This window comes from Poecilia formosa, unplaced genomic scaffold, assembly GCF_000485575.1.
Source record: "Poecilia formosa unplaced genomic scaffold, Poecilia_formosa-5.1.2 Scaffold694, whole genome shotgun sequence".
NCBI lineage: Eukaryota > Metazoa > Chordata > Actinopteri > Cyprinodontiformes > Poeciliidae > Poecilia > Poecilia formosa.
This window is the reverse complement of record NW_006800633.1, coordinates 46,413-109,822: the sequence shown is the minus strand read 5'-3', so window position 1 is coordinate 109,822 and position 63,410 is coordinate 46,413. Positions and strand designations below refer to the sequence as shown.

Genomic DNA, 63,410 nt, shown 5'->3' with positions numbered 1-63,410 from the left:
CAACAAGTTTCTCTACATAAGGTTTGAAGGTGATCATCCAAGACATTCAAATATGTTTACATACATATTTTTGAACCACCTCTACTTTATTACACTAAAGAGAGCTCACTATTTTCCTTGGGTTTTTTTTTCCAAAATGCTACACAACCTCTAGTTTATTGCATGTGTAGTTTTGTTAGACATACTGTTAGGTACATATGTTCATCTACTTGTTAGCATAAATACAGAATCAGCTGAACTTCTTTCTTTTAGGAATCTGGATGTGGTAAAGATGACGAAGGGAAATTCAAAAAAGAGGAAGAAGTAGAAGTTCTGCAGAAACATGTCAAACCTTCTAATGCAGAACAAATACCTTGATAGATTAGCTAAACCTGCCCTGTGACTATTTATCCCTCATTGATTGCCCTTGATGTTGCAAAGAGCTTGGAGAATGTTGTACAATCAAACCCAAAGAGACAATATAACAACACTGGTTACTAAAAACTCTGACTTTTGAGGGTAGTTTTGTTTTTCTTGCTGTTTCACTCCTTTTCACGCTCATATCTCTGACTTTGACTTTATAGGTTACAGAAAGACGTTAATAATAAACCAGAGGGACAAAGATTACATTCCTTGTCAGTTTAATGCTTTTATAACTCTCCCATCTGTCCTTCCTGAACACTCACATGTTTTGAAGCTTGATTTATTTAATAATCTACATCAGAAAACAATCACAAATCATCACTAATATATTTTTCTCACAAGTCTTAAAATATTGTCGCTGAAGGACATTTTGACCCACTTACTTCCTGTATCATCACAGACGTTTAGTTTACCAGTAAAACAGGGTGGGACTATGTACCACCTGACCTTAGATCTTAAGACGGGTTATATTGTGAAAGGAGGCAATCACAGGCATAAACAGATAAAAATATACTTAAAAAAAATGTGTATGAAGTTAGAATGAACTCACTTAAACTATTGTTTACTGGGAATATGTGTGCACACAAAGTGGGAAATGAAGGTTTTAATGGAACCTGAAGAACGGCTGCATTGCTGCTCTTGAACAGAAATCGCTTTGCATTGACTTTGATTCTCTTTGCACTGATACCATCTTCAACTCACTGATACCATCTTCAACTCTTACACCATTTCTACGTCATCTTGGGTGATGGTGGAAAAAGAGATGACTTTTTTTCCTGCCCATTCAGATATTCATTTACGTCATCATCACAAAATTACTTTTATAGTTGAAGGTATTTCACGTATCATGCTGACCACACTGAAGGTTTATCCTTGACAAGGTTGCCTGTCTGTTCCACGCAGCTTTCAAAAGGTGATGAATTGTAAACATCACAAACTGACGGGATTAAAATATGAAAATTTGGAAAAATTAGGAGTATGAACTATTTAAAGGGAGTTTCTAGATTCTCATTAATTGCTAATTGTGTGAGGAACAAAAATTAGCAAACTAAACTCTACTTTGGTGTAAAGAACACCAATAAAGAACATTTGGTTTTACTGGTGATATGTTATTTGATTTGCCTGTTTGCATAAATCATATTCTGGGTGTAATACGTCAGAAATATTTTTTGTAAAGCTAAGTAGTGGAGCTTTTACATGTTAAAAACAATAAATAACGGTAAACCATGGTGTCCTGCAAGGCTCTAATTTAGGTCCAAAGCACTTTAAACTCCCCCAAGGTACTGAAGGATGGATATGATTAATTATCACAGCTGTGTTGGGGGTAGACTGCTCTACCTTTCTGAGTCTCCTAAATATGCAAAACTCTCTGATGAACATTTTAATCCATAGCTCCTATCATGCTGGTATCGACATATTTCTGTTGTTGCACGGTTTTATTGTGCATAGTTTTTTACTGTGCACATTTTGTACTTTTTTTTTTTAAACTAACCTTCTCTTTTGCATATTCCTTTGGACCGGTGTACGTTACTTTTAATAACTGCACAGTATTTATGTTGAAATTTTGCTCTTTATTTTAATCTTCATTCTGTTTTTTATATATATTCTTATCTTTGTATTAACTTACATGCTTTGGCTGCCTGTCACTTTGCTGCTGTTGCACTGGAATCTCCCCACTGAGGGACAATAAGGGATATTTATATTCTATTCTACTATGGCTTTTCTAAATATGTTAGAGAATCATTATGAGCTTAATCTGAACAAAACTGAAGTTTTATTTGTTATCATGGACTCAGCCACTGAATGAAGGAGTTAGATCCTTATCTTATCTTTTCATTTTATAACTTTAACAATTTTGTAAGTGTTTTATCTTTTGAAGGACACAGAGATTCACTGTTTCTCTGTCATGCCACTGTAGACACTTACACGGTACAAACCCGACCAAAAAGTGTTCTGATTTCTTTGAGATTAAGGAAATTCATTACTCTGATGTTCAAAAAGCCATTAACAGCTTAAGTAATTCTCTCGCAAAGGATATGTATAATTTAGATGCTATGTTTTTTTTTTTAAATACAGTAACATTTTAGTAGAACCTTTAACTCATATAGCTAACATTTCCATCAGAACAGGACAATTTCCTGATGCATGGAAAAAAGCTTTGGTGAAACCGATTTTTAAATCAGGAAGTCCACATGAAATCAGCAACTACAGGCCAATAAGTCTGGTTCCGGTTATGTCAAAAGTGCTGGAGAAAATTATTCTGGAACAACTATTACTGCATTTAGAAAGTAACAATCTTCTGCATCCGCTTCAGGTTGCTTTCAGATGTCAACATTCCACAGAGACCGCTGCTTGAAAAGGTTAAACAATCACTTGACAAGGGACAAATTACTGGTGCAGTTTTTCTTGATTTGAAAAAGGCCTTTGATACGGTGAATCACAATTTACTGATCTCAAGGCTTTCATAATTTATGACGTTCTGAGACAATGACCGTCTCAGAACGGTCATTGTCTTGGTTTAAATCATATTTGGAAGATCGTGAACAGTGTGTTGTCATTAATAACAGTAAATCTGTCTTCTGCAAAATTGTAACAGGGATTCCACAAGGAACCATCTTAGGTCTGGTCCTTTTTAGTTTGTATGTTAATAGTCTTCCTGAAATTTGTCCTGAAGTCAATCTGTAAATGTATGCTGATGACACCATTGTTTATACATCAGACAAAAGCGGTATTGTTGTTAATGAAATACTTCAGAACAGTCTGCAGAGATTATCAACATGGCTAAAGGATTCTTGCTTAACTCTCAATACAAAGAAAACAAAGTGCATTTGCTTTTCAATCAAGAAAACATCATTACAGTCCTTGAATATTCAGATCAATGGGGACCCTATTGAACAAGTATCACAAGAATAATTCTGGATGCTCAGTTAAATTTTAGGAGCCATGTTGATACAATCTGCAAAACTGTTAGATCGAATATAAATTGTTTTAAAATTATTAGACATTGTTTGACACTTCACTGTGCAGAGATGTTTTTGAACTCACTGATCCTCTCACATTTTACCTACGGAGCTACTGTCTGGTCTCAGACTAATCAAACTATACTCAAACCATTAGCAAGTCTCTATAATCGGGCCTTAAAGGTTATATATCAAAAGCCGATTAGATTCCATCACTGTCACATTTTGGTTAAATTTGGCATTTTGGATTTTACAAATTTTCTAAATTATAATGTATTAAAATTGATTTCTAAGTGTTTAAATGGACTTGCACCTACATTATTAAGCGCTTGTATACAGAGACTGCAGGGCAATAGTAGATCTACCAGAGCGGCTTTGGATGGAAATTGTAAGGTCTCCTTTCGAAGAACCACTGTTGCTCAAAGTGCTCTGCCTGTGAGAGGATCTGCAGCTTGCAACTCACTTCCTGTTCATTTAAAGTCTGTAACCAGTTTTAGTATTGTCGAAAATCAAACAAAACTTTGGTTATGTCAAAAGCAGAACTGTACCCATTTTTGATGTTTTACATTTTTCTATTTGTATACATTATGTTGTGCTATTTTAAATGATTATCACTTCAATTTTTAGAGTTATTTTTTAAAAAGCCCAACTAGGGACAAGGGCTGCGAATTAGCTGTTGCTATTGCTCCATGATGCAAACATGGGACTACTGTTTTATTCAGTTTGTCTATGTCGATGTGTGTCTGTCCCTATCAAATAAACTTTATAATAATAAACACACTTTAACCATTAGTCCCAATAAAGTGAGGATTGTCTCTGATAAGAAAAGACGTCCCAGTAGAGTTCTGACAGACGAGGAACTGAATTGTTAGCTTCTATTGTGCTTGAAAGGGTTAAAAATCCACTTCTAGGGCTTCATAACTCCAAAAAGCCAGGGGAACAGTGGTACAGTGGTAAGAAGTGACTGGCCTACCAAATGTTTTCTAATAGCACATCAACTTCTCATTCAGGAGGTTAAAGAAGGAACATGAACAACATTTAAAGCTCTGTAGACATCACTTTTTACCCAGACTCCTTCTTATTAGCAAATCATGAACTTTGATCTTAAGTGATTCAAATTAAGCTTTCAAAACTTTAGATGCTGACAGTCTGTTGTTTTGGGTTCAGTTCTTTAATGACTTCCAGGATGAGTTGTCAATGCTCTTTTGGAGTAACTTTGGTAGGTTGGCTAGTCCTAGGAATGTTCTTCACTGTTCCTTGTTTTCTGAATTTCTGGATAATGGTTTTCACTGGTGGATGTTGGAGATCAAAAATCTTAGAAATGACTTGTAACCCTTTCAGACTGATGGATGTCAATGCCTTTCCTTTGCATGTGTTCTTGGATGTCTTTAGATGGGGGCACGATGTATTGGTTTTTGAGATCTTTTAGCCTACTTCATGTTGTCAGGCTGGTTCTATTTAAATTATTTCTCAACTTTACAAGTTTGACAATACCCAATTTGGGAATGAATCTGACTAATTAAGATCCGTTTTCTCAGAACTGTTTTAACACAGTTAATTCATGATTTAACAAGGGGGGAAATCATGTTTTCCTTTCAACAACTATTTTCTGTTATATAAATTAACTCATCCTTTAAAGAATGCTTTCTGTACTTATGCTGGTTTTCTTTGAAAAATATATTTTTTGATGATCAGAAACATTTCTGGTTGACAGTCAAGGGAAAAACTGACGACTTCTTTATGGAACCATAAATTTTTCATAGCACCATATTTATCTTCTCACAACACAGTCAATACTACTGTTAGACAGCTTCAACAATGTGTGGCCTTGTGGTCCACCGCAGTTTAACACTACAGTAAAACATTAAATCTGAACTTTTCTTATCCTAAAACCCTAAAGTTGTGCATATCAGTTTTCCAAGAGTCATTGCACTGTGTTTATATGAATGATTTATTAGGTTGTTTTGCTATGGAAACCTGTAGACTAGTGGTTGTACTCTTCATGTACAACAGACCAACTACTTAGAAATTATATTGAGGATATTTGGGACATGGTTCATGTTGCCTTAAACATGAGTAATGACTCTTTACCATTACTGGCAATGTGTCTTTTACATCACTTTAGATGTTACACCAGTGAGAAAATAAAATATGTTACACTTCAGAGGAAACATGTTTCCCAGTTTTGTGTCCAGAACTTTCAGCAACATTTTTTACCCTCAGGTTTTATTACAGGTCTGGTGGAGTGTCAACACGAGAGCAATCGCACAGCAATAACTGCCCCTCCTGACAAGTGGAAGTCCAAAGTCACATCTATTTACGTGCTCTCCTTATAATGCCGCCCAGCAGCTCTGTTCCTGGCAGCGGGGCAGCTGCATGACGACAGCAGTGATTAACCTAAGAACACCATGTTTGTGAAGAGGGAGGGAGGCAGATAACAGGTGAGCGAAAACTGTCCGGATTCGTCTTCTTCCTGAAGGCCTTTGACCCGGACGTCAGAGCCTCTGTAGTGAGAGAAGAAACATGAGACGTAGATTGAGAGGTTAATAAAATGACTAATTTGCTTGTATGAGCCCAAAATGGGTTTGGTCAATAACTAGTTGTGTCACCATTGATGGTAACAACTACCATCAAATCTTTTCTATTGCTGGCAATGAGTCTTTTACGTCACTTTAGAGGACATTCGGTCTACATTACTGTGTATTAATTTGGCCAAGTCGGAAGGAGGTTAGGACAAACTTATTTCTGTCTGAACTTTGACTAGGCCCTTCCAAGAAGATCATTTAGTTTTTATATTGCATTTAAAGGTGAACTATCTAATCATAAAGTTATGTCCAAGCATATTGACAGTTCTATTCAAGTAAATTCAGTTTATTTATAGCACCACCTCACAACATGCCGCTAAATCCTAATTATCAAACAGCACATGGACTTCAATTCGTTGTGCTACTAGAGTTTGCTTAATCTGACTGTAGTGATTATCGGAGAATTTCTTTTGGATTGTCTTGTTGAGAGAAGAACTCACAATTCAAAAGTCAAGACTATGTGAATGGGGATTTCTTTGCTTTCTCCAAGCAAAGAAATCACAGATCATTACACTGACGCCACCATGTTTCACTGAAGGTATGGTGTTATTTTTATGAAAAGCTGTTAGTTTTATTCCAGATGCAAGAAATACACTTTCCAAAAATAAGTCCACAGAATATTTTTTCAAAACCATTTGGAATCATTAAAAAATTATTTTTGGCTGTTGTTTTGGTATACCAAAAAAAAAAAAAATAATTAAATTAAACACAAAAAAAAAAAAAAAAAATTAAATACCAAAAGAAAAAGAAAAATTATTTTTATTTTTTCACCTTTTTTAAACTCCTATGGAGGCTATGTTGAGGTGTCTTTTTCAATCTTGAACACTAATTTTAATAAAGGCATGTGAGGCCTGCACTGTGTTGGATTTTATGTCTGGATTCTTTATGATCTCCTGTATGAGTTGATGATGATGGACTGATGTGAAGGTTCACCACTATTTCATGTTTTCTCTATTTTTAAATCTACTCTCATTCAAAAGACGTTTATGACCTGGCCCTGACTTTAAAAATATAAACATTTTTTTTTTCTAATGTGTTCTTATATTTTTTTGGATTGAGGCATGATGTTTTGCTTTTTAAAAATTGTTTAGCAAACGTTGTTTCTCAGTTATTTCAAAAATCCTCCTTTTGTATTAACTCAGACTGTTTGTGAAATTGTTTTTATGATCTGAAACATTTAAGGATGGTTTTAAACTTCTCATAGAAGGAATCTCTACTAGGGTCAATTTTTACTGCTTGAACTGCTTATTGTAAATCAGTAGAGTTATTAATATTAGTACAGGAAGCAGGAAAATTTAGTTCATTTTAACCTACAGTTATATTGGCGGTAATATAGTTGGACATGTGGTAGACAGCAATAAAACTTATCACCACGATTCCATTTGACTAATTTAGAACATGCATCAACGAGTCAGTCTGTGTAAGGAATATGATAATTTATTAAAACGACACAGTGAATATAGGTGGAGGGGAGGAGACACAATTGCTCGGTAAACAGACTAAAAACATTTTATTCACTCTTTCAGGCACTGTGTTCATAGAGACTGCATAGACACAAGAGGTTGGACTTTATTCCGTTACCATGAGAACTGCTTGAAAAACGTATTTCTAAAACACTAAAGTGAAGCAAAAAGTAGCATTCTTGCATTAAACTGCAGCAATTAACCACCGTTACTGAGTCCACTTATGCAATCTGCAAAATCGGCACTTAAATTGATTAATTTTAAAAGTTTTTTTTTTTTCATTTAAGCTTACCCTGTTGTTCAGATTATGGTGAACATGGTAATAAAACAGCGCCATCTTATGGTAGTAAAGTTTAATGCATGAAGGGATACAGTGGAAAAGCTCCAGACTCTGTTTTTAATGACACATAATCTGTATTTTACAGGTTTTAACACAAAAACATTTGGCAAATTTGGTAGTTTGTGTAATAGTTCTTTGTTTTCAGCTGGTCTTGAGAATAAAAAGGACTAGAGACACTTATGGAGTGAGACCTGCATCTGTCCAAAGTATCTATTTGGGGGGTGGGAGGGAGATGTTTTTATTAATTTCCATTTATTTTATGGTGAGCTCCAAAACTTTGAGGCTGGACGGCCTCCTTACCATAACCTTAATCTTTAGCTTCCTCAGATTTAAGTTGTGCCTCTTTCTGGACCACTTTACATTTTAATAAAGTTAAATAACTTTAAACCTAAATCTTCTCAGGGATATTAATTTCCAGTTCAAATTTATCTGAATGCGTTCAGCATTTATCTGAAAGCGTTTTTTTTTTACGCTTTAATGATATGAGGTATAAATCAAACCGCTTATGGAGAAATAGGAAAAAAAAAAAACACAGGCACAGCTTTAGTAACAAAAAGTTTTATTGACTTCTCTAATCCGTTCATCTCAATAACAGGTATAGCCTGGGAAATCATAACACAAGGGGACTAGAACGAATAAGACAAAGGAACTGCGGGGCATCTGCTACAAAAATTTGGTATTGAGGTGACAGAAAAAAATCCGTACAAAATTTTTTCATGCATACTGGAAAAACAAAACAGATTTTTAGTGTTTTTGTACATTTTTGTAAACAATATCCTTCTAGAGATCATATCAAAACACATTATGGCAAGTAACAAAAATAAGGGATATAATGAGAAGAATGAATGTTCTATGAGGCATCTATAATTCAACACTGCTTGGCGTGGATGGTATTTTTTATTTTTTACAGAAAACAAAAATAATACATTTGCATTTTTGATGAGTTGTTTGCTCTAAAATTGTAAACACAGGCAGTGTTAAATGATTATACAATATGTCGAACCTATACTACAAATATGTCCACTACATACATAAAACGCGTGTCCCTGCTTTTTTTTTTTTAACGCTTTAATGATATGAGGTATATTTAGGTCAATCTTTTTGTCTTTTTTTTCCCCTCTCCCCTCCATCTCATTCACTCATTTTTTTTTTTTTTGTTTTTGTCTCTTTGAAAGCATAGTGTGTTTGGAGTGAAGTTGCTGGTCAGTCAGTCTTTGTTCCGTGTGATCTGAGCAGCTTCGAAGTCTCCGGTGAAGCTGTGGCGCTCACAGACGTGGGAAAGGGAAGGGGAGGGGGCGACGGCTCACAGGAAATCAACTAAATTAAATATCAACCCTGGCTGCCGGACAGATTGGCTTTAGCCAAGGAAGACAAAGAAGGCCATTGTTTATTCTTGTGAGTGCAGGGCTGCATTTTGGGTTGGGGAGGAGGACTGAACTTAACTTTGTTTCTGGACTGCGTTTCTTTTGACTCAAGAAAAAAAAAAAGAAAAGAAAAAGAAAACAAAGAGGAGGGATTTGGTGTAGGTCCGTGATTAGTTGCCTAAAAGGATCTGCTACAGAGTTTGTTTGAGTGATGCTATTGGTAAATAAATAGAAGGGTTTGGGTATGCAACCAACATACCAATATAAGGGATCCAGCATGTCAGCCCGACTCTCAAAAACACTTAAATACAAAGAGGTACTCTCAAAATATTGAATAACAAAAATTATGGCAAATCATCTTTTTACAACACCCGAAAAACCGCAAAACAAAAAAAAAAAAAGAAGTCTCACCCATCCCATCCCCCATGTTCTACCCTTTAAAATAAAAAAAGCAACAAAAATACGCTTAAATGCCCACGGCCGCCCTTTACAAATCACTCGGCCGACCCCCCATTAACCCGCCCTCCCTCCCCATTCACAGTTTTCTCCTCTTAAAAAATAGCAATAACCATTAGCATAATAATCACGTATCACATATGCAAATTGAGTGGGTTATTGTTGTTTCCAATGATTTGTTTAAAAAAGTGCTTGTTTGATTCCATTGACACATAAACAGGAACAGCAAGGAGTGGAGTAGAAAAGTGGTGACTTGTTTTTAAGAAAGAAATAAAAAACTAAACAGCATGATGAAAAGATCACCGACGCTCGTCGCATCCTGCAGCTACTTCTGGATAGAAATGAGTCACCTGATGCTACAATACTCAGCGATGTTGAAACGTCTTTTTAAAAAAGCGCGCCACGTGAAACGCAGCCTGCTGCTACAGCTGATAGAAATTCATGTAGACGTGGCTCTCAGAAGAAATGCGAATGTCTTCACATTGAGACAACAGTACCATAATCTCGACAAAGCTATCCGCAGTACAAACCGAACATTACCGTGTATTGTAAATTTTGTTGTTCTGACAAGTAACAAAATAAAAAACTAAATAAGACAAGAAAAAAGCTTTGTAGTCTCAAAATATGCCTGTAAAAACTGTGCTAATTGCATCTCATAATACAAAGTCTTATTACACAATTTCGCCTATTTTCCTGAGTTTATATGTTTCTTGTAACAGACAATATATACTTTTTTTTGCCATTTGAATTCTGGGCCTTTCCCTGACACAATGTTATTATTATTGAAATCATCAACATTATTCATTACTTTACAATGGTATGATTGATAAAAATCACAAATAGATCAGAAAAAGGAGGAAAGAAATAAAACAAGCAAGTTCATAGCTACCCTCTAAACTTTTTTTTTTAAATTACATTTAAATCTACGATACGTTCATATCAAAAATCACTACTCTTAAACAAAAACATAGGCGACTACATGATAAAAATGAGAATATCTTAAAAAATTGCATTTTGAGGCCATAGAAGACCCTCCCTGGTCATTTTGTATTAACATTTAATGGCAGTGTTCATAAAAACAAAAACATTGCTACAGGAACTAAATTGGAGCGAGTGCGGGGGCCGGGTGGACAGCGACCAAAACAAATAAAAAAACAGAAACTGGCCCCGCTTACAGGCTTCACCTCGTCTGACCCTTATCTGAAACTTTGGCTTGTCGGGGTTTTTGATCCTGTACTCACTGGCTCACTGACATCAGCTAACAAGCTGGTATACCCTGAGAATTCTGACACCGGAGTCCGTATCCTGTGTTCCACCTCTGCTCCCGGGTCGCTGCCGTAGCTCAGAGGGGTCCGCCGGCCGGACTTGAATTGGGAGCCGAAGGCCTGGGCGAAGTTTTCGATCTGGTATGTGGTTTCTTTAGGGGGGTTAAGCGGAGACAGGTCAGGGTAGGTGGAGCCATTGGAGGCCGCCGCGCTCCCTCCGGCCTTGGACTGAGGCCCCTTGGCACCCTCAGCCGTGGCGGTGAGCTCCTGGGGCGGTATGGTGAAGGTCCCCGGGGAGTGCTGCTTCTCCAGCTGCTCGGTCAGCTCCTGAGACGGAGTCAGCTGCTGGTGGCTGGTGGACTCCAGGGTGAGGTGGTAGCCCGCCTGAGAGGGAGACCCCACCAACATCCCGTAGTGGGACTTAGAGGATGACGAAGAGGAAGCCGATGAAGGCGGGGCAATGGGCAGAGGGGAGGAAACCGCAGGCGGGTAGCCGCAATCCAGAGGCGAGGTGCTGTACGCGTGTTTGTCGGAGAACAGGGGCCCCGTGGGGCTGGAGCTGCTGGACAGAAGAGGGAAGGGACCCGTCGGGCCGAGGCTGGGGAAGGGTCCGCTATGGCTGGTGCGCTCCAAGGCCTGAAGGAGGAACTTCGAGTATTCGCTCATTACCGCCGTTTTGTCGCCGCCGTTGGGGGAGTCGTCTTCCAGCTCTGGGGTGACGGGCGCCGCTGGCTGGAGGTCCACGTGGTGCGGGTGGTCCGACAGGTCGAAGGTCACATCGTGGTGGGTTCCCTCTGGTTTATGGCTGTAATGGTCGAGCAGGCTTTGCAGCACCTCGTCTGGAATGCCTGATTTGTCGTGTTTGAGTTCCAGCGGAGAGGAGTCCAGCATGGCCAGGGTGGGCTCGGGCCCCAGGGAACCCTGGATCACATTGTTACCCTGGGACGCCATGTGAAGCGAGCCGGCGCCGTAGTCGTTGTTGACCGCGTGGAGATAGCGCCGCTTTTTGACAAACTGCATTGCGTCGTCGTAGTTGCTGCTGGTGGTGGGACCGGGTTTGCTGCCACCGGGTCCCTGGAGTAGAGCCATGTTGTCAAGGGCAGAACCCTCCACGTGATCCATGGCGTCCGGCTTCTGGCCCAACAGTTTCTGCCCATCAGCACCATCTTCCAGGGACAGGAGGCCCTTGTCTAGCCCTTTGCGTCCAGTTTTCTTGAAGACCAGTTTGGGGGTGCGCACCTGCATGGTGGGATCAGAGCCTGAGTGGTGCTCCATGCTGAAGTCCTGCAGGCCCATCCCCCCAGACGATGCTGCTGCTGGGGCATTCTTTTTCTTCTTGCGTTCGCCACCTTCACCGTTTTTGGACTTTGCCCTCTTTCGTCCGGAGGTGGTTGAGTTTCCCTGAGAGAGTGAATAGCTGCCTTGGCCTAGCTCTGCTTCACTGAGCTCCAGCATGCTTGGATCTAGACCCTTTTTTATGGCTTCTCCACAAGTCCGTTTGTGCTTCAGTAACCGGTCTGTTCTTGAGAAAAACTGAAAGAAACAAAATAAGACTAAGTTTAGACATGAAAACAAAAAATAATAATGGATAAAACTAAATGATTCAACAAACTAGCCTAAGAGGCATTAAAACTTAGCGTTAAATAGGGCAGTATTATGTGTTTCACTTCCACATAGTGTCATTTTATAGCATAATCAAGTAACCATGTTAACATCAGTGATAAAAATGCTGTATGTATTGAAAGAAATTTGACTTTGTAATTTAACGCCTTGAAATTTGGCCTCCAACAGGAAGTCATCACAACATGGCTCCTCTATTAACCCTTTAACATTGTTTTTACCAACACTGCACTGAGAAGTAGCTCGCATAATGAGCTCAGCTGATGCTCTGATCCACCAGGTGTTTGCCAATAGCTGCTGGCTAGTCTGAAGGAGCTGAGTGGGAAAGTCGTGTTTTGTACAGATCAATGGTTGCAATGGGAGATTAAAGGATTTCTTAAACATGCATAAAATAATCAAGGTATGTTTTTGATAAGGGAACAGCATTTTTTAAATGAATAAAAGTAGATTTTACGTAATACTGAGCCTGTAAAAAACAGAAAATATGGAAGTATATTACCTGTTGGCATGTATCGCAGCGGTACGGCTTCTCGCCACTGTGTGTCCTTTTGTGTCGCTCCATGTGGTACTTCTGGATAAAGCGCATGTTACACTGGTCACAGCTGAAAGGTTTTTCTCCTGTGAATGATAACAGCAGCAGTGTCAGCATCAGTTACTTCAGCCAAGATCATGGCATGAAGCGATACATCTCACTAAATTAAATGACTCTGACTCACCGCTGTGAATTTTCTCATGCCGCTGAAGAAGGTATTTCTGAATGAAGCTCATGTTACATTGACTACAACGGAAAGGCCTCTCACCTGTACAAGCAAGAACAAAAACATTTTGCACACAACATAAAATAACAGGCTAAAACTAAAGAAAATAGGACGTGTTTTTGCAAAGAGAATTGAAATTACACACGTATTTTTGTATAACTCAAACTGGGATTTTTTTTAAAAGCGATAGGTGCAACATTTGATTTGTAGTCTTGGCAGATTTTTTGGCCTGTAAGATTTAAATATAAAATCAGCACATTATTTGATTTAAAATTGTCAATTTAGATAGGCAATTTACAAAATGTCATAAGTTCAACAAAAGATTTCACAAAAACACACTGAATTGAATTTAAAAAAATGTCAAAAGAAGCTTAAAATATTTTTTGTAAAATAAAGGAAAAACCATCCATCTTCAATATCTTGTTTCTGATTAGATTAATTTTATTACATGTGTATTGCATGTAATAAATCCCAAAGAGATTTATATCTATTACTTTTGAATAAATTAAGTACTATTATCTACACCATAAAACTTGAGTAAACATGTTGGTAGTGCAAATATATTACAAAAGTTTGATATTTAGCATATTCAATAGATCCAAACAAACACTGGTAAAAATCTGCTTTGTGCACAATTGCTAGTAAGTAGCTAAACATGCAACTTCCAATTGATTCTTGATTAAACTATTCTTTTGCCTGTAGATAATAATTTGGGTTTTATATGTAAAAGCCTAATTATACATTAAAGATTAATCTAAAAATATGCAACTGTTGTTGCTGCCTAAAGATAATGTTAATTTATTAGAAAGTCACATATGAGGATCCTAGACATTTTACCAGACTCAAATTTGCATTTTTATGTCAATTTTTGTTATATTAAGCAAACATCATGAATAAATACACACCAACTGAAAAATAAACTGACCATCACCAAAATAAACAAAATATTTCTAAAATTGATTTTTTTGAGTTGGAGTCAATTAGAGCTGATTTGGAATATATTCAAACATACCGGTGGTCAAAGACTTTGGCACAGAGCTGCACATAATGTCAAAAATAAAAGTGTGACTAATCCTTTAAATCTTTTATGAGGTCAGATTCAAATAATCAAATGAAGATTTCCCAGCAAAGAGAGTGACTAACATGGAGAGAAACACGTGAGTAACCATTGAGTCATCACTGCATGTCTGGTTCCAAGAGACTGCTACGGAGTCTTATCGCAGAAATACAAAGTGTTATGAGCAGACAGCTTGTTTTATATGATCAAACTCTGTTATTATGGTCCTAACCAGTTTACTATCAAATTCTTTGATAGAAAAGGGTGTGTCGCTCAGGCCTAGCAGCCTCTAACAGATCAGAGACAGTGACTCGATTTCATTCATCTGCTGCTCAGCTGAATGTTTTCTCTGCACTTCCTGTATCTTTTAAATAAAAGACCTGATAAATATTGCAGTGTAAGAATTTAGATGATATAAAGAAGAGAAAGTCTCACCTGTGTGTATGAGCACATGTCTACGTAAGTGGTAGGAGCTGCGGAAGGCAGCGTTACAGTGCTCACAGATATGTGGTTTTGAGTTTGGGGAAAGGCAGGCTCCATCCCCATCCAACATCATAGCCTAGAGAAAATAGAAAAACATTGTTTTTTTTCTTCTTGTAAATATTTTCATTTTTTTATTTAATACACTCAATAATGAATATGAATGGTTCATGGAACAAGTAAAAGAAATCATGAATAAAAACAAGCAGAAAGAAGTTTAGACTTTTATCTGAAATTAGCTATTCAGCTTAGAAGGCTATTACAGGAATATTCCAAATAAACAAAAAAGTACACACCAAACATCAGCTTATTAGAATGATTTTCAAATTTCTTTTAAATGTAGAAATAGTTTTAAATTGTTTTATCTCAATGTCCAGGTTGTTCCATAAAGTGACGCCTTTAATTGAAATGCATCTTTCCACCATCGCCGTTCTGAGTTTGAAAATCTCAGTTCCTTTTCAGTTAAGCTTTAATTGCGTTATGGGATTTACCTTTGACGGATCGTTGCGTTTCCTCCGTGCTTTGCCTCCTTGCCCATCCCCATTGCTCCTCCGGCCTCTCCTACCTGAGGACTCTTTTGGCTCTTTACCTTGTCTTCCAGGCATCTGAGAAAAGAAACAAAAACAGATGTGTTTTTGTTTTGTTTTTTAAAAGAAAGCACATTTAAACTACTCCTGAATAGAAAAGAAGAACCTCAGAAGAACAAATTATTATTTAAAGCCAGAGCTGCTGCTGCTGCTGCTTACCTGTTCTCCCAAGGAGCGAACATTGCTGAGGCTAAGGTCATGCAGTAGCATGTTCTGGTGATTTTGGTGCTGGTTGCCGAACGACATGTCGGTCATGTCAGTGCTGCTCTTCCCCGTGCCCCCTCCAGGACAGTTGACCCCTAACCCTCCGCCCCCGCTGTAGAGGGGCATCCGATAGTCCAGCTCGCTCAGCCGCTCCTGCTTAATGCCCATGCTGTGGAGGAAGCCGCCTGTGTTGGCAGCGACGGGGCCTTGGTGTTCCGGCGGCGAGTCTCGCTCTTTTTTCAGGATCATCTCTTGGGGAAGCTCACCGATGACCGACTGCGATGCCAGCCGCGTGAAGCTGGTGACCGGCGGCAAGTGGCTGAACATAAGCATACCTGGAGCGAAATTGGGGTCCATGCCTCCATTGCGCAGAAACTCATTGCCTAACTTGTCTTGAATAATACTCATGGTGTTCATTTACTTTGTGCCAGGGGGGAGAAGGAGGGTAATTAATCTAGTGAGGAATGCAGGGGGAGACCATTCTGGAAAAGAAGACAGACAAAAAAAAAAGAAAAAAGACTTAATAAAAACAGATATGAGAAGTATAGAGAACAAAACTGAATTTTGATTAGCTGAGCTCTTAGCACCTCAAATTCTAAGCATTTCAGTTATGTAAAGGAAGTACGTAAAAAGTAAAGTCCTCTGTTTTGTGAAAAAAATGAGAATAAGTCAAAACAGGCAGATCACTTTTGTGACAAAAAAAACAATGTCAAGAAAGTGACCTATTGGCAAATCTCAGATATTTTTAACTCCTAATCTCAACTGCAATCTCTTTTGCTTAAACCACTGAAACACACCCGATCATGACTGGAGCAAAGTCACAATTAGAGACGCACCACGACGCCAGCTAGTGATTTAAATCAGATGATTTTCAGCTTGATTAGCTCTTGATTAGCCCTTGATTAGCAACTTAACCAACCAGTCAGCAGGATACTAACAATCTGATATTTTATCAAGCAGAGATGCCAAAGCTTTTTAAAAATTAAGTTGTTTTTTTGTGTGTCCCCCCCCCCGGACACCCTGTGGTCAGTTCCTGTTTGCAAGAGAGAACAAGACTTTAAGAAAATAATAAGTCTGAATAGAATAGAGCAAAGTTAAGGCATGGCTCTCTAGGGGCTACACACAGACTACTGTTTTGGTAAAGCTGCTCATGCTAACTGCTAATAAGAGGTTCATGTAGCCTAAAACATCCAGTTTTCTCTTTAAAATGTAGTGTCTCATGCTCTTTTTAATAATAGCCACTCACGGGAGGTAAGGTAAATGAAATGTTAATTGTAGTTATTAAAGACAAATGTTTTATTGGAGGGTTAAAGAGCTACAAAAACCATAGATTGAAAATTACAGATCTCTAAATAAGACATCTCAGGCAACATAATATAAGGACAAACATGTTGTTATGACTGTGTATTATTGCAGTGTAACCAATATAGACCTGAACCTTCTTCTGGCATAGACTTCCAGAGCAGTGAATTTAACTGGCCAGGGATATTATTGGCAAGGACATCATAAATGAAATTAAATATGGTTGCCTAACAAGTAACCCTTTGCTACAGTGATAATCACACAACTTGATACTGTGATGTCGGTTTAATTTATTGTGCAGCTCTTAATTTAAAACACTGATGAAAATAAAAATAAAGCTGAAACCTGCCGATAGGTTGCATGACCTTCATTGTGTAAATAGTAGATACCCAGGCCTGATCATCACAATGGAATAAACGCGAAAACTCAAAAATATTTACTAATGTATGTTTGTTTTTTAAATACATAGAATGTAAATGCTATGAAATAAGATCTAGCATAACCATACATATGGAAGTGGCACTATCGATTTACATTATGTGACAGTATAGAATGTCAAGCTTTGTACACAGAATAAATACATATGTATTTATTATTAAACAGTATCTTTAAAATAACGTCTCTTAATTAAAATGGCAGAGAGCAAGATAAAACATCCGAGTCGTTTAATCCATCTCGTATTGTTTCAAATTCAGCAGCGCATGTGATTTGGACCGTAGCCAAAATATGATTGGTATTGATACGGCTTTTAAACACGCATCTCTTTTGATTTTTGCACTTTGAAAGAAGCAAAAACAAGTCACTTATAACTGAAAATAAAATATAAATGCAAAAGCTCAAGAGGCTGACTAGATAACGCTCGCAGTTTAATCGCTTCAGCCCACTTTCCCTAAAACAAAACAATATTTAGGTCAAATCTGGGGATACATTTCGGGGTTATATTAGACAGGCGCATTCCGCTCGCTTTGAGTGAAACGTGTAAGTAAACACGTAGAGAGGAAAAGTCGACGTAAGAATTTATTGTTTAGTCTAGACCTGCTGACCATTTGGCTACGCGACGCCGCACTGAACAGAAAACGGATGAGCTTTTGTGATGCATAATAGTTAGCAGCTAGTTAGCATAGTTAGCGTGCTACAATGAGACAATCAAAGCATCTCTAAGTCCTCAACCAAAACAACCTAATCCAGTCGCCCCCAAAACCAATTTATATCGCTCGAATGAACCAGGGCTAACTTTAAAAATAAATACAACACATATATGTCTAAATGTAGTCTATAAAACCAATTTAAAATCACCATTGTAATGTTTTAGCATGTTACCTGGAGTTGCTATTAAGCTAGCTAAAGCTAAAATAGGACTCGTAATTTAATGCGATTCACACGTTTATTAACCCATTGAGAAAACAATAGTATACAAGTCAGAGATTAGCTGAACAAACCGGGGAAAAAAGTGGCTTATATTTTTTTTAAAAAATGGGTGAAATAGCACGTTTGCTTTGAAGTCATGTCTGCGGCACGTATTGCTCATTCTCCAATTCCCCAGCTTTGATGACGCCCGTGAAATCAAATCTGTCTGGCTGCGAGCAGCCCTGGCGCTCTATTTATTGATAGCTAACTTTAGCTGTAATTACCAGCGGATAAATCCAACCAAGCCCCGCTGCTCAGCGAAATATTCATTAACGATCGTGCTCCGAGTCGCTTTGAGCTCTAAAACACCGAGCGAAATAATACTACTCACTTCGGCAAGGGGGAGTTGTGTTTATAACAATCAAGCCGCCACGAGCTAGCAGGTTAGCACCTTAGCTGCCCAGTCTGAAAGCCGCATTAGGGCCCATGCAACAGAAACAATGATGCTGCGACTCCGTGCATCTCCTGTTTGCGCTTAGCCATGCAATTGTTCGCCTAAATCTCGACAAAGGCGCCACGCTCGACACAAACAAAATTCAGTTTAGCCTCCCACTCACCTACACATGACCGCAGCTGGTTTCAAACGTGCCTATATTCTCTCCGTATTCGCCGCTGAGGGTTTTTTATTGCCAAAACATTGTTCTCCGGCGGTCGCTGCTTTCTTCCATCTTGTCCCGGAGCGGGGAATTATGGGTGCAGAGGACGGGTCGTGAGAGGAGACAGGCGAATGCTGTGGAGGTCTGAGGTGTTCACGGAACAGTTTAACACAGAGAAAAAAAGTGTCTTATTTTTAAGACTATTTCAGTTTGGTAATGTGAAATCAGATAAACTGCATCAATTTTTGTAACTAATCAGCTTAGTTTTGTCATCAAGTTCTCAAATTAACTCAAAAGGAGTTAACTCGGTTTCTAAGAAAAAAACAAAATGTATTAAAATTATGAAAGCATGGCTCAGTGGTTTATTGTAAAAAAAAAAAAAAAAAAACGTTTGGTAAAATGGCAGATACTGTTTGATAAAGTGGAACAGTTTCAAGAATGTAGTAACTCCAATGTATTAAGATAAAGATTTCAAATGATCGGTCATTCTACAACATTGTGTTTGTCTTTTGAAGATAGATTTTGTAATATTTTATTTTCCTGGTCTGCCCTGTAAAATAAAACTCTATAACTCTTTGGCATGTCTTCCTTCCACTTCCACTGCTTCCCAACTAACTTTCCCTATTTGTTATTCATTTATTATCCTTGCGTTTTTTTCTCTTCACCTTATTGTTTGCATTTAGGTTGCAATTTTGTGAACATACATTTAATTGTGTCAAATAAATAATTTAGAAGAATGCAAATATTAGACGAAACCTGCAGGTGCATGTCTGATTTATTAAACTGATTAAGCTTTTGCACCACTGTCACTTTGTCCAACTTGTTTCTTAAAAACAGATAACAGTAACATGCCACTTTTTCCAGTCTTGACCACTTCCTCTTCCCTTTCGCACTGCAAGAAGCTCCACTCAAAACTTGAGAACTAACAAATATGAAATTGAAGGAAATTTTTACCATTCTTTCCCTCCGTATTTAGTGTTTCCGTAATTCTTTGACTTGGTTTAAAAATAATATTTGCATACTATGGACAGCATCCTGCATGAGTGATCTTTTGTCAGGGAATGCACATGTATTTCTTTATAGTCTATAAGATAAATCAATGTACTTTATGTGCAAGTAACTTTATTTTCCCCATACTTAGGATGGATGCTGGAATTTTGATTGTTTTGTGGCATCCTGTAATGGAGTCAAATCCAAGGTTTCTTAGTTTATGAATTATTTCCTTTAAAAGAGTTTAGTGAGAAAATGTGAAAACCCCTCTTAAATGCTGTCTCGAGTTTCACTGATTCGTCATTCACATTGTTTATACTTGAACAATCATACTGAGAAAAAATTGCCCCTTGGCTGTGTTCCTATAGGCCGATAACCTGTGCAGGGTGGACTTAATTTTCCATCAGATATTCCTGACTTGTAAAAAGTCATGTGTAAAACCATAATGACAAAGTTATGTTATTACATTACATTAAATTGCATTATGCAAAATGTCTAGCTTGAGTTCAGTGGGTGTGGAATTTCAGAAATGGCTTCTTCAATCATCCAGTACATCTAAATGTCTGAAAGTATAATTTCATTTTTGTAGCTTGCTAAATACATTCATATAATCACTTTTAAAATGTTTTAAAAAAGTAATAGCTGTACCAAGCAAAATATAAGTGTATCTTGTTGTAGAAGGATGGTTTAATATTTCTCCTGGTTCATTTTCTTGTTTTTTTCTTTTCTTGTAGATTAATAATGTTTCATATAAGTGTTGGATATGAAACAATCGAAAACAATACAGAAATGCTGCAAAACTACTTATCCTTGTCTTTGATGATTTCTCAGAAGTGTGATGCAAAAACAACAAAAAACACTAACACTGAGTAAAAAAACAAAACAAAGCCATTATATCATTTTAATTCCAAATTTTATTTTAAAAAATACCGTCACAGTAAACTAGTTTATTTATCTGATAATAAATATTTTTTTTAACTTTTCAAGAGCAGCTTTGTAATTTTTTTGAAGCAATAATTGCCTCAGGTTTACTTCTACTGCACCAACACTAGGGGGTACTAAACAGCCGTAAATAAGCAGCTGGCGACAGTAAGCTGTAATTTCTTAGTTGTGGAGTAGCCTGAACTTATCTGCTGGATATAATAAAAGAAAAATAAATAAATGCACAGATCAAGGCGCATCCATTCAGATGCTCCTTGATCTGAATGGATCTGAATGGATCAAGGCACATAACAAAAAGGATGCCACTAGAACACCGTTGTGCCATAAGTGCGCACTAAATTTTTCCTCTTGCTCATTGGAGTGGAACTGTTTTTGAATACCACGCACAGCTTTGGTTTTCAGCCCTAAGCCCTTCCCTCAGAGGAGGAAGAAACACAAAGTTGGCACTTGGAAGAGACCTCTCTGCGTAAAAAGGAGCGAGCCTGGGTCGTGCGTTGCGCAGAATCGCTGCTCGCTTACGATTAAATTTACAGAAGAGAGGCGCATCTCCACCTCACAAGATGCGAAAATAGCGCGCTGAATGGTGCTGCCTGGTTTTGGGCACGGAGGACGAAAGGTTGCGCAAAAAGCCCAAGTCCTGCGCCAGGAGAACCCCGCTGTTTTCAGTTAGGCGCGTGGCACGATGTCGGCTCTACGGAGGAAATTCGGCGAGGACTATCAGGTGGTGAACACCAGCAGGAGCATGACTTTTTCTGCGCCGGTGAAGAGGAAGCGGCAGCGCTTCGTGGAGAAGAACGGCCGCTGCAACGTCCAGCACGGTAACCTTGGCGGGGAGACCAGCAGGTACCTGTCCGACCTCTTCACCACGCTGGTGGATCTCAAGTGGCGGTGGAACCTGCTCATCTTCATCCTCACCTACACGGTGGCGTGGCTGGTCATGGCTTCTATGTGGTGGGTGATCGCGTACATCCGCGGGGATCTGAGCAGCACCGGCCACGACCCGTCCTACACGCCGTGCGTCGCCAACGTCTACAACTTTCCCTCCGCGTTCCTCTTCTTCATCGAGACCGAGGCGACAATCGGCTACGGCTCCCGCTACATCACCGAAAAGTGCCCGGAGGGCATCATCCTCTTCCTCTTCCAGTCCCTGCTGGGCTCCATCGTGGACGCCTTCCTCATCGGCTGCATGTTCATTAAGATGTCGCAGCCGAAGAAGCGCGCGGAGACGCTCATGTTCAGCCAGGACGCCGTCATTTCGCAGCGGGACGGAAAGTTGTGCCTCATGTTCCGCGTGGGGAACCTGCGGAACAGCCACATGGTCTCCGCGCAGATCAGGTGCAAACTCATCAAGGTAGGCTGAGGCCGGAGACCAAGGTGCTCCTTTATGCGCAATCCTAACTATGGAGATGTCGTTATCAGAAGCAGAGACTAATTGTCCGTCACTTCATTTGCTGTGAGCGCTCATTAGACTCTCAGAGGACGCCACAAGTCATGCATTGAATTTCTATTCAGCTTGAAAAAAATTGACGAAATTCCCCGAGGGTCTATAATTTTATCATTAGATATATGATAATGGCTCACCATTCTACCCCCCGAAGATCTACGTCGGAGCTGAATTAATCACTGCGTTGTGCAGCTTTTCTTCCTCTTTGTTCCAGAACTGCTGAGTGTGCTGCCTGATGGAGTCAGGGTCACCAGAAACAATGTCCCCACCATTAGGTGTCAGTCTGACTGACTTCTTTCCCTCTGCAGCTCCTCCAGAGTCACCATGGCTTCTCTTTGCAGCTGTAATTAGGGCTGCATTAAATTTGCAGTCCTAAAAACATCTAATACAGAATATCAATACATGTTACAATGATTATATGACTTGTTTTCATTATTAATATCTTAGAGTTTACTGCTAATGTAAACAACAGAAGTTTATTAAGGAGAAATCCTTATTTTTATTCCAACAACATAGTTTTATTGAAAAGCTTGCAGCTGTATACAGCAGAAATGTTGTGATGCATTGTTCAGCCTCAGTTGTAATGTGAAAAAAAAAAGTGAATAAGCTCAAAGTGCATAAATACTTTTGCAAGGCACTCGATATCCAGGTGTCCACATCAGATAATTACACCCAAACTGTGACTTTTGATTAAGAGATTGGTTGAATCAGGATCTGTATACACTGGGCGAGTGGCAGGGAATGCAAACCTCTAGGTTATACTTTTTCTTGAACATAAAGCCCCTGCACAGATCTGAAGCACAGAGAGCTGACAGTGAGAATGCATTTTATGAAACACTGTCAGTTCTAAAAAAAAAAAAGCCAGAGGATAAAAGCAAAGCTGAGGCAGCTTCTGGTGGCTGTGATAGAAGAGAGTTGGAACACACATGACAAACAACTTCAAACTGACAAAACAGACAAACTCCAGCAACAAAACAGGGTTTTTTGCATCTCTTGCTGTCAGCGGGGAGATGCGTTTTGCATTTCTCCACAGTAATATTTTGTATTTGTGCTAAAAAAGTGAAGCCTATGCACCAAAATATCACACGGCATGGACTTCCAACGTAGCTCCGCTGTTCAAACCGCTAAAAGATGTCTGCATTACTGCGTATCTGTGACAGGTAGAGTTAGTGGTGCGTTCACATTTAATCTGATGTGACAGGCTACATTCTCCACGTCGGAGGAAGAGTTTTCAGTTAGAAGTGCTCCCACTGGATTTTACGTTTATTCTCTGTAGAGCTTACATGATATAATTTATACACCAGTACCTCTTGTCACTGCAGATTTAAAAGCTTTGATTAGTTAACTGTTTGTGGTTATGGAATCAGCTTCTTCTGAGATGACTTACATTTCATTTTCTTATCATTTCTTCTCAAATTAATAATCTGGAAAGGTGAAGAAAAATATGGTCTCTTGATTGCGCTTAACAACCCATCAAAGAGGGACTAATCAGGGGGAAAAAATGCACAATCATCACCTTTTTTCCTCCACAGAGGACAGTAGTAAGTCTTGGACTGTTTTATGTTCTGTTATCATTCTCTCTGATTCAATTTGTTACTGTTTTAAACAGGAAAGGCAGAATCATACATCATGTTGACATTATCTCTGTGGATTTACTATGTAAGAAGATTGTTGGGACAGTTTTAGCTTTTGTTTTCTTCATTGGGCGAACACTTAATAACAACTGCTGTAGTGTTAGATTCACAAGCAGAGATCTCCATCTATTCCATCTTCCCTTTACCTTTTAGCTTGAATAAACCTGTATGATAAATTACTGTAGGAACTTTAATTGTTGCTTCTTTTTGTTCTCCCTGACTTTACTCTAGTTTAAAATGTCCTTGACATTGATTCAGATACAGATTTGTTAGATATATATGAAACATCTTATTGGGATTCAAGCCAGTAATTAGATCATGATCTCTTATGTGGTCATTAAATTATCTTTTTGAGCCAATTTATGTGTTTAAATATCATTATCTAAATTACATCCTGAAGCGCTACATTCGGTAGTGCCTACAGGACAACCTGTAAAAAAATTCCCAATGTGTTATCCTCATCTTTTTTATAGTACCTTTTTATATCCACACAGCCATAAAACACTGTGATTCTGCTGTTTAAAACAGTGTGTAACATTAACATGAATCATCCTCAGATTAAAGTCTAAAGCGGCCCCTGAACGATGAGTTGCAAATTATGAGAAAAGTTTTGTACACCTTGAACTTTTACAAATTTAATCACTTTACCAAAAACTTTGATATATTTTTGGAGAGGATAATTGGTCAGAGAGCAACATCAAACAGTTCATTACTGTTGGCCATCTGAAACGTGTGGAATTATTTACTATTCATCCCCTTTCACTCTAAAACCACTAAATAAAACCAAGCACTGTTGCTTTCTGGGATCATCCTAATTAGTACATAGTTGGAGCAATTTAAACTCAGTATAAGCCGAGCTGTTCTATAAAGACCTCAGAAGTTTATTACAGAATATTGGAGAACAAACAGCATCACTAGGACATAGGAACCCAGCAGAGACATCAGTGAGAAAGACATGGAGACTTATATGGTGTTTTCACACCAGAAAGTCCAACAGACTCGGGTCAATCGGGGCCCTTAGTTGAATCATTTGTTACATTTCCAGCTGATGAGGTTCACTTTCACACTGCACCCTTTCAAACAAACCAAACCCTTTGAAAAGACCTGTTCACCCCCTCACCTGTAGTGGCGCTGCACCAAGAACCACTGAAGGAAATGACATGAAAACATGAGTACAACTTCCTATTACAAAAAATGGAGTGGTGTCAGATTTCAGTGGTTGTAGGATTTCTTGATTGTTGTTGGTAAAAGACCACAAGCGGTTTTTCCCTCTAGCTCTAGACTCGTGCATTTGTTTTGGTTATATTTACCCCAAATGCCCTGTGGGGTAGTTTGTTTCTTACTGTTGGAGCGCTCTCCAGTCACATATGTATTCAAACCGCACCAAAATTCACTTTTTGGTCTACATCAGAGTTCAGTTGCACATTTATAATTCTACCCAAACAAACCAGACTTTCTAAGTAAATGAAGTAGAGTTCGGTTAAATAGGACCAAACAGGTGTCAATGCAACATCAGTACAGGGATAGGATAAAAAACAATACCTCAAACTTTGAACATCTCTCTGAGCTCTGTTCATCATCTGACTATGAAGAGTTTGCCACAACTGCAAAGTTTCCAAACATGTACCTAAACTTAGAGGTTGGGCAAGTAAATCATTAGTAAGAGAAGCAGCTAAGAAGCTCAATAACTATTACAAGAATAAAGCCATAAGCAACCTGTTTTAAAATTTTGCCTAAAATCCTGCAGGAAAGACACAAGTGGAAGAAGGTGCTCTTGTCTGTTAAGATCAAAATCAATTTTTTTTGACTGTAAATGTTATGTGTGGTGGCAAACTACAAGTAGACGTCAACCTTGACTGACCTTCTTGCAAAGTAACACATGGAGGTGGCAGTACTGAAAATGTTGGATGCAAGAACAGCCAAAGTTTTAGTCACTAGATGTGAATGTCACTGCAAAACCCACATTCACTAAAAAGTTTGCAGCAGTGACTACAGCAAAAGATGCAGTCACTGCAAAGTGTTGTATCTCCAAGACTGCAGACCAAAGCTGGCCTCATTTTTCAGATTTTATTTATAATAAAATGAGACAACCATGAACAATTTCCCTTTGAGTTCACAATGATCCATGATTTTATACTGGCACATCATGTAACACCCCAATAAAACTTCCCTGAAGTCTGTGGTTGTAAAAGATCAGAATTCATCACCAGGAAGTACAACACAATCACTTTTAGAAACAGTGCATTAGTTTGTGGTCTGGTAACTCATTTCAAAACTCCGTCTTGCAGAAATCAGAGCTGCTGCATTAATCCCAGTGAATGCTGCCTAACTGCTGCATGACCCGGTCGGTTACAGAGAAATAGGCTCAGGCACAGGCTGTAAATTCCTAAGAGGTCTGGATACTATGAATTTCTGCAAAAAAAAAAAAAAAAAAAAGGTAGAAGGAACACATTTTGGTACAACGTATAACTCTAAACCCATACAACCATTAGTGAAAGGAGAAATACATATTTCTGATGCATCTGTTATTGAATGGGCGTCGAAGTTAGCCTTAATTTAATTAATTTTATCTAAATAACATTATTAAAATTTTAATTAACTCCTGCAGAACGACCCGGTTAGTATTTCTGCCTCACTGAGAAATGATATTACTGGTTCAAATCTTTGCTTTCTATGCGCAGCCTGCACCATCTCTGACTCCATGATGGTTAACTGTTCATTCTAAAGAACAACTGGTATGAAGTGTGTTCATACATGGCTGTGCAGTTCGAGCTTCAACAGTATTGATGACCTTCATATCATTAATTATACATAGGTTATATTGAAAATTAATGATAAAAAATCCTATAGATCTCTGAAAAATGTCACAGAGTAATTGTCCTTCATTACCCATCCTGTGCTTTCCTGTAGTATATGATTCTGATTCTACATTATTAATACAAATATGATAAAAGAAAAAAAAATATCCAACTGTGAAATGGACACCTCTCCTTAGAGTCTTCCTTTCTAGTAAATTATATTTTATACCTAATTCATCTTAAACAACTCCACAAATAGAAGTTACAGTTATCTTTATTTTATGTTTTTTTTTGTAAGATTTGGTGACAGGCGGCTTTTACTTGCTGGTTGTTAGACACGGAAGGTGAAGAGCGTAGAGGCGTCAGAATGACATCTTCAGCACATTCAGTTTACACACTGAGCCACACAGCAGCACACACTGCCATGGTTATGCTAACAGTGCTTTCTAACTGTTAGCATAACCATGGCATGTTAATCAGTTAGGCAAGACAGAAAGGCCTAAACTGTTTAAACAAGCAGCTACCATTTTTATGGAGAAGATGTCAAACAAAGGTAGCTTGATCTAAACAACTTTTATGCAAATAGAAACTTATTTTGAACCATGAAGAGGTGATGCACGGTGGTGACAACATCAGGCTGTGCAGCGTTTTCTTTTCAGCAGCTTGTATGGAATTAGCCTGTCAGAAGCTGGTAAAGACCTGACAATACATGGAATAATAGGAAAGACTCTTGAAATATGAAGTTTTTGAAAAAATAAATCTAAAACACTTAAACCTTTTGACTTACAGTATTTTGCAGATAGCTAATCTGAACTGTAGCCATGTGCTTTCACAGTTTACTCATTTTTAATTCTGAACACATGGGAAGGGTGTATACTGGGGTAACATTGAAATACTATAAACATAGATTATCACTCGTTTTGAAAATGTGAAAAATATTTTAATGACTAAATTGACAAGAATGTATTACCTCAACCGAAAAGAATAGGGATGGTTGTGTCTTTTAAGTGTGAATTAATTTGAATTAAACAATATTTTATGTTTATTAGATTCTAATTTTTAAGTTAATCACCAGCAGAAACGCAGAGTGCATGTTCCATGCCTTTTCCATGCATGGGGTCTTAAAGAGATAAAAGTCCTTGAATCTTCATTAATATTGATGCAGCTATTGTTAATAAAACGGCAGAACGCAGAGGTGCATTGAGCTGTGCAGCATTGGTGGGATATGTCTGCTGTTAGACCCCTGCATGGAAGAAGAGACAAAGGAGAAAGGCAGTAAGCAGTGGCAAACAGAACTAAAATCCAGAGAAAGAGAGTGACAGCTGGGTGGTGCTCATCAGTGTCAGCAGAAGCTCTCTCAGTGGGTTGCAAAGGCAGCAGGAGATGGGAGACAGACATGCAGGAAGACAAGTCCACATTACTTGCAACATCTGGCACTGCCAAGCACAGGAGGACAAGCAGAAGAAAACCACCTACACACGACCAGGCTTCAATCTCACTTAGGAAATGTTGCAAATGACGACTCAGATGAGACGTGAACATTTGATTTATGGCCTCGAAGCCGAGCTATAAATCTGTTGACTAAACGTCAGCGGGTTTCCAATGTCAAAGCCAAGGACGACTCTGAAACAACACACTTCTTAAGCTTTTGATGGTTCTTTACATCAGTGTATAACGCGACAGCGGTCAGAACCACTGGTGCTCTGTTCCAGGTGGAAGTGAGTCACTGGGGATTGGCTCTGACTCTCAGGTGGCCCAGTAAATTAAACACTCCCTCCATATCAGCAGCTCTTTCAGAGGCCATTAATTCCTCCCCCTGTGGCACTGAGTGTTTAGCAGCAGGAGGAGGCTTTCACCTTGTTAGACCTTTCAGTGTCAAATATGTTTATCCTTGCTTAGCAGAAGTATATGGTTATAATTTAGCCACAATGCTTTAGTGTAAGTCAGTGCATCTAAAATAAAAGATTTTAGATATGACATCCTAGGGAACTTGTTTTTCATTTTCATTCGTTTTCAGTGTAGATTATTGAAAACATATAATGTGTAACAGATGTTGCTTTGAAATGTGAGTAAACTGGAACAGCACAGCTAGCTGGAAGAGGAAGTTAGAAAAGTAGCATCAAAGTATCAAAGTGATTTATTTATTTATTTATTTTATTTTTTTTACCACAGCATCATTCAGTCAGTCACTGTAAGAATCAATGACAGGATCTGAGGTTTTTATTGAATTATTGAGCACATTTATTAAACAAAACGTCCAAACCGAAACGTTTGAGCATGGTGCTTTAGTTCATTGAGGTTTACAAGCATACAGCTCCCCATCACCTAGGCAATGGCCTAGTCAGTGTCTAAGCTCCAGACATTGACTAGGCCATTGTAAAATAATTATGATGTTTGTTTTTTATTATTGTCCTGTCAGATTACCAAATGACAGCCAAGCTTTAGCAGACGCACAGATAGTTTCATATTTGATTTTAGAATCATTTGGCAGACTGTGGACATTTGTTGCTGACTGGAAACATGGCCAAACATGTCCTTTCATCTTTCCAAAGGGCATTTTTCCAGAGTTTTGGTGATTTTTTTAATGTTTTGCAAACCTGATTAGCGGTTTATGCTTTTCCTTCCAAACTCTACAAATGACATCATGTGTCCCAGAAAAGACAAGGCGACTCCTTACAGGCATGGGTGTGTTCTGTTGTTTTTGTGGTTGTACTCATCTCAGTTTTAGTTAAAAAATTATATTAAGCTCTGCAGAACAGACGCAGCTGCAGGATGCGGTCTGGAAGAATGTTTGCTTTTATTTTGTACTGTTGATTATCTTTGTGTAAAATAAGAAAAGCAGCATCCAAAAAGATTCTCAAATATTTTCAAATATTGTGGATTAAAATATTAGAATCTCCCAAAATCAACATCATCTGCGCTTTCCTAAATAATTTAAAGGCATACTCATTTTGATAAAAGCAAACTTCTAAATTTGAAGACATTGTTTTTAATTATGAAAATCTCTCTCTTTGCTATGATTCAGAAAATATTAAGTATCTTGGTAATCAAAACTGACAAAAAACTGGGAAAATATCCCACTGATTTAATATCAGACAATGAGAAAAAAAATGGCTATTTGTTTTACACACACTGCATGAAACTGTACACTATAGTGACCGAAAGTACTTTCTGAAATATACGTATCAATTACTTGGAGATATTCAACCTAGATTTGAAAGACTACATTTTAAAGCAAGCCAAGCTCCAGAGATTAATGAATTTAGCAGCTTCACAGTGGCTAAAGACTTCACACTCACTCACAGATTTCCTCTCTGGAGAGTTTGCTCAGAGTGGAAGATTTACACATTACATTCTCCAGACTGGGCTTGTATGTGACTGTCTCTGTCAGTTTTAAGAAGGATAGCATTGTTCTGCGTCCAAAAACCGAGCGTGCAATATTTTCCTACCACCCTCTGTCCTGTCAGAGACACCAAATTTGAGCCGTATTCTATATTTCCTAAAATAACACACCTTGGGGATTGATACGCAATCAGATCATTTATTCTTGTGGCTTTTTCTAGCTTTTCTTAGCCTTGCATTAATCATATTAAGCAGCTGCCGGCCTTGCTCTCTGAGTTTCTGATCTAAATTTAGTGGACATGTAACATCGGCTGCATGTCTGCGCATTACTGAAGAAATAAACACTGATGCTGCATGATGGGTGACACTTTCCATCGTGAAGGCGAGCCAGGAATCTGTGGGCACAGACGTCTTCCCGTGAAATGTCACACCCTTCTGTCCTCAACATCACTGTGAATACAAATGACAGCCTGTTTGCCATCTGTGGACCGAGTGGCTACTTACTAAGGAAGCCAGAAAGACAAATAAAGTTAACGTTGAGCAACAGGAAGAGGTTCTTGATGATAGACAAGTAGCTAATCTCACAGTGTTACAGAATAAAATTAGCCTGTAACAGCAGAGGACTCAGTTACTAGTACAATTATAAAAGTTCAGAATAAATCTACTGCTGACAATTTTAAATACCAGACCTGTAAAAACAGTTGGTTGGATGGATGGATGGATTTATGTGTGGATGGATGGATGGACAGGTGGTTGGTTGGTTGAATGGACTGGATGGACAGATGGATGGATTCTGGAAATATAAGTATTTTCTGGACTTTGTACTCTTTCTCCATAATTATCCAGAGTTTGAAAATACATAGATGGAGTTCACCACCTTACGCCACACAGAGGAATAAAACCTGACGATCATCATCAGATTGTCATGGTTTCCATTTATCTGCTCTGATGTTGCAGCTGATTTGTGTTTAAACGTAGTTTTTCTAAAACACAGATCTCGCTGTCTATGTATTTTTAACTCATGACATGAATTACCAGTAAATAGATGTGACTGCACAGTTTATCGTCTCATACGTCTGTCATTCAGTCTGAATATCTTCGTTGACAAATTAATTTGTCACTAAAGTCACAACATAGGCTTATAATGTTGTCTAATGTCTGAGAGAGAGACGGAAAACAAGGAAGACAAATGTTTTCACACCTTTATTAACACTGCAAACTGCCAATCATCGACAGCAAAGCTTTACTGCTGCTGCAGCTCCTGGATGAATTGTTACAGTCCATCCACTTCTTTCAACAAAAAGATTTTTGTTGCCTTATCCATCGAAACCCCAGATTAGATGTGATGTTTCTCAATGTATGAATGTTGCTGGCCTGTTAAAGCTAACTGAGTGCAGGGAAAATCTGTCTTTTTCTCTCTATTTTCATCCTCCTCTCTTCAGTAAGAGGGTTGTGATGGAAACAATCCTAGGCAGCTGCAGCGTCTTTACGTTTATTGGCGTCATGCCATCTGCTACTGAACAATAAAATAACTTCCTGCACAATTCGTCTCTGTCCCTAAATACAGAAGGAAATTTCCTTTTCATAGCAATTACATGCAGCCTTTAACACTTCCCTCCTCACCTGTCAGTTAGGGTAAAAATATGAATAAATAGAATAAAATACAGGCATGCAGCAACAGTAGCTTTGAATAAAAACTGTCCCCTAAAGTGCTGTTGTTTACCAGACATTGTCTGTCTGTCAGAGTAGCCTTGAATTATGAATAGCTGTCACCCATAGGGTTATAAAACAAAGAAAGCAAAAGGAAGTACTTTGAATTTTGAATTTTGGAAGAGCTCATTCAACCGTCTTTAAGGCCTCTTAATTATTCCCCTCATCTGTGAGGTCTCATTAGGACTTAAAGTGATGTTATTTAAATCACTGTTGTAAATCAGAAGCTTGTAGCAGGAGACAGTTAGATGCTGGCACCGATCGTAGCGGGAGCTAACATCCGTATCCTTCTCTCTGGGGTACAGCCAATCAGTGCAAAGGGAAATAAATGGAACTTCTGGATCGGTTGCTTTGCAAAAAGCATCCAATAGCGTGTCAAAAAGCATTTTGCTTTGGCAGCTCAGCTTCCCAAGCTGCATTTTCTTCTGTATATGCTAGATATGCTGCACAAAAATAACCTTAAATGGGGAAAATTTCCTCGAATAATTTGGAGTTACATTCCACAGAAAAATCCATAAATAGGTGAAAGTGCAAACACTGAAATAAGTATGTGGGGATCCACTGCTTTGTGTAAAAACATTGATGTAGAATATTTCTGACAGGAGGAATTTTAATGAATGTTTATGTTTGAGCTTCACGTTGGGATTTTCCATGGATTTTATCAACATTCACCCTTTTCATAAAACTTGAATTTGGCTGGTGTAGCTAAGAGCCGCTAGTTAAGTTCTTGTCTTATGATTAGCATAAACGTCATATTAATTGGGGGCTTTTAACCAGTTATTATTATTTTTTTTTTTAAAAGGAAGGTAAAAATACAACAAAAAACAAATGCTTATGTCATGGCGGTCAATATAGCTAAATTTTTGTCTCGTTCAACAAAAACTAATTTCTCTTTGGAAAGCAAAAACTCACATGAAAGTTGTAGCGATATTTATGTTCATGATGAGTGTCTGTACTTCTTACCCAAACTGTGTGTTCAATCAGCTAATTTCTGGTGACATTTACTGCTGTCTGAATAATCCTAAAAAAACAAAAAACGATCTCTTGGCAAACAAAAATGTCAATTCTTCTCCCAAACGTGTGAATCATTTGTGCTTCCAGTCTAGACAGACCCCAGAGGGAGAGTTTCTGCCTCTGGACCAGTGCGAGCTGGACGTGGGTTTTGGCACCGGAGCGGACCAGCTTTTCTTGGTGTCACCTCTCACCATCTGCCACGAGATCAACACCAACAGCCCGTTCTTTGATCTCTCCCAGCGCTCGCTCATGAACGAGCAGTTTGAGATAGTAGTTATTCTAGAGGGCATTGTCGAAACCACAGGTGAGCGCAAAATCTCACGTTCTCATTTCTGCCTTTTTTGCTGTAACATTTGGATAACCGCTCCTGGTGCCTAATCTTTTGTTTCATCGTTTTTTTAGCCTGTGGCACAGATCCCTTTCTCAGTTGTAGGAAATATTGAACTGAATGTTTAATTTCATGGTTTTAATTATTCAGTAGCACAAGCTTTTACCCATCATGGCTGTATTTTTCATGTCTTCCCCCTAAAGCAGTTCGCTATTCATTTCCCCTCGTTTTTTGCTCTCTCAACTTACATACTTTTCTTGGGCTCTTTTCTGTACTTTCATCTTTTCTTGTTTACTTTTGAAAACCTCCCTTGCTCTGTAACTTCTCTTTGTAGGTATGACATGCCAAGCGAGAACATCCTACACGGAGGATGAGGTCCTGTGGGGCCATCGATTCCTTCCTGTCATGTCTCTAGAAGAAGGATTCTTCAGAGTGGACTACTCCCAGTTCCACAACACCTTTGAGGTTCCCACGCCTCCCTACAGTGTCAAAGAGCAGGAGGAGAAATCCTCTCTCACGTCCCCTAATCCCGTTGCCATTGCTCCCACTCTCCCCTCGCCTCTGCTGGGCAACAGAGTGGGCCGCCGGGAAAGGCTCCTCTCGGCTGACCACGCGGAGCACCCGGAGGATCAGGCCTCCAGGCTGCCCAGCAAGCTCCAGCGGATGAGCTCCACCAAGGAGGAGCACCTGTGGAGGGCGCTGAAGACGGGGACAGCCTTGCCCGGTGGTAAAGCCTCCAGCACTGGAGACCTTTCGCTCAGCATCCAGCGGTTCAGGTCCAGCTCCATCCCGGCTGTGAGGCACGGACAGCCTGAGGAGCAAGTCAAGTTGCTGTCCCTCGATCTTGATGCCGATGAGGGGGATCTGGCGAAACACAGACAGCCAACAGCAATTAGCACCATCGGCGCTGCGACGCCAGCACCAGTCCCTTTCCCCTCAATGGGGAGTCGGCCAGAGGACAATCTACCCGCAAAACTGCGCAAAATGAACGCTGACCGCTGAGAAAAACTCAAAATAAATCTCAAACAGGCTTCAAGGGCATTGCATAGAAACAAAGACTACTGTGACCTAGATTCCCCCCTGCAGTTTTTGTTCTTTACTGTTCACTTAATGCAATCTCTTTACTAAGATTGCCACAAATAGGACAATGCCAATAAGCCATCCATCCGCTCAAACTGTGAGTCAGTTTTGATAGATCACCATCTGTGCCCCCCACAGACTTCTAACACTTATCTGTGTGCTTGTTTTTTTTTCTACATGGTTATATCACATGTTCTCTGATCTTCATAAACTGCTGTATGTTTTTCTAACTGAAAAAGCAACAAAGGGATGAATAAATAAATAGAAATTACTATTTGCCAAACCTTCCCCAAACCACTGCTGTTCCAGGCACAACTTAGGAAAAAAAGGAACATGATAAAGTATTGAATAAGAATTTTTTTTTGTAATTTTGTAATAATTTACTATAATAATGTAGATTATTGTGGTATATAATTTACACTATAATTTAATAGTGTAAATTTACACTAGCTTATAGTGTAAATCATACACTATGAATCACACTATAAGTATGATTTACTTATAGTGTAAATCATACACTATAAGCTAGTGTACATTTATTTTCAGTTGTTTTTTATATTATCTGGCTTTCTTTGTTTATTATTATTATTATTTTTTTTGTATTTAGCCATTAGCTATAGCCTAACTCAGGATATGTAGCCATTACTAGTTGAACTCATGATTATGTAGGAGCTACACAGGGAGAAACCAGAACTTTATTGGCAAATTGTTGGTTTAATTACAAACTAGTGATGAACGGGACTCAGTGTGCTTGATCAGTTTGGTCTGTTCTACTCAGTGGCCTGTGTAAAGGGCTAACATTTGCGCTGAATGGCTAAGGCTAAGTCTATGTTTGCTAGTGTTATGTTTAAAATTATTGCAGAATACAAAGGTTCGAGCATTTCAGAAAATAGTTTTAGCTATTGCTTAAAACTCTGCATGTGTCACTTATTTCATGATCATAACCTTGCAATTTAAAACAAATAGGCCTCATTTATGCTAACGTTAGCATAAATAGCTGGATAGCATAAAATGGGTTTTAAAGGCTCATCATGTTTCCAACACATTGTGTGTCATAATGGGACTTTTTCTGCTTTTTTAACACTGTGAAAATTACACCCTGAGTGGTTATGACATACCATAAAACTCACAACTCATAAATGTGAACCCTACTGTGACTCAGAGTGCACAAGTAAATAAAACTTAATGAAACCAGTCTAAAGAACGCACATCACACAATTTTAATGTAGGAAACAAAGAATCAACTAGAATCAAATTGCATTTTGTTTTAAAAAGAAGAAAATCAGCTTGCCATAAGCTGAACATGTACCACATATCCTGGTGCTACATTGAGTGAGGTGTGGTGTGACTGACTCATTCAGTTTACTAAATCAGATCATTTTACATCTCCAGAAAAGAGAAAAACAATATAGACATAGTGAACGCATTGAGGTACTATACTCATTGTTAATATAAAGATACTGTAAGCAACCACTGTACATTTATTAATGGTCGATATTATTTATACTTAGGACTTACATCTTCTGAGTTCCATTTCAGAAAAATTTGTTGAAACGCCCGATAAACTGGGAATTGTGATTTCGAATATTTGACATCCCTGAGCTACTTGCAGTCACAAAAAATGGCTGCCACACACACAAAAAAAATACAGTGAATTTTGCACAAATAAACAGTTTGATTTCTGTTTATTGTATCTCAATAATCCAGTGGCATTAATGTACACCCTCTGTTTGCGAACATGTTCTTTTAGAATATGAATGCACAGGCTGTAAAATGGAGAGGAATACTGTATTATTGTTGTGTCTTGCTAATAGTTGTTAGCCTTGTCATAAAATGAAAGCTAAATGCATATAAAATATATTCTTTAATGGAGAGTTTATTTTGTCAGTCAGCTTTTATTTATTTATTTCAGTACTTATTTGAATTTATTTATTCATTTTATAATGGTGTTTTATTTTGCCACACTTTTTTTGTTAAACTACTCCGTCTATGTCATGAGCTTTTATTGTTTTAACTCCGTTATTATTTAGGTTATTTTTATTTCATGTTACTATCTGTGTGGTGGGTCTGGTCAAGGTAAAATAAGTAAATAGATAAGCAAATAAAATTGATTGACAAAATAAGCTCCCCAATAAAAATATTTTTATTTACATTGACTTTTGTTTATTTTTATTTTTTTAAATGGGGACATTTACTTATTTGATGGAAAAATTTGAAAACATTTATCAATAACAGTATTTATTTTTGAACAAAGCAGCTCTTCATAATTTTGACCTTTTTTTAAAAAATGTTTTTAAAATCGAAACTTTCACATTGTACAATCAAATAGCATTCAAAAGACACCGTGAAAAGCTTTTTTTAAGTGATGTATTTAAAATAGAGCTGAAACCTTAAATACTTTGATGGTTTTTATTTTTTTGTTGTGTTTTGTGTAAATTGAACACTTTTCCTACTAATACATTTCAGTGGTTTCAAAGCTTTTGGCTGGTGGGAAAATGAAAACAAAGATATGTTGGCTTAGATCCTTTTAAACTTTGGCACTATTTTCTATATTTCTACAATTGCTGCTCTATTTAGACATGGTTTTGTTTGGGTAACTTGTCAACAGCACAGTAAACAGACGGGGTGGCACAGTTCATCATGTGATCCGTCTCATTTTGGTTTGGTTCAAAACAGTGATAAGATATCAGGTCAAGTCATGATGATACAGTCAATGTATTTATTAACTTTTTCTACATATGTTATCATTCAAAGTCTTGACTTAAGCTTTTTGGTGGTGCAGTACACCATCATGTTAGCATGTTAGAATACATTTGGGGGAAATCAGTATCTAATCTATTGCTGATTTTCAAAGTTTGCTCAATTTCAAATAAAAGCATAGTCTCCACACCTTTGGTTATCTCATTTCATTTAGAAAGACACAAAATCAATGAAAAAATCGAAAATAAATGTAATAAAGCGGAAAAAAATACTTAATCCTATACAACCCAATCGGAATATTGGTCCCACAAATATTTTCCTTTTATTGCATCTAGATCAATCTATGTACCATTTACAGATGCTTTTGACCACAACTTAATATGTGTATGAATGTCCCTGATGTCTCAAATAGCTGAGATATTAGATCTGAACAGGAATGAGCTCCAAGAATATCAGCTAGAGGCTCATAAAGAAGGCGGCAGCTACCAAAGCGATTATTGGGAAATGGAAGAAATATCAAATGTTTTTCTTCATGCAAGATGTTGGCATATGGGGTGAGAAAGTTCAATGGTCTGCCACATTTAAATAAGAGGAGTTTGTTAATAATCTAAAGGTAGATGGGACCGTAGTCACTAAGAACAATGCAGAATGTGACGGGATTGAAGTTTTTCAAGCCCCTGCAACAGAAGCCACATGTAGAGTACAGTCCCATCTCCAGGTTAGGTTTCCCAGTGAACATCTAAATGGTTGAGAGAAAGCTTGGGAGAAAATCCTCTTTTAAGACACAGGAGCAAAACCTACGTTTGTGCTCTGATGTGAAACTCATAACTTTCATGGATCAGTCATCCAGTGTGACTATACCTTGGCGAAGTCAGTCTCAAGACCTTGGTCTAATGTAGAGCAATCTGATGCATCTAGTTACTGAACAGCTGGCAAGAAACCTAAAGGATTTAGAGTTTCTGTAAAGAGGAGTGGTTCAAAATCTCCTGAAATAATCACAAACCTTTTTACCAGCTTCAGAAAATGTCTTAGTGTTGTGTTTGCAGTTTGTCAATAACGGTTCCTCCACTGAGTGTTAAGCCGTTGATGGGGGAGTCAGATACTTTTTACCTCAATGGCAAACTTATTTTAATTCATTTTTAGGATGACATTTCCATTACTACACCTGAAGGGGGTTATATACTTTTTTCTCTCATTGTGAACTGCTTTACTACAAAGTTAAGTGTAGGAATGCAGGGATGCGTACCACTACAAATATGCATATAAGGTAAAACTTTATATTACAGCTCCTAAACAATAGTTTCTCTGAATAAACAGTAAGCACCTTTTTCATACATCTAAAGCAGCCATCATATTTCTGTGTGACTGCAGTGTGTTTGGTGAAATTGTTCAATATCCAAAGCTCTTTCAGCCTGCAGAATGCATCAACAACAGCTCATATTTCATCTTGGATGGCTAAATTACAAATCATCAAATATTAAAGCCTTGCATGTGAGTCTGAGGCTTTTCCTCTCTTTTTAAAGGAAGTTCTAAGAGGGCACAATGTCTAAGTATAAGAAACTCCAGAATAAAATCCCCTGGTGGCTGATAACCTCCTGGCTGTAAGGTTAACTAACTTCTCTTCTCCTTCTTCTTTCTTGAAATCAAACCCCTTGACCTTCCCCTGCATCTCCAGATCCGGCTAATTATCGCGCCTTCAAGCCGACATAAGTCACGGTGTTGACTGGCTCATTCTGGGTCTGGCGCTGCCTTGATTATGGCTATCAGGATGAGAGGCAATTTTCCAGACATTACACATCTGAGGACATCCAGTGCTAATTAGTCATACAGCAGAGAATAGCTGAAAAAAAATTGATTATGCAACTTGTTGACAGTACAAAATGACCTCCATCCAGCTTAAGTTTAAAAGTGACTCAGATAAATGATGTGGGAAGAATAAATCACAGATCATTTCTCACTTAAAATAATAGCACATAATGATGGAGTTAAAGATTTAATATGTGTTCAAAATGCATTTTTGGATTAAACTGTGTTGCATGCATGAAGACTAGGCAGCATTTAAACTGTGCAGTTAAACAGAAAAACAACAGTTAAAGTGAACGTGTCTGAACAGAGACGGTTCATGCAACAGTGTCGCCCTGGGCGAATCCTCCATTCTGCTACTGAGAATGTGACAAGAACTGTAATTATTTAACCGTTTAGAAATATTCCACAAGTTTAAAGTATCATTAGAGAGTAAAGGTACTCAAATATAAGTATTCAAGGGCCACAAATGTATATTTCTTAACCCTTTCATGCATGAATTATGATCCTTTGAATCAGGATTTTTTTTTCCATTTTTTTTATTTTTTTATTTTCTTAAGGCATAAAAATTGGTAGGAAAAAAAATTACTTATTTTTGTTTTTAGGCGATCAATTGTAATTTTCTCCAAATACAAAGTTATTTGAAAAATACATCAGTAGTATTGTTCTTTAGAGGTTATCTGATGTCACAATATTTTTTTACCTGCTAGACTCGTCTACAGTAGAAGGAGGGACCGGGTAGGTTGGCAGGCTTTTTTTGTCTGTCGGCCATATTGGATTTAACAAAAATAATTTCTTGCATTTGCAGCTGATGGCCAGTAGTTGATAGTATTTTTTATGATGCATTAGTGTCGACTTCAGTGGTCTGTGTACATTTATAACATAAAAATCCACAAGAAACACAAGAAAATGGCTTTTAGATAGCTGACTACTGCAGTGACCACTATGCATGAAATGGTTAATGAATCAAAGGTCAGTTTATAGCTTGATAAGGTCGTAGTTAATTTATTTTTTATTTTTTTAAAACTCAGAATTAAAGAAAATGTCTCCTAAAATGCAGTTTCAAAGTGGGAATTCTTATCATAACCATACCCTCAAGGCAAATTAAAAATGCCTATTGGAGTAGTGCCGCCCCTGAGACACCCTGGGTGAAGAGCCATATTGCCCGTGTCAGAAATAGTGGTTTAATAACAAAAACATCTGGATACAGACTAAAAATGAACTGGTTCTTTGTATATTAATAACTATGTGCATAATCAGCATGACAAACATTAAATGAACCTTCTACTCCCTGATATTTCTAGAGCATTTTCAATATTCAATATAAACAGGCTAGACAGCCTCATATAGGGGCTGCCCTTGAGTTGAGCTGCGAGGAGCTCGTGGTTTATGGGGTTTACTTCATACAGCACATTTTTATGTCACAACATAATGTTTCTCTGCCACATTAATTTCATTACTGCGACTACGCAGCACCACTTTATACTCAATCGTTTGCACCGTAAAATTGTATGCAAATAGGTTGTTTATCCAAGAGTAAATGTATGAGTGGCATCTGGCGGGTTGTGGCAGTAAACAGGATGGCAGTTGTCATGTGGGGGAAGACATCGGAACAAGCCGTGTCAGCGTTAAACTGAAAACAAACGTGTGCAGCCAGGAAGAAACTTGGGCTCTTCCAAAAGAAAAGTATTAAAATGCTTTTCGTCCAGTTTTGTATGTATTATTTTAAAAAAGTACAGTTATGCTTACATGTTAGACCAGATATTCGACAACTGAGCAAAATTTCTTTATTATGTTTTTGACAGAATACCTTGAAAGTAGGACAGAAGCTAAACAAGGTCTCTGAATTCAAATAATTAGGTGTTATGTTTGACTGAAATTTTAAACTTTTAAAAAAATATTAAAAAGTTATTGACAGGTGCACTGATTGCAGTTTTCTGGACGACTGCAGATGCCTGACCTGCCGATTTTTTTTGTCTGAAATGTTGCTAAATGTAGCAAGAAAGGCACTGAGTTGGCAACAGTGGGGTGATGATCGTTAACCGCAAACATGCAGACATGACACGGTGGGCCAAATCTCTCTCACAGCAGAGCAAAAGAGGACTGTGGTCGATTTTTAGACCTTTGATGATCTAAATGTAGATAAGATCGTTGGATAAGATCGGTTTCAGATGGAAGTATCAGCTGATCACTGATTCAATTTAGTACATCTTAGACACATAAAAATCTACCCAGACTTCAAATGTGTATCTAAATACAGTGACAATCTCACATTTCCTTTACTGTATGACTTTCAGTGATGTAGAACAGCTTTAAGGCCTCAGGAGCCCTGATACGAACCTCTGAGATTAGAAAACGTCTTTTTTTAACAGAAATCATACTTCTGAGGTCTGAACATGAATGAATGTAAGAATAATCAATTCTCTCTCTCCCCCAGCTGCAAGAACAAAATGAGATTCTCTCTTTCCATCCATCTCGACACATTTTCTTGGCAGAACTTCTTATTGTGTGGCGTCTGACAGCTATTGTGTCGTCGGTTAGAAAGTTGAAGTGATGGTGGATCCGACACTGAAATTCTGCAGTGAGAGACCTGAAGACGGCACTGGAGTTCCCGTGAAGTACGAAAGTCCGCACTGGAACAAGCCTTTTTCCTGTTCTTGTCACCTACAAATAAAAAGACACATCTCATTGTTCCTCCAGCACATGTGTTGACCTCTAACAGAGAACAATCTTTATCGTTTAAAGAAATATCTTCACAGGTTTCATCCGTGATCAGCTGAAATCCTCCAGTACTTTCCTCATTGTTTCACGCTTTACAAACAGCCTGCATTTACTTTCACTTCAGTCTGGAGTTGCGCTTGCCTCCACCGTAGGGGTAGATGTGGGTGTGGAGCGTGACTCTGCGCTCTGCGAGTTCTGCTTGTTTATCTTGTGCACAGGGAAACACATCAGGCATCTCTCAGGGGGGGAGCACTGTGATCAGATAACACATCCACGTTGACCAGATGCTCATACATAGTCAATGAGCACGGAAAAATAAAAAAGGCGTTTCTCTACAACGCCATTAGGTTTGTGAGCTACATTTTCCCGTGAATTGAGACCTCATCTAGGATGAGCTGCGTTTTAACCTCTTGGCCCAGATTCAGTCATTTACAGGTTTGAAGCAGCGATGAATGCATCTACCTGTGGGTGCTGCTTATATCACCTGAAAGGTGTTGGAGAAGTGATTAAACAAATGAAGTTGAAGGTTTGGATCCTCACTAAATAGGGGGTATTTGTACTGCAACTGCACTTCTGCTGTTTATACACATAAAAAGGAGTAAAAAAAAAAATCACACTTACAAAGGGCAAAAATAGCATCCAAATGCTCTGAAAAGATCCTCTTGAAGCTGAAATGTTCCTAAACAGCTCAATGTTTTATTCAGCACAAAACGTCCAAATGAGGAGCGAGTGAAACAGATTTTGAAAGATTGTCTTTTGATCACAAGAAGGAATCATTTATTCTCAGTGTCATCCGTGTGTTGCGCCCACAGGGCTCACCGTGGGCAACACGCGGTAAACAGTGCTTGGCTCTCCTCTCCCCTGCAGAATCTCAATCGTTTTCTTTCTTTGCTTTCTCTAAGAATCACTCAATACATCAGCTCGAAAGCTTTTTATTGCAGTGACGTCCTTTTACCGAGAACTGCAGACTGTTGAGAGGAATCATTCATATTGGTAACTATAGAAAAAGTCTGAAAATGGCTTTTTTCAGAGATGTTTTTATATATTTCTTTTTATCTTCACAACACTTGATAGAACTCCAGTCTCAGTTCCTTTTATTGTTTCCTACATAAAGTTTTTCCTTTGCAATACAATGGTTACTTCTTTAGTCCATAAACTAAACAGTATCACTAAAAATAAGAATCTACAATAATGTTTTTGCAAGAAAAACATCATGTGATGTTTTTTTATGTACTTTTAGTACTTGGAATGTAGTTTATGCTGGTTTTAATTAAACCAGCATTGCACAAATGCTGAATTTGCTCACATTAACTGAAAAAGGCCACAAGACTGCAGCAGCTTATGAGTAAAATATGGGGTTTAAAAAAAATACTGAAAAGAATATGAAACCAACTGTTCCACAGTATGGAAATGGTCTATATGTTAAAGACAATCACAACAACTGTTCATGTGCCCAGGTCTGGGTGTCAAAGAGTTAAGCCAAAAATGAGTCCAAAAAATGGTAAAAACAACAACAACAACAAAAAAGGGACCTCATGATCTCATGATCGAAGGATTGATAAAGAAAAATGGAAAAAAGACCAGTGGTATGAAACACCAGAGAGAATCTGACAAGGTACCAGGGACCTTAAAGGTACACATGCACAAAGACTCGTAAAGAAACTCTCAAGTTAATATAAACAGGAAACAAAAGGAAGACAAATCTAAAGAAACAAAAGCTAAAATACAAACAAAGGGAGTGAAAGAACTTACAGCTAAGATAAACTAAAATGGCAAAATAAGAAAAATCCATAAGGAAATGATCAAGACAGAAACATAAATCAAACTAAATCATATTGATCATAACACTTCTTCATAATGACGAGGAAGAGGATTTCTGTGTAGTCAGAAAACACTGCAGAAATTAAAAGTGCTTCAGGAAAATGAGAGACTGTCTGTCAAAAAGTAAAAAATAAAGATAAAGCAGATGAGGACCAAAAATTTACAATAACCCAGTAAATTCGTTAAGGACAGGCTGAAACTCAGGAAGTTCTGTTTTTACAAGAGCCTGAACATACAAGAAACTCTGTCGCTTCAGAACAATTAAATTATTTTCTTTTCAAACATACAGATATGAAATTGTTAATAATAATTAATATTATTATTGTTTTAATCTCTAAATTTCTAGTTCTCCTGTGCCTCCAGTATGAATCAGACAGGTTGGACTTAGCAACATATGCATTCATTTAAGCCTAGCACAGGACTGGACAGTCAACGTGGACCCAGTGGATACATCTGGCTTCTGGTCACATCCACGCCACATCCTCCTGGCATGACGTCCGTTGCACAGTGTTGTTTTCTGTGTCGCTTGCTTCACATGCATTCTGACGCTGCACTTCTCGGCAGCTGTTTGAATATTTTTCAACCCAAGTCCAGCTGTTAAAGGGCAGGAGGCGGGTCACCAGTCCATCTCTGAGCAAGAAGATGGACTGGTGGACACTCTCATACCAGAGTGTATCCATCTTGTAACAGATATGGACAATTTAGAGTATGCAACTGACCAAACAGTCATGCTTCTTTGCTGCAGGAAGAAATCAAAGTATTCTGAGAGAACATCCAAACTCCATGAAGAGTTCAAACCCAGGGCCTTGTTGCTGCCATTGTGCAGCCCACAATATTAACATGTTCTCTGCTTTAAAAATACACATTAATAGTGTCTAAGACAGTATAAAAGCAAATCAACAGTATGTTTTTTTCTAACCACGTTGTGCTTCCCAGGACAGTCCTGATTGAAATCTGCTCCTCTGTCACTTCATTACGTCGTGACAGAATCTGATTACATGCCCTCCTTGGCATCCTAATCGGGTTTTCCTGCTCAGAGCTCTTTCAAAACCCCGAATTACAATCCAACCGCAGAACACGCAAAATCACTCATTGCACATTAGCGCATGATGCACCTCCGGAGGGGAGCGCCTATTTGAATAAGTAATTGTCTTTTACAGGGTTTCTGTCTTTATTTCTTGGCTTTAAATAGACGCAGTCCTGAATTGTTAAAGACTTGTGGTGAAGAGTTAGCGAAGCACACACAATCATTTATGGTTAAACTGCTACACGAGTTCAAACTGACGAGCACGTTCGACTCTTGTGAGCAGTGTGCTTGTCTAATAAATACTTGATTGATCTTTTATTAAGTGATAAGGATTCCTTTGGGAAGACTTTCATTTTTAAGCGAATGATGTCATCTCTAATCCACGTCAATGGGTTTAGCTTAAAGCTAGGCATATTGATAAAAGCTCTGATGGTAAAAAGATTTTACAGTTTTTATTATAATATGTATATATAAAGCATATTTATATGATGAAAAGATGTTTTTTTCACCTCTGGAAGCTGTAAACAAACATGCTCCAAGGTGCATTTTGCTTTGCTCTTATATTCATACTGCTGAATTCTGTTCTGTGTCTCTCCCACACACCAAACCTTGATTCAAATGAGACCTTCGGATAGTGACAAGGACATTATTCACCTACCCTCTTTGTCTTTAACATGTGGAGAAAAACACAGCTACAGCACCTTCGTTAAGTAGCACTAAAACCTTTGATCTCCCAGAAAAAGGCCTTGCTCTACTTAGTGCTGCTCAGTCTCCATCAGATTAATCTATCTCTCCCCCCTCTGGATTACCCAAGTAACAGATCCAGTAAGTACCATGTGGGATAATTTAGTAAACTTCAAAGAGAGGCTCAACAAAGACAACTTGTTCACGTCCTAGAAAATTTACATATTTTTCAAAAAAAATCTGCATATTTTCTGGGACACAGAGGTGTCTTAGTCCCTCTTGTTGATTTCTATCCTACATATGAGATATTTGTCTCAGCTGTGGGATAATCTATGATAGCTAATAAGTTTGATTGATGAATGATTTTGGATTCAAAGGTAAAGGTATCTTTACTTTGAAAGCCATGGTGGGTGAAAGTATTGGAAGTAATACCTTGTGCACATTGCTTCGTTTTGTAACACAGTGTAAAAAATGAAAATTTGATATTTCAGGACGTCTTGTTGATCCTTGGATGCAATTTCCAGATGCCTGGAGGTGCTGAGTTCATCTTTCCAAATAAATGCATGCATGTATGAACAGCATAGAAATGTTCAGCCATTGTAGAGTTCAGGAACAATGTAGGTTTAGGTGCAAAATGTGGATATCGACCTCAGAACAAAAATAAAAAACACTTTGTGAAGACGCTGGCTGAAGCTGATGAGCAATTATTGTCTACAGTGAAACAACTGATAAGCCGCTCAGGGAAGAATTCATTATCTAGAAAGCAACAGGAAAGTCATATAAAAGTTTGAAAATGTACTTGGAAGCAAATTTTTGGAGACATTTCTTGTGATGTGATGAACCTGAAGTGGAAGTGCTTAGATATAATGACCATTGTTATGTAGGGAGGAAGCAGGGAAGCCTGCAAGCCTGAGAAGACCATCCTAACTGTGATTTTGTTCAAGAGTGGCTCAAGAGCAGCAAAGTTGGCATTCTGATCAAGTTTGAAGTCATTTTCCTGATACGTATGCAGAATTACACTTCGAACACAGGTAGTAAAAGGTAAAAAGGATTTATTTACAATGATGAACAGAGCAGCTGGATCTGGAGACGTCTGGAGGAGGAGAGTTACGCTGGGATCGTAAGAACAGGGATGTGAGTCGAGAACTTCCAAATAGACAATTACACTTCTGATATCTCTGTTTTCTGGCAGGTCTCAGCTGAATGTTGGTGTTAATTCTCTCTTTGCTTTGTCCAGGTGTGTCCCTTCAAAACACAACGTGTCCAACACAAACTGAATTTGCCAAGCGAATAGAATTATCTCAATCTGTGCTATGACAGGTTATTGAGTCGTGGATGTGTCTTGCCGACTAAATTTGATAAATAATTCAAACTTTTATAATATCCAGATGCCGGGAAGTGATTCCCAGGAGAGCCGACATGACATTAGAGGCTGCTGATGTGAGTTTGTGAAGAAGACGCAGCAGCTAGAGCTTTCTCAAGGATCTACAGAAGAAAAAAACAGTTTGTATGTTTTGTACCTCGGTGGCCCATATCTATTTGAAGAAGGAAATTGCATCTTTTCATTCAATATTCATATCGTAAAGCTGAACATTCAGATGTCAGTGGTTCTAATTATTTATACCCTCATAGTGTACATGCGCTAGTAGCACTCTATATTTACAGCATTTTAGTTACTTTATGCTATTATCACAATGATTCCTTGGTCATTTATTTTGAAAACCTAAAAAAATAGTAAAAAAAAATACATACAATGAATTTGTTTGACAAAGTGCTGTTTGTAAAATTACAGTAAACAATTAACAGCAATAATTTGGATTATTTTTCCTGTTGTAGAAGAGAAAACTGGGAGCTTATTTGTCAAAATGTTGAAGTAGCAGGACGGAACAAGTTTGATTCATATTATCAACTCCTACTGTTAGCATGACAAGCCCTAGCCATGAAGTTGCATCTGGTTTTGGCAGGAAAACAAACAAATGTAAGCAAAGTCCTTAGTGGGGGTGATTGATGAGAATAATAACTCATTCTTAGGGAAACCTCAGCGCTGCTGAGACCACGTTTCCCCCAAAATATAAGACAAAATACACAAAACAGACAAAAAGCAGAATGGTCACAAGAGACCACACACTCCAGCTGAAAAATGGCTTTTAATATGTGAAAATAATGTGGATCTTTAAAACATCTTATTTAAATAATGAATGCATCACAACGAGGCTTTTATTTAACTTGACAGTAAGTTGATGAGGGTAATTCACTGATTTGGATCAGATGTGTTGGAGCAGAAAAGGGGTAACTTTGGTTCAGTTTAAGAGCTTTAGCATTACAAATAACTGAAAAGTACATTGTTGCATGGCAAATAAAAATCTTCTGTCTGTGTCCAACATGACCTACTATAGCTGACTTTTATTTAGAACGATCTTAATGAGAGCTAACAGTCTCAACAGGACAATAAGGTATTTACCTAAACATAATTTATGAGAGAGAGAGCCATGCAGGCCAAACTGCTTCAAATTCTGAGGTATTAATTATCAAAGTGATCCCAAAATTATCTATTTTAATTGTTAATTAATTTCTTGCAGCTACATTCAACATTTTGGATCCTGGAGGAAATGAATTTATTTGACAGGCTTTGACTGGTGTTTGCCAAGCAGCCAATCCAGGAGTAGCATTTATTTTGGTTGGTGCGGATTGGCTGAATCCAAAAGTGGGACTAAGGAAAACAATTGATGTTAGCTTCTGTGCTATGGGGTGTAAAAATGGCTCCCATTGTGGTTATTAATGCCTATGAAGGTGTATTTGATGTTTAAACTACTGAAATTTGCAGTTGTGAGTGTTGCTACATGCAGCAGTGACTGCATGTCAGTGATTTCTTTACCTCTTAGTTTCTTTTGTTAGTTTCTGCAGCCAGGAGGGGAAACCAGATCCCATTCTGGCCTTGAAGAGCAAAGAATAAAGCTGGGAGAGGAGCTGGATTTACTGCCACTCGGTCTTTCAGCAGCATGTGTGGTGCATGGTGCTTGATTCACCTGGTGCTGTGTGAAGTGAACTAAAGTGATTTCTAGAATGAAGTGTTTTTAATTGTAAGGAATATTGAGTGTTTTTGATCTGGCTTGTGGTGGGGTGGGAGGTGTGACTGTGGAGTTTGGTTTTCTTTCATCCCTGATTTAATTTTGTCCCTCCACATCCCCACTTCCTTCCAGGTTTTATTTCTTTAATTCAAAGTTGCTTTGCTTTCAAATAAAAGATCATTTCTTACATTACTCCCTTTACCACTTCATTCCTCGAAACTTCTGGTTATAAATCCATTGATAATAGCTCTGGAAAATACTTTAGAGCAAAACAGTAAAGGGAAAAAAATCACATCAAGAAAGGAGAAAAATGAAAACAGTAAATCAGAATGCAGCACAGAACGCTTTATGTAAGCATTTGGTGATAAAACATAAGTTATTAAATTTCCCATACCATGCCATAAACTAACATCCAAATTTTATGCTTATTATTTAAACACAAAAATCAATTGTATTGTGTGCATTTGCTTCCAATGTATCTGAGTAATTACTATGTGAAACCGCCATTGGTGCTTGTTTTATTGACAACTATAGTATGTAGAACCTCAGAAGTCTTCACAGAACACTTTTATTGGTTCAGAAGTTTTCAGATCAGTGTCAGATTTCCTGTTTTTCTTCAGCTAAATCACTAAGCTGAAGGCATGAAAGCAAACCAAGCAGGAGAAGTGATTTTAGACAGTCTGTGTGTCTTTCAGTGGTTTTATACACACTATGGCTAAATGTGTTTAGCAGCCAACTGCCAGCAGATAACAGATTTGTCATCTGTGTAGCAGTATAGTGATAAATTTGTCTCACACATTTGCCAATTTCATGGGAAAAATAAAGAATAAAAAAAGAAAAAAGCAGCTGAGCAAACAAGCTCTCCAATCTGGCAAACACATTAATGTTGAGTGCAAATGTCCCCGACTGGCCACAAAGCCGGTGTGTCCTCTGGGAAAATGATGCAGCGCTCACCAGGACATGAGTTGTGCAGAGGCTAAATGCTCTCTTCTTTTTTTATGGAATGCTTGCCAGGTTGATTTACAGCATCTGGGTGAGGTTAATCACATGGATGGTTTGGGAGACAAAATTGTAAGTGAGGAAGTGAGTCATTTGCTCCCCCATTGCTGACCTTTGTTCCCTCGTTTTACTCCACAAGCAGATTTTTGGGGCTTTTCAGGGTAAAAGCTCGCTGTACCGCAGTGAAATTACAAAGAAAATGTCGTTCGGTCAGCACATCAGGTGGAACCCTTTGGTGCAGCTGTGACTTATCTGGTTATTCACTCTGGCTCCAGTATCCCGAATCAGTTGGGACAAGTTCCAATCAATTAGCTCTGCATTATGTTCCAGCCCAAGCCGCTGTGGGAGTCACTGAGACAACAATTACTGTACCTCTCATCCACACTCTGGAGAACTAACCAGCAGGAAAAATGAGCCAATTCAACCAAATCCCACCAGAATACGCCTGTTCTTTTCTTCAATAAAAATAAAAAAAATTGATTAATTTGTACTTGATATAGCTTTATCATATCTTCATATTGGACATTATAGAGCAAATGTGTCTCTGTTTTAATAGGGGCTGTATAAAAGAAAAATCCCTGAAGACTAATTACAGCTGAAAGCTATAAAGCGCAGAGTAATGGTGAAACAGGCTCTATGTTTGCCCTTGTGTTCACCTCATACTGTATCTGCTGCAGAAGTCACACCAAGTCCATTACAGGGGACTTAATAAACCTGTAAAGGGCATTAAAAGTTTGTCCTCGAGGGAGCCAAGGCAGCCTCTGAACGCAGTAAAGTAGGTATCGTTATCTACTAACTCCAGGATTTGAGGAAATATGTTCTGTTTTCCTGTTATGTGTCTGTCGTGCCAGTCGGTTTTCAGGAAAAACAGCCATATGTGCAGCAAGAAAGAAGACAGTGTGACATCTGTGATGCTGTTGAGTTAAAACAGAGACTTTCTGGAGAGAGGTACTTCGCCATCTGGCTCTGTTGGACTGTTGGGACATTATTTCAAGGGGAAGGTTTGTGCGATTAGCACTCAGGAGAAGCTTTTCTTGGATTCAAGGTGTAGCTTGTATTGCACAATTCATTTTCATAGTCAGCTGCTTTCCTCAAAGGCATTTTTTTTTTTGATAAGAAAAAAAATGCTGCCTGTGCCCCGCAGGTCAGAGGCAGTTTTTAGGATGAGCAGTATGGCTGTCCACCTGGGGCAGCATGACCTGGAGGGAGGCACAAGGCAAAAAGTACACCTGTCTGTCGTGTCTTTTACCTGTTTGCTGCTGCCCTGTTCAGCCAATTTGATTTTTTTTTCTCTGTTGTGCACAAAGTGAAGATTGGAAGAAAATACTAAGCATGGCATCTGGTTATTCACAGCTTGTGGATAAGCACTAAGAGCCAATTATTTGTCTTCAATAAGACATTTAACCATCTCTAGTTTAAAATCTAACACTTTTAGCAATTCAGCACTAAGCAGATTTTAAATTCAGTTTGAGATTTATTTCACTTGTGAGGACAAATATAAAAAATGCATTTTCACTATATTTCATTAAAAGAGGCATAAAAAGCATTTAGAAACAATGGGAGGGAACAAACAGATATATACAAAAACACCCAGTTGAACATCCACACACACTGACTGGTTACAACCAACCCATGTTTCTCCCAATCGCTGACATTTACCCAACATTTACCCAGCAATAAAATGAAGTTAACAGTATTTTGAGTGTACATGGCCTGGTAATATCCCACTGTTTTAGGTTTAAAGCTTACACATAAACAGAACAGATGGTTTAATTGGAGACCAGAGTTGGAACAGTTTGAATGAGCTTTGTGTGAATACAGGTAATGCGCGACGCAAATAAGGAGGAAGGATTTCACCAAAATCCGATCACAAAAATATGTTTATTGTTTCCATGAGCTTCATTAAGATTCAGTGGGATTAAACAACGAGGCTAATGGAATTAATAAGTTGAATGGCGTTAGGACTGTCTTCAGGCCACAAGTGATTTTCAAAAATACCCAAAGATCAAAAAGTTTAAAGGCGACATTTAAACTGCTCACGCCTGCTTTGGAAATGATAAAGTTTTTTTGTTTTTTTTTTTTTTTTGCAGCAGTTTCTATTATTAATCTTTTCTTTGTATTGTACCCAAAATACTTATTGCCTCAAGCATGTACAGATCACATCTATGCTTCAGTTCTTAATGCTCAGCCATTAAGCAGCCTTCATTTCCGTTATGATTAACAGCTTCCTTTCAGTGTCCTAATAGAAAAACAACCTATGTATGCCAAGATGCTGAAAACCATCAGCTCAGCGGAAATCCATTCAAAGAAAATCACTACCTGGAGTTATGTTACATTCCTGAGGCGTTTATTAGATATTCTGTCAACTAAAAATCAGTAAATTCAGTCATTAACTCAACATCTTTATGTCAAAACTGAACAACTTAAGACTTGATGAAAGGTTTAAATACAGCAAGTGTCTTATTGGGAGGAACACAGGCGATACTCATTCAAAAGGATAATTTAAACATACAGACTGATGGAATTCACATAGCTATGTTAAACACACACACACGCACACACACACACACACACACACACACACACACATATATAATTATACTTAAGCAGCTGCACCTGTGACAATTTATAATTGTCTGCCACCTTTCTGAATTATTTTGTCCTTGTTTCAACAGGCCCTGTTGGTTATGGTGCTGAAAAATGTTGCCGGTTTGATAATAAAGACAAATTCAACATTTGGTTAATTAAAATTAAGACAGTTTGAACATCTGGTGCTTCTATAAGTGGTGTTTTTTTCTACTTAATACACAAATTATTTTAAATGAGTCTCCATGTTGTGGGTTTTGAACACATCAGTGATTTTGTCAGCTTAAATATTACTGATGGAGCCGTTGACATAAAACTCACTAGATGTTGGCAACAACCCAAGAAAAAATAAAAAAATAAAAAAATAAAAACTGAACCCACAAATGAAAGTAAAAATAATTATACAGGAAGAAAAGCATTGAACACAGAAACAGAAATTCTGAAATACCTTTGTGAAAAGAAAGCATTTGTTTGGAGCTGATTTCTCTTCTCACATTTTGCTCAGGTGTAATTTTGACCCTTTCCATGGAAACTGCCTTCAAATCTTAAGTTTTCTTTTATATGCTTTGATCTTCAGTTTTCTCCATAGATTGTAAATTGGATACAAGTCAGGTGATCCTATCAGTTTTACCTTCTGTTACTGAAACCAATGAAGAGTTTCCCAGCCTGTGTGTGTAGGACTTTTGTCTTTCTTGGGAGAACATTTTATCTCCAGATTATTACCAACGATGTCTGATACATTTCACTCCTTCAGTCCTGCAGCACCATATGCTGTAAATCAGCCCAGGCTGATGTTCCCACCTGCACTCTCAGCCTTTGGCATGATGTTTCTGATGTGATGTACAAAAAAATGATGTGTGCCAAAGAGTCCAGCTTAATAAAACTCTATAGTAGTTTAGAAATGATAAACCTTTGATAGCTGCACTTCATTAAAGTAATTAATGGCTAATTTGTTTAGATTTCTTTGGTTATTACCAACATCTGGTGGCTTTCATGTCAATGTAGACATATGTACTGTAAAAAATGTTAACATGTTTATTTCTTATTTTACCAGCTGTATTAATTAAGCATCAACTTGAGTCTAAGTATCAAATTTTCTTAAATATTAACGTAGGAAAAATAGTCCTACTAGCTGTGTTTTTCTTATGCAAATACAAATGTATTAATCAAAAAAGCTATGTCCAAGAAAAAACATAATGGCTAAATTCATAAATATTGGAATTGAAGAAAATCCCTAAAATGAACATAAAGAGTGAAAGCCCAGCCCTATTGACTGACTTGCTGATTTTCCTGGAAATGCAGATACCTAGCTGCTGTTTGTGAACGTGGAGACGGAGCATCTCCTGTTTTCTCTCATCAGTATTCACAGCGACGCTTGTGTCATGAAATGCACTTGATACAATTTGCTATGCTCTAATTAACCATAGAGGGGAAAAACAGATAAAATCATTGCACTGAATATTGTTGCCATGATAAGTAAACATCCCTCAAAGTTTCTTTATTTAACGGTGACCATCCACTCAGATGTTGCAACATATAACTGACTAGTGTTTTTGCAGCTTTGGGGAAGCAAAATGAAAAAAAAAAGGTCTTGAATTAAACTCATTCATTGAGCTGACAGGATCCATAATGAATGCTGAATTGACGATATGCTTAAAAAATTGTTGCAGGACCAAAACAAAAACAAACAAAAAAAATCTCTGCAGCTTTCCTTAATGAACACACTGAGGTTCAAGAGACTAAGCAAAGATTTCACAAAGAGCTTTATATTGAGAATGAAGGATATTATTGCTCTGTGCCCTGATGTTATCACTCACAGCCATCAAAATATCAACTAAATCTCTGACAGTCGTGATGAAGGATGTTTGCAGACTGACTNGGCTGAAGCTGATGAGCAATTATTGTCTACAGTGAAACAACTGATAAGCCGCTCAGGGAAGAATTCATTATCTAGAAAGCAACAGGAAAGTCATATAAAAGTTTGAAAATGTACTTGGAAGCAAATTTTTGGAGACATTTCTTGTGATGTGATGAACCTGAAGTGGAAGTGCTTAGATATAATGACCATTGTTATGTAGGGAGGAAGCAGGGAAGCCTGCAAGCCTGAGAAGACCATCCTAACTGTGATTTTGTTCAAGAGTGGCTCAAGAGCAGCAAAGTTGGCATTCTGATCAAGTTTGAAGTCATTTTCCTGATACGTATGCAGAATTACACTTCGAACACAGGTAGTAAAAGGTAAAAAGGATTTATTTACAATGATGAACAGAGCAGCTGGATCTGGAGACGTCTGGAGGAGGAGAGTTACGCTGGGATCGTAAGAACAGGGATGTGAGTCGAGAACCGGTACTTGTAGAGAACTTTGTCTGATATCTCTGTTTTCTGGCAGGTCTCAGCTGAATGTTGGTGTTAATTCTCTCTTTGCTTTGTCCAGGTGTGTCCCTTCAAAACACAACGTGTCCAACACAAACTGAATTTGCCAAGCGAATAGAATTATCTCAATCTGTGCTGTGACAGGTCATTGAATCGTGGATGTGTCTTGCCGACTAAATTTGATAAATAATTCAAACTTTTATAATATCCAGATGCCGGGAAGTGATTCCCAGGAGAGCCGACATGACATTAGAGGCTGCTGATGTGAGTTTGTGAAGAAGACGCAGCAGCTAGAGCTTTCTCAAGGATCTACAGAAGAAAAAAACAGTTTGTATGTTTTGTACCTCGGTGGCCCATGTCTATTTGAAGAAGGAAATTGCATCTTTTCATTCAATATTCATATCGTAAAGCTGAACATTCAGATGTCAGTGGTTCTAATTATTTATACCCTCATAGTGTACATGCGCTAGTAGCACTCTATATTTACAGCATTTTAGTTACTTTATGCTATTATCACAATGATTCCTTGGTTATTTATTTTGAAAACCTAAAAAAATAGTAAAAAAAAATACATACATTGAATTTGTTTAACAAAGTGCTGTTTGTAAAATTACAGCAAAAAATTAACAGCAATAATTTGGATTATTTTTCCTGTTGTAGAAGAGAAAACTGGGAGCTTATTTATCAAAATGTTGAAGTAGCAGCACGGAACAAGTTTGATTCATATTATCAACTCCTACTGTTAGCATGACAAGCCCTAGCCATGAAGTTGCATCTGGTTTTGGCAGGAAAACAAACAAATGTAAGCAAAGTCCTTAGTGGGGGTGATTGATGAGAATAATAACTCATTCTTAGGGAAACCTCAGCGCTGCTGAGACCACGTTTCCCCCAAAATATAAGACAAAATACACAAAACAGACAAAAAGCAGAATGGTCACAAGAGACCACACACTCCAGCTGAAAAAATGGCTTTTAATATGTGAAAATAATGTGGATCTTTAAAACATCTTATTTAAATAATGAATGCATCACAACGAGGCTTTTATTTAACTTGACAGTAAGTTGATGAGGGTAATTCACTGATTTGGATCGGATGTGTTGGAGCAGAAAAGGGGTAACTTTGGTTCAGTTTAAGAGCTTTAGCATTACAAATAACTGAAAAGTACATTGTTGCATGGCAAATAAAAATCTTCTGTCTGTGTCCAACATGACCTACTATAGCTGACTTTTATTTAGAACGATCTTAATGAGAGCTAACAGTCTCAACAGGACAATAAGGTATTTACCTAAACATAATTTATGAGAGAGAGAGCCATGCAGGCCAAACTGCTTCAAATTCTGAGGTATTAATTATCAAAGTGATCCCAAAATTATCTATTTTAATTGTTAATTAATTTCTTGCAGCTACATTCAACATTTTGGATCCTGGAGGAAATGAATTTATTTGACAGGCTTTGACTGGTGTTTGCCAAGCAGCCAATCCAGGAGTAGCATTTATTTTGGTTGGTGCGGATTGGCTGAATCCAAAAGTGGGACTAAGGAAAACAATTGATGTTAGCTTCTGTGCTATGGGGTGTAAAAATGGCTCCCATTGTGGTTATTAATGCCTATGAAGGTATATTTGATGTTTAAACTACTGAAATTTGCAGTTGTGAATGTTGCTACATGCAGCAGTGACTGCATGTCAGTGATTTCTTTCCCTCTTAGTTTCTTTTGTTAGTTTCTGCAGCCAGGAGGGGAAACCAGATCCCATTCTGGCCTTGAAGAGCAAAGAATAAAGCTGGGAGAGGAGCTGGATTTACTGCCACTCGGTCTTTCAGCAGCATGTGTGGTGCATGGTGCTTGATTCACCTGGTGCTGTGTGAAGTGAACTAAAGTGATTTCTAGAATGAAGTGTTTTTAATTGTAAGGAATATTGAGTGTTTTTGATCTGGCTTGTGGTGGGGTGGGAGGTGTGACTGTGGAGTTTGGTTTTCTTTCATCCCTGATTTAATTTTGTCCCTCCACATCCCCACTTCCTTCCAGGTTTTATTTCTTTAATTCAAAGTTGCTTTGCTTTCAAATAAAAGATCATTTCTTACATTACTCCCTTTACCACTTCATTCCTCGAAACTTCTGGTTATAAATCCATTGATAATAGCTCTGGAAAATACTTTAGAGCAAAACAGTAAAGGGAAAAAAATCACATCAAGAAAGGAGAAAAATGAAAACAGTAAATCAGAATGCAGCACAGAACGCTTTATGTAAGCATTTGGTGATAAAACATAAGTTATTAAATTTCCCATACCATGCCATAAACTAACATCCAAATTTTATGCTTATTATTTAAACACAAAAATCAATTGTATTGTGTGCATTTGCTTCCAATGTATCTGAGTAATTACTATGTGAAACCGCCATTGGTGCTTGTTTTATTGACAACTATAGTATGTAGAACCTCAGAAGTCTTCACAGAACACTTTTATTGGTTCAGAAGTTTTCAGATCAGTGTCAGATTTCCTGTTTTTCTTCAGCTAAATCACTAAGCTGAAGGCATGAAAGCAAACCAAGCAGGAGAAGTGATTTTAGACAGTCTGTGTGTCTTTCAGTGGTTTTATACACACTATGGCTAAATGTGTTTAGCAGCCAACTGCCAGCAGATAACAGATTTGTCATCTGTGTAGCAGTATAGTGATAAATTTGTCTCACACATTTGCCAATTTCATGGGAAAAATAAAGAATAAAAAAAGAAAAAAGCAGCTGAGCAAACAAGCTCTCCAATCTGGCAAACACATTAATGTTGAGTGCAAATGTCCCCGACTGGCCACAAAGCCGGTGTGTCCTCTGGGAAAATGATGCAGCGCTCACCAGGACATGAGTTGTGCAGAGGCTAAATGCTCTCTTCTTTTTTTATGGAATGCTTGCCAGGTTGATTTACAGCATCTGGGTGAGGTTAATCACATGGATGGTTTGGGAGACAAAATTGTAAGTGAGGAAGTGAGTCATTTGCTCCCCCATTGCTGACCTTTGTTCCCTCGTTTTACTCCACAAGCAGATTTTTGGGGCTTTTCAGGGTAAAAGCTCGCTGTACCGCAGTGAAATTACAAAGAAAATGTCGTTCGGTCAGCACATCAGGTGGAACCCTTTGGTGCAGCTGTGACTTATCTGGTTATTCACTCTGGCTCCAGTATCCCGAATCAGTTGGGACAAGTTCCAATCAATTAGCTCTGCATTATGTTCCAGCCCAAGCCGCTGTGGGAGTCACTGAGACAACAATTACTGTACCTCTCATCCACACTCTGGAGAACTAACCAGCAGGAAAAATGAGCCAATTCAACCAAATCCCACCAGAATACGCCTGTTCTTTTCTTCAATAAAAATAAAAAAAATTGATTAATTTGTACTTGATATAGCTTTATCATATCTTCATATTGGACATTATAGAGCAAATGTGTCTCTGTTTTAATAGGGGCTGTATAAAAGAAAAATCCCTGAAGACTAATTACAGCTGAAAGCTATAAAGCGCAGAGTAATGGTGAAACAGGCTCTATGTTTGCCCTTGTGTTCACCTCATACTGTATCTGCTGCAGAAGTCACACCAAGTCCATTACAGGGGACTTAATAAACCTGTAAAGGGCATTAAAAGTTTGTCCTCGAGGGAGCCAAGGCAGCCTCTGAACGCAGTAAAGTAGGTATCGTTATCTACTAACTCCAGGATTTGAGGAAATATGTTCTGTTTTCCTGTTATGTGTCTGTCGTGCCAGTCGGTTTTCAGGAAAAACAGCCATATGTGCAGCAAGAAAGAAGACAGTGTGACATCTGTGATGCTGTTGAGTTAAAACAGAGACTTTCTGGAGAGAGGTACTTCGCCATCTGGCTCTGTTGGACTGTTGGGACATTATTTCAAGGGGAAGGTTTGTGCGATTAGCACTCAGGAGAAGCTTTTCTTGGATTCAAGGTGTAGCTTGTATTGCACAATTCATTTTCATAGTCAGCTGCTTTCCTCAAAGGCATTTTTTTTTTTGATAAGAAAAAAAATGCTGCCTGTGCCCCGCAGGTCAGAGGCAGTTTTTAGGATGAGCAGTATGGCTGTCCACCTGGGGCAGCATGACCTGGAGGGAGGCACAAGGCAAAAAGTACACCTGTCTGTCGTGTCTTTTACCTGTTTGCTGCTGCCCTGTTCAGCCAATTTGATTTTTTTTTCTCTGTTGTGCACAAAGTGAAGATTGGAAGAAAATACTAAGCATGGCATCTGGTTATTCACAGCTTGTGGATAAGCACTAAGAGCCAATTATTTGTCTTCAATAAGACATTTAACCATCTCTAGTTTAAAATCTAACACTTTTAGCAATTCAGCACTAAGCAGATTTTAAATTCAGTTTGAGATTTATTTCACTTGTGAGGACAAATATAAAAAATGCATTTTCACTATATTTCATTAAAAGAGGCATAAAAAGCATTTAGAAACAATGGGAGGGAACAAACAGATATATACAAAAACACCCAGTTGAACATCCACACACACTGACTGGTTACAACCAACCCATGTTTCTCCCAATCGCTGACATTTACCCAACATTTACCCAGCAATAAAATAAAGTTAACAGTATTTTGAGTGTACATGGCCTGGTAATATTCCACTGTTTTAGGTTTAAAGCTTTGACATAAACAGAACAGATGGTTTAATTGGAGACCAGAGTTGGAACAGTTTGAATGAGCTTTGTGTGAATACAGGTAATGCGCGACGCAAATAAGGAGGAAGGATTTCACCAAAATCCGATCACAAAAATATGTTTATTGTTTCCATGAGCTTCATTAAGATTCAGTGGGATTAAACAACGAGGCTAATGGAATTAATAAGTTGAATGGCGTTAGGACTGTCTTCAGGCCACAAGTGATTTTCAAAAATACCCAAAGATCAAAAAGTTTAAAGGCGACATTTAAACTGCTCACGCCTGCTTTGGAAATGATAAAGTTTTTTTGTTTTTTTTTTTTTTTTGCAGCAGTTTCTATTATTAATCTTTTCTTTGTATTGTACCCAAAATACTTATTGCCTCAAGCATGTACAGATCACATCTATGCTTCAGTTCTTAATGCTCAGCCATTAAGCAGCCTTCATTTCCGTTATGATTAACAGCTTCCTTTCAGTGTCCTAATAGAAAAACAACCTATGTATGCCAAGATGCTGAAAACCATCAGCTCAGCGGAAATCCATTCAAAGAAAATCACTACCTGGAGTTATGTTACATTCCTGAGGCGTTTATTAGATATTCTGTCAACTAAAAATCAGTAAATTCAGTCATTAACTCAACATCTTTATGTCAAAACTGAACAACTTAAGACTTGATGAAAGGTTTAAATACAGCAAGTGTCTTATTGGGAGGAACACAGGCGATACTCATTCAAAAGGATAATTTAAACATACAGACTGATGGAATTCACATAGCTATGTTAAACACACACACACGCACACACACACACACACACACACACACACACACATATATAATTATACTTAAGCAGCTGCACCTGTGACAATTTATAATTGTCTGCCACCTTTCTGAATTATTTTGTCCTTGTTTCAACAGGCCCTGTTGGTTATGGTGCTGAAAAATGTTGCCGGTTTGATAATAAAGACAAATTCAACATTTGGTTAATTAAAATTAAGACAGTTTGAACATCTGGTGCTTCTATAAGTGGTGTTTTTTTCTACTTAATACACAAATTATTTTAAATGAGTCTCCATGTTGTGGCTTTTGAACACATCAGTGATTTTGTCAGCTTAAATATTACTGATGGAGCCGTTGACATAAAACTCACTAGATGTTGGCAACAACCCAAGAAAAAATAAAAAAATAAAAAAATAAAAACTGAACCCACAAATGAAAGTAAAAATAATTATACAGGAAGAAAAGCATTGAACACAGAAACAGAAATTCTGAAATACCTTTGTGAAAAGAAAGCATTTGTTTGGAGCTGATTTCTCTTCTCACATTTTGCTCAGGTGTAATTTTGACCCTTTCCATGGAAACTGCCTTCAAATCTTAAGTTTTCTTTTATATGCTTTGATCTTCAGTTTTCTCCATAGATTGTAAATTGGATACAAGTCAGGTGATCCTATCAGTTTTACCTTCTGTTACTGAAACCAATTAAGAGTTTCCCAGCCTGTGTGTGTAGGACTTTTGTCTTTCTTGGGAGAAGATTTTATCTCCAGATTATTACCAACGATGTCTGATACATTTCACTCCTTCAGTCCTGCATCACCATATGCTGTAAATCAGCCCAGGCTGATGTTCCCACCTGCACTCTCAGCCTTTGGCATGATGTTTCTGATGTGATGTACAAAAAAATGATGTGTGCCAAAGAGTCCAGCTTAATAAAACTCTATAGTAGTTTAGAAATGATAAACCTTTGATAGCTGCACTTCATTAAAGTAATTAATGGCTAATTTGTTTAGATTTCTTTGGTTATTACCAACATCTGGTGGCTTTCATGTCAATGTAGACATATGTACTGTAAAAAATGTTAACATGTTTATTTCTTATTTTACCAGCTGTATTAATTAAGCATCAACTTGAGTCTAAGTATCAAATTTTCTTAAATATTAACGTAGGAAAAATAGTCCTACTAGCTGTGTTTTTCTTATGCAAATACAAATGTATTAATCAAAAAAGCTATGTCCAAGAAAAAACATAATGGCTAAATTCATAAATATTGGAATTGAAGAAAATCCCTAAAATGAACATAAAGAGTGAAAGCCCAGCCCTATTGACTGACTTGCTGATTTTCCTGGAAATGCAGATACCTAGCTGCTGTTTGTGAACGTGGAGACGGAGCATCTCCTGTTTTCTCTCATCAGTATTCACAGCGACGCTTGTGTCATGAAATGCACTTGATACAATTTGCTATGCTCTAATTAACCATAGAGGGGAAAAACAGATAAAATCATTGCACTGAATATTGTTGCCATGATAAGTAAACATCCCTCAAAGTTTCTTTATTTAACGGTGACCATCCACTCAGATGTTGCAACATATAACTGACTAGTGTTTTTGCAGCTTTGGGGAAGCAAAATGAAAAAAAAAAGGTCTTGAATTAAACTCATTCATTGAGCTGACAGGATCCATAATGAATGCTGAATTGATGATATGCTTAAAAAATTGTTGCAGGACCAAAACAAAAACAAACAAAAAAAATCTCTGCAGCTTTCCTTAATGAACACACTGAGGTTCAAGAGACTAAGCAAAGATTTCACAAAGAGCTTTATATTGAGAATGAAGGTTATTATTGCTCTGTGCCCTGATGTTATCACTCACAGCCATCAAAATATCAGCTAAATCTCTGACAGTCGTGATGAAGGATGTTTGCAGACTGACTTCTTCCTGTCTCATCATTACCTGTGATTGGCAGCTATGTTATTAGCATTATGATAAGTGTGTCAGTCTGTGACTCAGACACACACCCGGCTGCATTTCAGCTGATAGGATGAATATTATCGTAGCTTTTGCTGGCAGAGTCGAGACGTACGTCCACATCAGGATGCTCTTCCCGTCATCCAGGATTCATCTTGAGCGCTGACATCTTACTGTTTGACCAAATCATGACAACGTATTTTATTTGTGTCTTGACTTTCTGCAAGCATCAAGGAAAAAGCAAATAGAATGATGTTTCAATTACTTTTTAAAGTCAGGTAAGGTAAAGTAACAGTTTAAGAAGATTTGACTTTAGTTTTGTGAAGTTGTGCGTTATCCTGCTGGATGTAGGCTCCAGAAGAAGAGCTAAAGGAAGAGCTAAAGGAAGCAGATAAGACATACTACTGTAGTTGAGTTGAACATTTTTATTTTTCTGAAGAGGACCAGAGGATGCTGCGCTGTGGGGCAACCAGCAGTGGACGGACTGCTGGACTGCGATGACTGAACTTAATTCAGGAGTAGTTTATGATGTGAGTCAAACACTGTTTTTATTATATGACCTGAAAACAAAAAGTCCTAAGATAAAGTCAGTGAAAAGTTCAAGTAAAAGCTTCCTTATTTGTCACAAACCCTGATTTAGAATGGAAACGTCTGTACAGTTAAGGTGTGATGGAGATAGAATCCGAAACATACAGACAGATCCCTTGTTTTTCTTTTGGTTCTGTTGGATTTAATTTTAAAGTTTCCCTTTGGGAGCATGAAACCTGAAGAATATTTAAGCGAAACTCACAGATTGACATAATTAGGTTAGCTTCATGCAAATATAAAGTAGTTGTGATCACGTTAAGAACTGATCAATTTTGCTGTTCTTGTTAAGTAAGCAAGAGTGACAGATGTGCAGCATCAGCAGAACAGTTTTTAGTTTCCAGATGGACCGTCAGCTGGACAGTTAGATCCAGAGAACCCAGAAAACAGGCAGGAATGAACTTTGGAGCTCACTGGACGTGAACAACATGCCACATACAGGACATTCGACTTGTCTGTGTCTTTATTCTCATCTTTGGAACAGTGTGCATTCATTTTCATTAACGGCAGACAAATCATGTTTGAGAGGGATTTAATCTAATTGCATGTTCTGTTGAGGTCTGTGGTTTGTTATACAACCTTGCCCTCCATCACTCAGAGAAATCTTTAGATTGAATTAGTTAATAGATTTAATTATTTTTGATTTAATCTATGGCATAACTACAAAGAAACTGCCACAGTTTCTCAGCTTGCTAAGACCAATTTTCAGCATCCAAGTGACTCTGTTCAAACAAATCCATCTGAAGAACGGGTCGAATTATTCACCGTATGGCCAACATGGCTCAAGCATTTTGATTCATCAAGGTTTGATGCGCTGTTGAACTCTCCAGGAGTTGGATTAACACTTCCAAATGTGCTGTGTAGATCACTTACAATTATTTAATTTTAAACAGGGGTCATAATCTGTTATATTTGCCCAAACAGATCAAATGAGAACCCCAGCCAACAGAGCAAGGCGTGATGCCGCTTGTAGAACAGAATTAGTCAATTCAGTCTCTAAAAATTATGTATTTTGTCTTCTCATAGCAAAATTTAACTAGTGGTTATGAGTACAGGAAGTGGGAGTGTGAACCGATTAACTAGATTTTTCATTTTGCAGCAACATAAATACTCTAAGACAGAACAACAATGGGTTATGGAGTTTGACTAATAACGAAAAAGACGGGACTACAAATAGCTCCACTGAAGCTGAATTTCCACCTGCTCTTGTTTACACATGCTTGGTGTTTGCATGGCAGCACAGCTAAGTCCTAAATTGCTGCTTAGGGGCACGTAAGACTTGCATGGCCATCCTGCGGCATTTGAATGGGGAACGGGGGATCAGTTTTCGCCATTGTGGCGGACGCGCAGTGTCACCCCAGACACACTTGGGGGAGCTCTTGTATTGGTTTTGGAAGGGTCCAGGTTTTCCATGGTGCAGAGGCTTTCTCTGAGTTCGGGGGTGCGGCCGTTCGGGCTCATTCCGGACATGTGGAGTCAGGGCAACGGGGAAAGCGTTTCCAAAGGCGGGATGGAGGTGTGGGGGGT

At 38.1% G+C, this 63,410-nt stretch overlaps 2 protein-coding genes across 3 annotated transcripts; one reads left to right on the top strand and one right to left on the bottom strand.

The window, feature by feature from the left end:
• Positions 1–8,645: 8,645 nt before the first annotated feature.
• On the bottom strand, positions 8,646–18,963 carry znf281b (zinc finger protein 281b). 2 transcript variants are annotated; one of them, XM_007542439.2, is made up of 7 exons: positions 18,808–18,963; positions 15,497–16,023; positions 15,242–15,355; positions 14,706–14,829; positions 13,172–13,255; positions 12,955–13,073; positions 8,646–12,368 (listed from the first exon to the last, which is right to left on the bottom strand). In XM_007542439.2, exons 2-7 carry the CDS (start codon positions 15,956–15,958, stop codon positions 10,767–10,769), a joined length of 2,505 nt encoding a protein of 834 aa, XP_007542501.1. In that variant the 5' UTR covers positions 15,959–16,023; positions 18,808–18,963; the 3' UTR covers positions 8,646–10,766. The 2 variants fall into 2 exon arrangements, with proteins under 2 accessions (XP_007542501.1, XP_007542502.1); XM_007542440.2 differs by lacking the exon at positions 18,808–18,963 and adding an exon at positions 18,582–18,669.
• Positions 18,964–20,774: 1,811 nt separating this feature from the next.
• Positions 20,775–36,051, top strand: LOC103130913 (G protein-activated inward rectifier potassium channel 1-like). The gene is made up of 3 exons (XM_007542438.2): positions 20,775–22,129; positions 32,808–33,024; positions 33,383–36,051. Exons 1-3 carry the CDS (start codon positions 21,461–21,463, stop codon positions 34,048–34,050), a joined length of 1,554 nt encoding a protein of 517 aa, XP_007542500.1. The 5' UTR covers positions 20,775–21,460; the 3' UTR covers positions 34,051–36,051.
• Positions 36,052–63,410: the final 27,359 nt, after the last annotated feature.

What these genes read in the sequence shown, in the direction of transcription:
- LOC103130913 (XM_007542438.2), top strand. Translation starts at nt 21,461, where the DNA reads ATGTCGGCTCTACGGAGGAAATTCGGCGAGGACTATCAGGTGGTGAAC. An exon ending in TCAGGTGCAAACTCATCAAG is followed by an intron (nt 22,130 to 32,807) that starts GTAGGCTGAGGC and finishes TTGTGCTTCCAG; the next exon opens with TCTAGACAGACCCCAGAGGG. An exon ending in GGGCATTGTCGAAACCACAG is followed by an intron (nt 33,025 to 33,382) that starts GTGAGCGCAAAA and finishes TTCTCTTTGTAG; the next exon opens with GTATGACATGCCAAGCGAGA.
- znf281b (XM_007542439.2), bottom strand. Translation starts at nt 15,958, where the DNA reads ATGAACACCATGAGTATTATTCAAGACAAGTTAGGCAATGAGTTTCTG. An exon ending in TTCGCTCCTTGGGAGAACAG is followed by an intron (nt 15,356 to 15,496) that starts GTAAGCAGCAGC and finishes TTCTTTTCTCAG; the next exon opens with ATGCCTGGAAGACAAGGTAA. An exon ending in AACGCAACGATCCGTCAAAG is followed by an intron (nt 14,830 to 15,241) that starts GTAAATCCCATA and finishes TATTTTCTCTAG; the next exon opens with GCTATGATGTTGGATGGGGA.